The sequence below is a fragment of the Arachis stenosperma genome, chromosome 2, assembly GCF_014773155.1.
Source record: "Arachis stenosperma cultivar V10309 chromosome 2, arast.V10309.gnm1.PFL2, whole genome shotgun sequence".
In the NCBI taxonomy this organism is placed as follows: Eukaryota; Viridiplantae; Streptophyta; class Magnoliopsida; order Fabales; family Fabaceae; genus Arachis; species Arachis stenosperma.
Window position 1 is genome coordinate 104,396,063 of NC_080378.1, and position 72,089 is coordinate 104,468,151.

The following is a 72,089-nucleotide window of genomic DNA, read 5'->3' on the forward strand; positions in this document are numbered from 1 at the left end:
AAAGTATACAGATCTCAGTGCAATAATAACTAGTGAAAATTAAAATGGATTATAAACATATCTTAAGATCATCTTAAAGATTTAGGAGTAGTAAGAGAAAGAGTAGGATAAGATTTAAGTTTTATTCTAATTTTATCATATATAATTTTTTTTAAATCTTATTTCACATTATTTGTGAGATTAAATTTTTTTCACTCAAATTCTACTTGTAAAAATAATTATCTATTTGATCCGCCAATCTGTCCAGCTCATAAAAAGAAATAATAAACTTATTTTAAAATAAACACAAAATTTCACAAAATAGTAATTAAATATATTTTTTAATTGAGTGAAAGCTGGTTGAATATTTGTTAGTGTGTATATTAAAGATAGAGTAATTATCTAAATCAGTCTTCAAGAATTTTAAAAACAGATAATTTGGTTCTTAAGAAAAATTAATACACAAAAATATCTCTCAGGTTTTATTCTGGCAGATAAATCAATTCACAGTCTATTTTCTAGCAGAATAATTATCTAAATCAATCCTTAAGGAATTTAAAAGCAGACATTTTAGTCTCAAAAAAAATTAATATACAGATCAATTTCTAACATTTTTTTGCCAGACATAACAATTCTCTGTCCATTATTTTTTGACGTAACTCACTAACAAAGAATGTAAATTTGGCACTTTTTTTTGTTAACATTATTTTTGCACACACATTATAAATCAAAGAAAAATAATATGTATATATCACATAGATGTGTATGTTAAATTAGTCTAATTATGAAGTAGAAATTCAACTAGTTTTTTGAGTTAATTGATAATTTGATGATCAAGTTGAGATTCAAGTGAAAATAGAAGAATAACTTTGATTATACTTAATTCCTAATTATCACACTAAGTTAAGTTATATTAAATATAAAAATATCTAATAGTTTTTACCTTAAATTTTTTTGTAGAATAATCTCTAATAACTTTCATCATCATCATCATCATCATCATCATCATCATCATCATCATCATCATCATCATCATCATCATCATCATCATCATCGAGTGACAATAAATATATATATATATATATATATATATATATATATATAAAATTAATGCAATAACTTTTTTTATATTATAAATATATACATAAAAATCTAATAAATAAATTTATTATTATGATTGTCTAAAAATATGCAAAAATTATGATATAATATTATTGTGTAATTAATAATTATAATAAAATAATAATAATAATATTACTATTATTTTATTTTAATTTTTTATCTAGTATAATTGATATTAATAAATGTTACCGAATGTACATTCTATAATGATGATTGTATAAACATATCTATTTATAATCTTACATAGTGTATACATATGTATATAATCAATATTTGGACCACTTCTTAATGAAAGACATATCTCGCTTAGAGTTAGAAAATACTCAACTTAATAAAATGAAAAGTACAAACAACAAGATATGAAACTAAACAAACCACAATAATATGCTTTTAATTTAAGAGAATATGAGACTTAGTACATCTCTTTTTGTTGAATTCGGATTATGTATGTAGTGAGGATGGTTCAATAATTTTTTTTTTTTTGAAAAAATACCATATTAAAAATCAAATAGGTTTAACTTAACCTTAAAAGTTAATTTGATTATAACATCTACTAATATTCTTTGTCTAATAACTATTTGAAGAATTTAGTGAGTCATGTTGAAAAATAGACGGAAAACTGTTATGTCTAACAAAGAAAAATATTGGGAATTGATCTGTGTATTAATTTTTTTGTGGACTAAAATGTTCGCTTTTAAAATTTTTGGGAACTTATTTGGATAATTATTATGTTGGAAAATAAATTGAGAACTGATTTGTCTACAGTAATAAAACAGTAGGGATGTTTTTGTGTATTATTTTTTTTTTGAAACTAAAATATCCGCTTTTAAAATATTTGGAGATTGATTTTGATAATTACTCTTAAAGATATAACTATTTATATTGTCTCTTTCTATCAGTTTAAATTTTTTAAATTAATAATTTTATGATATAATATTAGAATTTTATGTCTAAAAATTTGATTTTTGGGAATTTTAAAAGTAAACATTATTATCTTTTTAAAAGTGAATGTTCATTCCATTGTCATCTTTTTGGCGTCTCTATCAAAATATTCGGTCTTCGATCACAAGTTAGAAACAATATTAGTATCCCTAATCACGGGATGGGGAAGCTGTTCCAAGGACATTTTGATTAGTATCAAATGTAGCAACAAATTAAAATAAAAGGCAACAAAATCAAGAACATAACACCCAATTTGGCTCTTTCTACCTTACTCTTTTGTATCAAAAACATTTTCCAATAAGCATGATTAGCAATAGCATGTATACTATATATTGTTGCACAAAATGTTTGTATATTATTTGCGTGGTAGACAAGTTCGTTTTCTTTTTAGTGATCTTAGCTTGAATTTAAATTAGAGTTCTACTAAGGAAATAATGGAGATTGCAAATTGAACAATGTGAATAACCATGAAATCCAACCTAATTATTCATTCCTATTTTCATTTTTATCTTTTACCTCTCCACTAAACCCTAATTCTATTCTTTCCAGCGTCGTCTCCCCATGTATCGTTGTCCACCGTCATTGGTCACGAAACTTCTCGCTCTATGCCGCTGCTCCGTCTACATGGTTCGCCGTTGTTGCCCGACACCACATCGTTGCCTCTCCCTTCACGCCGCGCCGCCGTGTCTCTCCCTCTTCCTTTGCACGTTGCTGCCCATTCGCTTTTGAAGCCGGCAAAGCACGCGCCTCTTCCTCTACTGCGACGCGCCGGAATCTTCGTTCCGCCACTATTCTGATGTTGCATCTTTGGCCAAGCCTCCACGCCGCGCTATCAAGTCTTCCTTGCCTTCCACTGTATCATACATCACTGGTCTTCGTTCACTCTATTGATATACTGTAGGTTAGTATATAGCTAGTTAGGATTTTATGTTACAGAAGATGTTTCTTTCCTCGTTAAATTGTATTATTCTTTTTATATACTATGGATGTTTCTTTTTATGCATATAGCATATTGAATGTTTCTTTTTATATATACCAGATGTTTCTTTCCTATTCATATACTATACTGGACGTTTCTTTTTAATGCGCACCTCACGTCAGAGCTCTCTCCAGCGATGACGGCAAACTACGGAAGCAGAGACGGGATGCAATGTGATGAGAGAGAACGGGATCTAGTGTGAAGTGTGTTTAGAGAAAGTTACATTGTCTAATCCTGATTATTCAAATTCAAAAATCCGATTATTCCTAATTAATTAAAATTATGATTTTTGAAATTAATTTAACATTTTTAGTCTATTATTTACGTTATTCACAACGATTATATTGTTATCTTTGTATGCTTTTTCTTTAAATTATAGTAATGAAAAAATCATATTAAAAATAAAGAGGATAATTATAGCTTTTTGAGTTGAATTAATTAAATTTAAGAGAGTATATATGAATAAAAATAGAATAAAATATTAATAATGTTTGTAATTTGTTGACTCTACGGGGTTCACACTTCACACAAAACAAAATGATTTTCCTTTCTTTAAGAAATTGGTAATTTTTAAAAAATGATGGTCTTCATTCTTCAAGGTAGCTTATATAATCATGTATCTATAGTTAATACATTTATGTAATTATTCAAGCTTGACTTAAAAGTTTTGTACATTATTGCTTATGGAAGTGGTATATATAGTAAGCAATGCAACTAAAAAAAAAATAACAACCTTTTTCTTCAATACTCAACAAACTATGGAGATCAACTTCAACAAACTATATTGGTGGCAATAAATGTTTGTGCATTAATTAATAATATATATACATTTGGTGTAGTTCGACCAACTTGTGCCTATAACTTCTTATTTAAACAAAGTGCTTTCTATTTTTTCTTTTCTTGTCAAGCTAAGTCTCTTTTGTTTTGAAGCTTTGCTTCAATGGTAGATCACATAGTATGTTAGTGAATTATTCGGTTATAACAACTTCCATTTATATTCTCTATGGTTGTGTATGTGTCCCACATAGATCATAGGTTGGTGACTTCTAATGTGGTTCTTTTTCCCAAGTCATCTACTAGGTTTAGGGTTTCATACTTTCATGGACCCACCAAATGAAGTACACTTTTTGTTGTATGTTATTATGTGCATAATATTGTAAGGGCTCACACTTAATTAGGTCAATCTCAGATTTTAAATAGTAATGATAGTTTCACATTGAATATTATAACGAAAAGAAAAAGATGGAGATATGTAGATAGGAAATTCACTAGTCTTGTGATAATTATTGGATAAAAATGTTATATTTAATTTATTTTAATATATATTTTATACTAATGTTAGATTTAATGTCTGTATTTGTTTAAAGCGAAGTATAGTTGTTATTAGATATATCGACATTAAGGCTGCATTTGATTCTGAAAACAGAATAATATAAGATACTAAGCATAAGATATAAAAGATAAAGATACAAAAATTAGTATTTTTATATTTTATTTGATAATAAATTAGAACAAATTATAAAAGATCAATTTATTTTCGTTTTTTTCATTAAAAAAATGAAAAAAAACATATAATCATAAAAAATATAATTATAAAAGATTAACAAGAATAATAAAAAAAAATAAAAAATAAGTTGTGTCTTTTATTATTAGTGTCTCTATATCTTTTTTATCAAGATGAACATAAAATATACTATTTTAATATCTCTGAATACAATATCTTTATCTATATTTTATATTAAATACAATTTTATATCATTGTATTCCTATCGTAATATTTTGTATTTATAAATAAAGGTAGCCCAAAAAAATCACTCTGGAAGCCAGAAGGTGTGGGTTTGATAAGCAGAGAAGGAAAAAGGAGATGTTTGTTGCAGCCATGAGTGGCTGAATCCGATAATAAACACTTTTCATTACCAATAAATCTATCGTTGATCTAGCGATAATAAAAATGATAGTCACCAACTCTTTAATCACTAAATACATTTCAGTCACTAAAATATAGAAACTACTTTGACAGAGGATTTTTAAATTGGTAACACAATCAACTATTTCGGTCAAATAAGTCCAATTGAAATTGTTATTTACAAGGAAAAAAAAATTAAGGATTTAAAAATATGTATTTACATGTTTTATAACTTGATATTTGCTAACCTAAATTGACATGACAGAAAATTAGTGGATCAAAACAAGAGAGATTTGTTGCTATATGTAAATTTCTCCCCATCAATGAAAGATAGACCCAAAATAATAAAGTCAAAAAATATAATTGAATTATATATCTAACTCTTGATAAAGAAGACATGTTACATCTTATTAAACTATATGGTACCTTGTTTACCAACCATCCAAAATACTGGTTTTTAATAATGACTGCAGACGTTAACACTGCTTGATATTGCGGCTGAAAATTTTCTTCATCACAACATACATATGCATTATTAATTAGTGCCACATGCTATTTTCAACAAAAAAATTCGTACAAAATAAAATATCATTGCCTTTTAAAAAAAATATCCTTATATGAATGAACACTTGAATTTACAATATCGAACACAAAAGTTGATTGTAATAAAATTAAAATTCACTAAAGTGAGTATGCTAATAAATTTGATATATTAGAAGTAATCAATTAAAGCTTCTTGCAACCGTGATCGCTGTCAATAGTCAAATTGAATACATGGATAATAAATTATTAAATACTAAATAATTATTGCTAATAATTATAAAACAGGGATAAATACTACGTTTTATTAATAAAATAATTTTCGAAAGATTTTAAAATTTGACAGAAACATCCAAATATAAAAGCATGACGTCACATTGAACAAAAAATGCTAATCTAGCAATCGGAAGAACTTCAATAATAATGACAGAAAGCTTTGATGATATTTCTGACAAAGAGAACTTGCGGCTATGACAATGGCGTTATCGCATCCTGTTCTCTCTCAATCTCCCATCTCACCTCTCGTTCGTCTTACTCTCTTCCTCTATAGCTTGAAGAAGAAGAGAAGATCGAAAGAGAAACAAAAGAAAGAAGAAGAAGAGAAGATAGAGTTCACTCTCTCTCCTCACGTTATATTCATTGCGTCGAAGGCCGCAGCTTTAACTGATTTCAGGGGCGGTGATAGTGTACAATAGCAATAATGGGACAGCTCCCTCCTTCCTCTTCTCCGTCGTGCCCATGTCCTCTTACAATTTGTGTCTCTCTCTACTCTTCGAGCTTACCTCCCCTGCAACTGTGATAACGACGGTGACGGCGAGCAGCAATCCTCCCTCCGTTGGCACCCTCTTCGTCCGCTTCTCTCCTTTTTCTTCTTCTCTTTTTTTTTCTCTCTCGATCTTTTCTTTTTCTTCAAGCTAGAGAGAAAAAGAGAAAGATGAACGAGAGGTAGGATGCGAGACTGAGAGAGAACTAGATAAGAAAACATCATTGTCGCAGCTGCAAGATTCTCTCTGTCAGAAATGCCATTAGAGCTTTCTGTCGCCATCACTGAAGCTCTTCCGATGATAAGATCAGTGGCTTCCATTCAATATGACGTCATGTTTTCACGTTTGGGTGTATTTATCAAATTTTCAAATATTTTGGAAGTTATTTAGTCAATAACAAAGATTAGATATTATTTTGTGAACGTCAAAATCTTTTGGATACTAATTTTGTATTTACATCTTATAAAACATGTGAAAGTAAAGTATTGTAACTCAATTTATTCTTTTGTTAAAAAAAAACCCTCAAATCCTAAACTCTTTGCAACCTTCTTGAACGTGAAAATTTTGCTGGGACGTTAAAGTCAAGTACTAGCCTATGAATTCAATAGCGTAAAATTTTTTCTTTTTTAATATAGTTTATTTATTTTCCTATGATATGGTATTCTTAAATGCACGATACTAAGCAAAATCATGAATTTGGAAACTTTACTTTTCCATAATCAAAAATTCAAAAAGAACATTAAAATCCTGTTCTGGTCAAAGGATTTTGTCTTCCTCTCTTGTCTTTTTTTTTTTTTGGTACATTGTTTTGGTTTACTTTTAGGATATTGAGGAGAAGTAATATTACCTAAAAGCCCATATTTTTCAGTCTCAGTTACATATGTTTCTTATAGGCGTAACCTAACTCACTGTATTAAACGATGTTGTGACTTGTGTCGGAAAAAAATAGTCTTGCGACTCATTTCAAAAAACCAGAACAGAGGTTGTGATTTGGGTTTAGTACAGTATTTTTATCCAAAACATTATGGGCCGAATAAATATTTGTGACTGCTTATAAAAAAATATGGCCCAAAGAGACATCTTAGGCCCAAATAAATATCTTTTACCAGTTCACGTCAAAATTTATTTTTTAAGAAATTATATTTCAATTTGACCGAAAAAAAATAAAATTATTTTTCTACTGTGACAAAAGATAAATTTCCCATGTGCCTTTATTTTCTTTTTTTTTTCATCTTTTGTGTTTTTTAAAATATGAAGTGTTTGGTAGATGAAGATGGTTTCAATTCACAATTAAAATATTTTTTTAGAGAGATATTTGTCTTCACACTTAATTGTTATAAAATTTGATGATAATACTCTTTTAAAATATAATAAAACTAATAAATTTTTTAATTAACAATAATAAAAATTTAACTCTCTAAATAAAAGTACACTTTTTATTTTCTGTTGTTAGATTTACCAATAGAGGATTAATATCTGAGCTCCATTTATTTGACCAACCCAAATTGATTAATTAAGCCTAACAGATGTTAATGTTATAAAATTGGTAATTTATTACCGTGTTGGCAATTTTGGAAAACTAACAAAGGGCTGCAGACAAAAAAGGATAAGGAAGATTATCTAAAAAGAAAAAAAAAACAGGAAAAACCAACATCTGAAGTTTTTGTATTATTTTTCCCTTCAAAATTCAAATCACAGCTTAAAGACAATGATGGATATTTCCAAAAGAAAATCGGTAGAAAAGATACTCGTGGAGGAATTTATCTTTATTGGGCTTTCCGTTTTAAGGGGCGACCGAACAACTTCACTGGAGTACAGCTTTAGGGTGGGAAGAGTTAAACCCCAAAGTAGTTCCTGAGATTTACAAAATGTACTGATTTGGTCCATAACTTCTCAAATACACTATTTATATTCTCGAGATTGAAAAAAATGCACCTAGTTGGTCCCTTCCTTCTTTTCCATCCAAACTCCTTCCCGACGGCAGTGATGTGGTAATTTTTTGCCATGCTAGATATCCCAACGGTTACATGACGTGGCTATCGAAAGTTTGTAACCCAATGTGATCCCTAAACCCCTTTTTAACCCTAATTGCTGATGGAGTAGTGTACCACTTCTTCTTCTTCTTCTTACGATGGTTGGACGTGCAAATGAGGGAGACGGGAGTTCTATTCTATTCGATCAATACTTTCACCACTTGAAGAATATACCTCAACAGGAAAAAAAAGTGGCTTGAGCAGCATACATGCATGAGATCCAAAGTTCAAATTGTACCAACAAGTAGCAAAAGAAGCAGACCAAACAAAATTTAGTTAATAATCCAAGGTTTAACCCCTTTTAAAGTAACGTTAGTCCACATAAGCAAATAACATAAGGAAATGGTGAGCCATCAACAATCTAATCAATTCTTCTAGAAGCATACCACTAACTCATAATAAGTTGAAAACTGTGAACTTAACTTATTGAGAAACTGCCACATAAAAAGATAACTCTACTCATTTCAGCACAACTGATGAATAGAAGTGGCTTTCATCTGTTCTATATTCTCTTTTTGCTAATACTTTTGAGAAAAAATGTACAAAAATCACAGTCCAACTAACAAGTTCAATGTTCAAAGCACACAGACAGACATAAACACAAAACACTTAGCTTCCTCTGTATGAACCTCTCCCAGCTTATTTAATCCTCAAACCAGCTCTTTTCTTGATTGGTGGCCCTATTGTACCAATTAGCAAGAAAACAACCATAGCTTGTTTCCTCGAACACAAAATTATGAGAAAGTAAATATATAGAGCCGTACTGTCACAATCAAGAATTACTATAAGGAGATCAAGAATGCACTCTTTGGTGTCATTTTCACAAACAGGTTATATGCATCCAATTTTTCTTTAAAAGAAGAATGAGCCAAAACTGGGATTCAAACAAGAAGAACCAGCACCTGCATAACCAAAGACCAACAAAAAGTTGGTGAAGTCAACTCATGACCTATAAAGCTATAACTAGTCAACTACAGAAACAATCACCCCCCAAAAGAATTAAAACTCATTTTTTCTTTTCTTTTTTTCTTGCTTCAATTTTCTCAGCAGCCAAACCAGATGCTTAACACTTACCTCTACTATGACTACGAAACCAAATCATTTTCACCATGTACAAATTCATTACACTCCATGGCTATCGAAAGCTTTGGCACTCGTGAGACTCTGATGTGACTTGGCGTCCTTGTTATCGATCGAATAGAACTCCCGTCTCCCTCATTTGCACGTCCAACCATCGTTCTACCCAGCACAGCAACAACGAAGCAAACGAACAGGGAAGAAGTACCCTACTCCATCAGCAGTTAGGGTTAAAAAGGGACTCAGGGACCACATTGGGTTACAAACTTTCGGTAGTCACGTCATGTAACCGTTGGGATGTCTAGCATGGCAAAAAATTGCCACATCACTGCCACCGAAAAGGAGTTTGGACGGAAAAGGGGGAAGAGACTAACTAGGTGCATTTTTTTCAATTTCGAAGACATAAATAGTGCAATTGAGAAGTCAGGGACCAAATCGGTGCATTTTGGGACTACTTTAGGGTTTAACTTTGTTATGTGTAATTTAGGCTAGGTTTGGTAAAGTTTTTTGAACCTCATTTTATGTTTGGTAAATTAAAAAGTCCAAGTGTTTGTACTTGTGTCTTTTAAAAGTTAGGGGTATTTTTGAAAACACTTAAGAAAGAGCTTTTTAAAGTTTACTTGTGCTTATAAAAATTAAAAAAAAATCTAATATAATAAATATTCAAAATTACCATTATTAATTATTAACACCAGATTTTATTTATTTTCCACACATATTTTCCGCTATTATATTGTCATTGCAATCCTCGTATATTTCTAATTTCTCAATCTAACCTTCACAAATTCTAACACAATCTTCATATATTTTTTATTTTTCAACCTAATTTTCATAATTTCAACACAAATACATCTCTATTACGTATTAGATATAAACTTCTATCTATTTATATTATTTTTTGTGCGTTATTTTTGTATTTTTTTAGTAAATGTTTATTTTTTTCTGTTCTTTAAAACATAACGGAGACCTGATTTTACGAAAACCAATTATAAAATTTTTTACACTAATTTAATAAACATTAATCAAAATTATAATAACAACATATATGTATAAATATAGATATATAATTTTATTTATATAAAAAAATTATTTATTATGTTTATGTTTTTTTTGGTGACTATTATGTTTATTATGAATTGTTTATTTTATAATTATTTTATTTTAAAATATTATATAAAATTTTAAAAAATTTTAAAAAATAATTTTTTTATAAATATGTTTATTATAATTTTTTTAATTTTTAAAAACTATTTTATTAAATATAATTGTAGAATTTATATTTATTAAAAATTATTTTTAACGTGATTTTATCAAATGCAAGTGTTATAATTTTTAAAAATCTGTCATAAACTATTTTCGAAAAATAACACTGAAGGGATTGGAGCATCAATTATTGTTATATAGTAATGTTCTTTATGTTTTGAGGTTTATTTTGAAACCTCGAGAGAGGGTTCTTTACAGGATAGTTAAAGAAAAAAGCTTCATGGGAATTCGAAAGATTATTCGGGTGGGTATGTGGGTTGGGTTAAAAAGAAAAAAAAAAGGAAATTCCTCTTCAGTACTTCACAGTTTCAACAAATTTATTCTGCAGTTACTTGACTTGTTTTTATTAGGGAGTCAAATGACAATTCTTTTTAGCCAACTTCTGTCATGTGTCAAATTTACATTAGTTTCTCAGCTTGTAAATAGTTGTGACTTTTTCAATGGGTTCTAAATTTAATAAATATATCTTATTAATGTACATATTTTTTTCTTTATGAAACACACACAAAAAATATCCTTTTGTCAAATAATACAATGATTTAATAAAAAAGTATTACCGTTATTATTTATACCATGCTAAACGGTTAATAACAATTAATCACTTTATTATTATTAAAAATAATAATATTATAAATTTGTAAATATTTTTTAATTTTTTGTTGTTTACAAAATTTAAATATCATACAAATATATGCATAAAGAATGTGTCATTAAAATTAAACATTTTTTTAGTGTAAATTTTAAAATTCTAACGAAATAATAGGTGTCTAATCGATTAAATATATACTTCATATGTTAGTACCAAAAATCACACACATTACTTATATATTTTCAAGTTCAAAACTTTAAGCACATATATGACCTTATACTCATCCTGATTTCATGAATATTTACAAGAATAAAACCTCTAAAATTCTCGATTAGAGCGGCATCACTCCTATATTCATATAGGTAAAATCTTTTAATATTATCATTTCATTAACAGTTTTAACCCACTCTCCTAATTTATTGTAAATATCACTAGATCCTATACCTTAGTACTCCAATTGCTAAATAACTTGTTATTACCCATTAAACCTTGAAAATAGTGGTCTACTAGAATAAAGTTAGGTTCTTATCATTTAACAACAATAGGTTTTAATCCTATTTTAGCAGTAGTCTCTTTAAATTTATTCCTTGATAAATCTTTAGTTGAAGGGTCAGCTAAATTTCTTTGAGATCTTACACAAGTGATGGTAATTAGACTATCATCTACAGGGGCGAAGCTACACGTATGGGTAGGGGGCTATGCCCCCAATTTTTTATTTTTGTTAAAAAAAAGGAATAATAGACATAGGCCCAATTTTTTTTATTTTCCAGCTCCTCCTCTTTTTTTTTGGCTATACTTTTTCAATTTTCCTTTCATTCATAAAAAAAAGTCCATTTTTATATAATATTAACAAAGTATAATAGTTTATTTTATTTAAAAAATAAAATATAAATTTTTTTTCTCAATATTTTCATCCACTCAAATTTTTCACTTTTACTTTACAACAAATAATAATTTTAGTAAATTATTAAACACCGCCTCCCCTAAATAGTTAGTCTAATTTCGCCCCTGATCATCTATTAGTTGCCTCACAAACTCATGTCTCAAACATATATGTCTAGGCTTTTTATTATAAACCTTATTATATGCTCGAGACAAGATTGATTCACTATCACAAAAGATTGAAATAGCTGTCTTCTGTTGTGGCCACAACTTTATATCATATAACAAATTTTTTAATCATTCCGCTTCTTTACATGCAGCTAATAAAGTTACAAACTCAACCTCCATAGTATAATGTGTAATACATGTTTGTTTATTTGAGTTCCTACTTATAGCTCCACCACCTAGGGTGAAAATCCATTATTTGTTATCACTAAAATTTGTAATCCAATTGTCGAAATAACCTTTTAAAACTGTGGGATAATCACTATAATGTAATCCCAAGTTTATGATTTTTTTGAGATAACCAAGAACTCTTGTTATAGCTTTTCAATGTTGATCGCTAGGTTATTCTGTGATTTGGTACAATAATGCATTGTATACATTAGACTTTCTATAGCACTAGCATATTCTAATTGTGTTATAGATCTTTTTATGTTTCCTTCTAATTTAAAATTAAGATCAGAGGATGTATTGAATTCTTCAATTGTGAAATGATTAAACTTTTTCAATATCTTTTTAATATAATAAGATTGACTAACTTCATTCTTATGCACCTTTATGTCTAATATTATATCAATTTCATCTTGAATTTAGAAATTAGATACTCCTTCGTTACATGAATTTCTTCTAATCAACATTTCACTACAAAAACGTACATAATAGCTTTACAAGCTAAACATTAAGGAAGTGATTCGCTCAACATTAAGTAAGTGATTCGCTTTTAAAAACCATGTAACGTGACACATTTTGATCTTCATTTAACACTCAATTTCCTATCCATAAAGACCACAAGCGACTAAGCAAAATCATCTACAAATTTCGCCGCACATTTTAAGTGTGATTTACACACAAGTGAGTAGTGACTTCTATTTGATTATCATTCTCTCTAGGTTAATTTTTGTTGGAAAATCTCATTTCTTCTATTACTGCCGACTCAAGTGGTCCTAATTGTAACTCTTGTTATCTTAACGAAATCTATGATTTTTTTTAAAATAGAAGTTAGGGGGAACGTAACGATAAGCATTGGCTGCCATATATTTCATTATAGAGTGACATAGAGTCAGCTAGCTATATATGTACAAAGACCGTAACCAAACCACACTAACGTGGCTTTAATTTACATGACATGTACACTTGGCAACAACAGCAAGGTTTATTCGCAATCTGAATACATGCGCAACAAACCAACAAAACAAGATAAAAGGACCGAGTGTTTCTGCATTGGATCCAATGGGAAATCAACAATGGAGTATATTCCCCAGTTATACTTGAATGCTACCATCTGAAAAAAAAAAAAAAAGGTAATATAAGAATGAAAGAAAAAAGCCATGTTATGATACTAAGGAAAATAAATAAAAATCAGTTACCTCAGTCAGTTGTTGCTGGAGCTACCAAGATCAAAGTCCATTGTGTAATCATACTCAATAGTTGGAATTACAGAGGCCATAAACTTCAAGAATAAGAACAGGTACCTACACAAATACATTACTTATATTTAGTTATGCCACTCCAAGGAATAAAATGTGATTATCCTAAGTCAGGCATTGCTAAGAGGGGGATCAGATCCAGAAGCGCCGTACCAAGTTCCAGTTGAAAGCTTACACAACTCACGAATTTGAATAAAAACAAGTCATTATTTATGGGAATTCAAGTCGTACGGAGTGGTTGAAGTAAAATTAACAGGCACAAGCATACATGTTGGAATCCAATATGGCATCTCAAGCATATAAAGTTGCCCCTATCTCGAGGAACATAATATAATTAACCACGGAAACTAGGAAAGGGGTGAATGACCATTGAACAAAAAACAGATGCATGCTTGACTATATGCTACAAACAATCTTTAGGCAGATTCCATAATCAAATATTCCATCACCTGAACGCCGGTAATTACATAAGCAATAAATAAAAAATTGTGAAGCTAATGAGGAAACAATATTTGTATGGATGTTGTAAACAATTACAGACAATGTTGCTTTAGATTTATTAAAAGAAAAATCCAGTTTATATCACCATGTGGAAGATTTTAATTACGTTTCTATGAAAGCAATAATATCTTGGACAGAAAGGGTTTACTTGTCAACTTCTGGCTCAACCCCACGTGACATCAAAACATCAATGATTTTCTTCATCACTGCTCCATGTCGACATGGATGAATAGATGCATGCTTACCAGGCAAGTGAGGGTGGTCCTCAATTGTTACCTGTATATATTTCATGTTAGAACAATAACGTATTAACTTAAGTTTAGCAAACTATAAATTGATAAATAGAGGGGTTAAAAACATAGGAAGTACTAAGCTTAATAGTTTTACCCTTTAAGCATGTAACTATGATCTATACCTCAAAATGATTCATCCAAGAATAAACATCGTATTGAATTTTGATAAAATATCTTTCACATAAACAATTCATGTCATATCTCACCGTTTTGCGAGCATGGTCCTGACTAACATCTTCAAGGACAAGTTCTTGTTGCAAAAGCATCCTTGACTGCAAGATGGAAAGATGGGATCATAAACCAGTGAACTAAGTTTCCAAGGTATAAAAATGAAAAAAGATTAAGGAACTGTTATCAACCCACCCCCTGAGCCCCCAGTTCGGGATATTCACATCATTTATATCCACTACTTAAAATAAGCAAACATTAGTTGTCCAGGTAGGTTCATCGTAGGCTTATAGACCAACAAAAGTGAATGAATATATATAGTTAAAAAAAGATCGTGGAAAACAAACCTCATCATACCCGGTAAGCCATACTCGAGGTGTTTGATAATATTTATCATACCTGCAAACAAGTCAAATAGAACTATTCAAATTATTGTCTAAAGACTGTTTCAAATACAAAATAGTCCTTTCTATCTGACAGAAAGAACAAGATACAACAAAGAAAATAGGAGAAGTACAAATATGTCAGGAATAAATATCCTCCAACAGTTCGTTCAGGAAAATCTTAGCACTTGTGTGATATGTCAGGAAAAGATACCCAGTCTTCTCTGATATCAAAAGTAGCAGTTTGTTCAGGAACAAAATGGCAATAAAGAAAAGTTACACACTCATCTTACGTGATACTGACGTCGTAAGTTCGGGTTCGTAGAATATTATCATCATCAGGTTCATGAGCCACTAGATATGTAGACTGAAGAGTAAATAATGACAATCATATTTCTTAAATCAGTACTAAACAAGTAAACAATGAAAGTATATAGTTAATAAAAAATAAGTAAACTAGTGGAGAACTATTTGAAATAATATATTACTATTACAAATTATGCAAATAAAAAATCAAAAGTATTAAAATAAAAAATTGAGTTAGAGCTCACATTCAGGTTGTAATTGCCTACAGCCTACCTATCATTTTAATTCCAACAAATATTGCAAGGTCAGACCAGCCTAAAAAGACTCTTACAACAAGCATAGTATGAGAATACATCTGCATATGACAGTCGATACATATTTCTGTTCTCTTTCATGTGATTCAATAAAACTTCACTTTTCAGTCCAAATACAGATGTATAACAGTTAGGAAACAACAATCTAGCTTCCTAGAAATTGATACCCAACTTACAGGATCTGTAACAATGTTATCAGTTTCTTCAAACTCAGCCATATCCGGAATATCATCTTCCTCATCACCTCCCATGTAGGATGAAATTTGCTTAACAAGTTCCTTTTTGCTGATTTCTAGGCTTTCCATTGAAGGTAAATCCTCTTCCTCGTCGGATTTGGTTTCTTCAAAGAAAGAAATAAAAAGTAATAAAGGTGTAAGGTATGAGCATCAGGGAATTGGATTAGAACTAAATCACAATATACTGATATAGAATATAAACTCTTGTTTTGTTACTCCCACAAGTTTGGGAATTATGCTAGTCCTGTATAAAAAAATATTATAAACAGATGCATAACTCATGCTCATAACCATAGGACAGATTTTATTTCAATTTCAATGGTAATTATTTCAATTCTGGTTAGTAGCTTGAAAATTTATTTGAAATTTTGGAGATTTCAAAATTTTGCAGATAAATCCTTAGGTCTTTGTAGGCTGGAGGTGAGCTAGCCACACTGGACTTAAGGGAAGAAAAAGTTATCTGTCTACCAGGACATTTGCTGGTATGGCACTCACAAGTGGGAAGAACTTAATTCAAGTATGAAAAGCCCGTCAAGGGTTTTTTTTTCATTGTGGTTGTGGTGGGTGGGTGGAGGGTGGGACGGAGGGGAGCAGTTCCAAGGTGGAAAACAGATTATTAAAGGATTTGATTGGCCATCCCAATATGCTTATGTGAGTATGTCAATGGAGCAACTTGATCATTCATTCTCTTTTTCGTCAAAAGGAGGAGCAGACTTGGGGAATTCAACGAATCACAGAAAAGACATCTGGTCACAACAATGAGCACAGATCGAAACATAGATGTCGAGTGTGGAAAAAATTGGTATGAGTCTGCTTTAGGGAAAGAAAGGTGGAAGTTTATGATTAGATGGGGGTTGTGGCATGCCCAGAAGCTCGACATGAGAGTCTCATGTTGACATCGATCTGCGATGCTGCTGCCTCACCACTTGCATTTAATGAACATAATACTAACTTCGGGAAAAGCCTATATTTGTAAAAAGGCAATACTACAAAACCATTATTGCACTAAGATTGTGGGGGTTATTTTAAGTAGTGGACTAACCTAACCCCAAGCTTGTGTAAGGCAATGTAACACAACCCTAGAATAATGCCTCTAGCAACATACATACCTTTAGGTTTTCCATGAGTTGCTAGCCATCCATCATTTTCTTCATCATCAAGTAGAACTTCTCCTCCAGCCGCTTCATATTCTTCTTCAACAGATGCAGCTCTTCGCAAACACGGCACTATCAAGTGTTAAGCAACTTCATAAACCAGCATTAATGAGGACAGCCATAGATAACAAATTCAGGAGAAACCTCAAGGAAATACAGGTATCATAACTTTCTAGTTTTAAGGACAGAAAGAGCAACATAATACAGTTCAAACTAGACTGAAGATAACAAGAACAAAGAAGATGTATGACATACAAATACATCCCAAGCTCGACTCTTACCATTCCTAGTAATTAAGAATTGTTTATCCGCTGGCAAATATGGCTTCCTTTTGCTTGGCTCACCTGATTCCCTATTATGCAATGGAAAAACAGAACATTAACAATTAATGAGGGCACAAAAAGAAGGACCCCTTAATTTTGAGCTTTAACAATTGCCATAACACAAATGAATGAAAATTTCTAATGCTTGCTATTAGTTAATATACGTACATGATTCAAATCATCCCAGAAAGTCCCATATTACCCCAAACCCTTTGTTACAGGGACCGAAGCTATATAACTTGGTCGAAACCCTTCTGAGAGGTAAAATTTTGAGGCTTGAAAGCAGATTTAATATATTTTGGAAATAACGAATAGCCATTAGAGGAATGGAAACATCGTGTAACAGGGACCCTAATTAAGAAAGATGAAATCTTTGGGATTAAAAAAAAGGGGGAAAATTTACCAGGACCAAGTGGGGCATTTGGCAACGAGATTGTCGCCGGCGGTGACAAACTCGGAGACACTGAGAACTCCTTTCTCTTTGAAGGCTGAGACGGTTCGAGCGCTCGTGATCCTCTCTACTGTGCCCTTGAAAGCTTCGTGAATCTTCTGAGACAGAACCATCCTCTTCTCTTCTGAAGAAGTTGAATGCAGAAATGCAGACTCAGATTGCAAACTGCAGAGGAGGAAAAGGAATTGGATTATACGAATGAGTGAAAAAATTTTGGACTTCCTCTCTCGGTTTTTTCTTTTTTTTTTTCCTTTTTCGTTTTTTGCTTGTAAACCCAGTCACCTTGTCTATAAAAACAATAACTATTGGGGTTTGTGGATTTGCATTACTTGTTGGTTTTTCACATTTTTAAACTAAAATAAATACTTAATTATTCCTTTCTCTAAATCAATGTTTTCATGTTTTTTCTAAATTTTTACTTTATTAGTAAATAAAGCGAGCGTAAGTTTTTTCCAACTGAGAGAGCTTTTTTCTGAAAGATTACGAGTAAATTTCAGTGATAATTTTATTTTACCCAAATCACACGTTTTCACATGTTTCATTCATATTATTATGTGTAAATCATCACTTTGGTTCATCACACGTTTTCTATTTCAATTTGATTCATCCTTTTGTTCGATATTTTGTCTATATCTAATTAAATGTGAGGAATTTGAAGTCAACATTTCTTGGAAGTTCTATTATACCATCAAACTGGTGGTGGTTAAATGAAGAAAAGTAAGAGATGGTTAAAGATCGTTTTGAAGATGAAGGTAGCATATTGAGGCTCTATGAAGAAACAAATTAATTTTAGATTTATTCATGTCTTGTTCTTCTGTGCAAATGTTGAGACTTGAATTTTGCTATGCTATCTGAGGCTAGATATATAGATTGAAGTCTTTAGTTGTTGCAAACTTGATACAATATATGCTAATCTATTAATCAACATTCATGTGAGGTTTAAGATAAAATTAGTAAAACTTTTGTTGCTTATGAGTATATACAACATAACAAGTTGAACTTATTTTATAAATATTTTGGACAGCTCCATCAAATGGAATTTTCGTAGAGAGCTCCATCAAATATTTTGACTAGATTGTATGATTATTGATTAATTGTTCTGTTGTATTTTGTGATTTTATAGTGATGTGATGCTGTTTTATGCTTTTGTGATTCAATTATACTGTCTATCATTATGTTGTAAGGTGTTTATTTATAATTTATTTATTATTTTATTATAAAACAATTTTTTAGGTTGAACCAATTAGACCAGTAAACCAGTGAATTAGTAGTTAGACCGGTTCGATAATCGGTCCGATTTTTCAAAACCTTAATTTTTTGTTGAGTTAATTTTGCTGATGGGATTCTGAGTTAGAATTGATGGTTGATTTGAATTATTGTTAATTTTGTTTTCTGAGTTGGCTTGTTGCTGAAGTGATTCTGAATTTAGTTTGGATGTTGAGTTTGGATTTTTTATTTAGTTTTTCTGATTTTAGATTTTTCAATTTTGGATTATGAGTTTTCGTTGTTGAATACTTGATGAGAAGTCTTTGTTGAAATGTTTTATGATTTTGAAAAAAACATTCAAATGTTTAAACGAGATACATGTATTTTTTTTAAAAAAAATTTAAAATAATAAAAAATATTAATAATATCAATAATTCAAAATTTTAGCATGCAATTAGTACATAAAAAGATTGGTAGCAGAGATTAAAATAGATAAGTTTGATCAATTAATCCTCAAAAAAGTTGACGGAATAATGGAAGAGATTTGAAATGGTTATCTCTCACGTTATCTCCCACTATCCACGTGAGAGATTTCAATTCTCTTCTCACTGTCCCCATCAATCTCTCATAACAATTGGCAAACGATTATTTTTATTCTTCAAATTTAAATGAATCCAATTGGATCAAAATTTAATCTAAATTTTTTTATGTACTCTTTTTGAGTACTAATTGATAAACATGTCCATTTTAAAAAATTTTAGATTAAATTATGATCCAATTGGATTGATTTAAATTTGAAAAATAAAAATAACCGTTTGCCAATTGTTAAGAAAGATTGATGAGATATTGGAAAGAGAATTGAAACGGTTATCTCTCATGTGGATAGTGGGAGATAACGTAATTCTCTTCCCACTATCCCATCAACCTTTTTGAGTACTGATTGATCAAACATATTTATTTTAATCTCTTTTACCAACCTTTTTATGTGCTAATTGCATGCTAAAAGTTTGGATTATTGATATTATTAATATTTTTTATTATTTTCAATTTTTTTTTTAAAAATGCATGTAATATTTATCTCGTTTAGATTCATACAAAATTATCTTGTTTACATACAAAATTATCTTGTTTACATGGTAAACGAAATAAAATAAAAGAGAAGATTTATTTTGGTAAATATTTTTTAAATTATTTATTTCAATAATTATTACAATTAATTTATTTATTAAAATAAAAAAACAATGAGTATTGTTGCTAATTATTAGATTAGAACTTGTAAATTATTTAAAAAAAATTATTTTGTGAATTTTTAGTAATAAAATATAAACAAGTTATTATGTAAAATTATAAAATTTTAGAAATTTAAAAATTATTGAATTTGAATATTTAAAATTGTATATTAAATTTTTAATAATTTTATTGTATATTTATTTATCACATATTCTCACACACACATACAAAGCCTTATCTCAAAGAACAACCACAACAAGTGATTTGGAAAGAAAATGTAAACAACTAAACACCCATACAATCACAAGCATACAGAACATGTGAAATATTATTATAGCAAACATAATAATAAAATAGCTCTTCTAATGCGTTTCCGAAAATATCCCAAATCAAGAAAACTACCTAATCTGATCCACTTTGATTCAGAAAGCTACATATATTAGAAAAATTAAGAATCAACTAAAAGAAAAAGAAAAGGAAGGCCTGGTTGATTCGATTCAATTGCCTGAGATGAAGAATCAAACAGGGCTGAGAAGTTGAGAGTTTAAATGTTAAACATAGGCAGTGCAAATTTTAGCAAAGCTCATCACAATGATTAACAACAAAAAGCACTGAAAGAACAGTGAATCAGTAACATGGGCAGTGCAAATTTAAAATTTATCATCAAATACAATCAATGAGCAAAGCCAATCAATCACCTGACTCTGTGAGGCTTGGTTTGGTAAAGCTTTTCGAAGAAGTGCTTGTACTTTTTAAAAGCTCAAGCTCCTCATTTTGTGTTTGGTAAATGAAAAAAAGCATGTGCTTGTGCTTGCAGCTTTTAAAAGATGGGGTACTTTTGAAAGCACTTAGGCTTAGTTTGGTAAAGCTTTTGCTTTTTAAAAGTAGCTTATGAAAGACAGCTTTTTAAAAGTTGCAGCACTTACGTTTGGTAAAATCAAATTAAAAATGACTTTTAATAAGTACAAGCACCATAATTGTGTTTGGTAAAACAGCTTTTAAAAGTTGAAAAAATTATAATAAACATGTTTATAACAAAAAAATAATTTTTTTTTTCAAATTCTTTAAAATTTTATATAATATTTTAAAATAAAATAGTGTTAAAATAAAAAATTCATAATAAACATAAATATAATAAATAAATTCTTCTACTTTTTAACTTAAAAATTTTATACAAAATTAAATAAAAAAAATAATATAAATAGATAGAAGTTTATACCTAATATGTGATAGAGATGTATTTGTGTTGAAATTTGTGAAGATTAGGTTGAAAAATAAAAAATATATGAAGATTGTGTTAGATTTTATGAAGGTTAGGAAGAGAAGTTAGAAATATATGAAGATTTTAATGGCAATATAATAGCGGGAAATATATGCGGGAAAATGAAAAAAATTTGGTAAGCATAAGCCAGCTTTCAAAAGCACCCTTAACTTTTAAAAGCCGCAAGCACAAGCACTTGAGCTTTTTAATTTACCAAACGCAAAATGACGTGCTTGTGCTTTTTAAAAGCACAAGCACCTCCTGAAAAAGCTTTACCAAACCCAGCCTTAAGATAGAGCTTTTCAAAGTTGGCTTGTGCTTTTCAAAATTTAAAAGTCTAATATAATCTCACATGTTAACAAATTTTCAAATTTAATGCTTATATTTATGTCTATTATAGTATTTTTAAATTTTAAAAGCTATTTTACCAAATGCAATTGTTCTTGCTTGTGTTTATTAAAAACAATTTTTAATTTGATTTACCAAACATAAATGCTAAAAACTTAAAAAAAAAGCTAACTTTTAAAAAATAAAAGCTTTACCAAACTAAGCCTGACTGGGAAGCAACAAATTCAGCAACAAATTCAAGTTACACCAACAAATTTAACAAATCCTAGTAAAGTCCCGATTCCAGCAACATGCAGAAATACAGGGAGAAGGGAAATCTGGAAAAGAGAGAACACTGAACCAAAACATTAACCAATAATCACAAAACACTAAACCTTCACCCAGCAAAACCAGCAACTACAAACAAAGCCATCAGTAAAATTGAACAAAAAAAATTAAAGAGCCATCAGCAACAAACAGAGCCATCAAGCCATCAGTAACAGAGCAAAGAATTAAAAGCAACAGACTAACAGAGCCATCGAGCCATCAGTAAATTTGAAAAAAAGAATTACAGACACCAGCAACCAGAAAATACAAGACAGATCCATCAGCAGCAGACAATTACAATTTACAAAACATTACAAGAAAAATGGAACAAAAATTGAACAACAATTTCAGAACTTCAAACGAAGAAGACCGAACATTCAGAAATTAAAAGGAAGAAGCGGAGGCGAAGAATTGAAAGCAGGGCCACTAACCTGGGTTCCGTGCCGAGAAGCCAGCGAAGATGAAAACGACGTGCCGAGCTACCTGGGAAAGAGGAAGATGAAAACGACGTGCCAGCGAAGATGAAAACGACACGGAGAAGAGGAAGCAGAGGCGGCGCTGAGGACCTGGGGACGGCGGCGGCGATGAAGGGCTAGGGTTTTCCTTGGCTTCAGAGGTCTCCAGGGAGTGCACGAATGATTGGGGGAAGAAAAGGGGGGGGGTGTTTGGTTCACGAATGTCGAATGGTTCTGCTTTTTTTTTTTTTTCCAAATAAACAAGACGGCATCGTTTTATTCGAACCGGCAAGTTACCGGTCCGGTCCAACCGGCCAGTAACCGTCCAAAATATGACAGATGGACACTTCACTCACACACATTCCTCCACGTGGATTTTTAAATATTTTTTATTTTTCTAAAACAGTTATAGTTCACAGGACAGGAGCCACTTCACTTCACTTGAGAGTTCTTCTTCCTCTGTGGTTCTTTCCCAATGGCTCTCCTCTCTTTCCCTTATTTTCCTTCTCATTTTCCGTCACTTTCCTTCTCGCCAAACACTCGGCGCTGCTCTCCTTCCTTCAAAATGAGTGCGCAGCAAACTGCTAATACGGCCATTGTGTGGTTCAAGCACGACCTCCGAATCCACGATCACCCAGCCCTCACCGTTGCTTCTAGCTTCCAATCACTCCTTCCTCTTTACGTCTTCGATCGCCGTATCCTCTCTCGTCAGTATTCGCCGAATGCCCGAAACACTCTTTCAGATCTTAACTCCCTTCGGAGAATGAAATCTCACCATGTTGAATTGCTGATTGCAGGTTTCTCTGATGAAATGCTGGAACTGCTCCTGTTCGCGCTGCAAGATTTGAGGAACTCCTTGAAGGAACGCGGCTCCAATCTCATGATTAGATTCGGGAACGCAGAGCACGTCATACAACAGCTTGCATCTGAGTTTGTTACTCTTCAGTTAGTTAGTTACTTCTTTAGTTGATTAGTTACACAGTTAGTTAACTTTTATTGTGAGTTACTTAGTTGATTAGTTACTGATGATGCCACAATACATGTCCGTGCATAATGAGAACCTTTTTTCTGCCAAAGTGCATGATGACATCTTGAATTAAGCATTATCAATTGCTTTTGTTGAACAAATTCATCGCCCAGGGTGGAACAGGTGAATGCCAGTTGTGTATTTGCAGAACAAGAGGTGGAGTATGAATTGTACTTGCTTTTGGATGTTGTGAAGGAGTGTATGAAAGCTGTCACGGTTCGAGAACGTGCTCCTAGGATTGAATTATGGAACACTCCATTTTATGATGTAAATGTAGGTATCCGATTGATTCTTGGCTTCTTTGGCTATCTAAATTGTTCAAGAGTTGAAGAATTTATATGTGGTAATTGGTGATTACTTTTATTAACTTGTCGATAATTGATTTGGTCGTTTCTATCACTATCCAATAGGTTCTGCAAAATCTTCCTGCATCGTATGATGACTTTAAGAAACTTCGACTACCCATAACTGAACCACTTCAGCTGTCAAAATTACCTGCTGCAGACATGGAACTGGACTGGGGTGAGTTCTGTGGTGGTTGACTTTTCTTGTCACTCGGCATGAATCTTCTTTTGGAAGAGTATTTGATATTATGTTTTCCATTTTTGTAATCCATTTAACATCTTGCACTTGTAAAGTGGCCAAAGTCATATGATAGATTTTCATTGAAATAGGTACTCTTCCTGTATGCTGTATATGATGATGTAAAGAATTTCATTACCAGCAACCAAGGGAGATTGAGAGAGAGGTGGAACTCAATCAAGTTGACATCAGCTGAAACCTTTACGGAATAAAATAATGAAGTCTAGTGAGAGCAGTGAAGGAATGACTCTAGGCAACTGCAGTCAAAGAAATCAAATGAATCTGTTTTCCTGTCACAAAAAGGTAATGCTGTAGGAGGTGGAACAAACAATGTATTAAATGCCTTGGCTGCATATTTGAGATATTTCGAGGGAACAGCTCATGATGACTGGCAAGAGTATGTAGTAAAAACCTGGCTTTTGTGATTATTTGTTGGCTAATATCTTCTAGGGTCTTGAGTATGGAGTCTAGAGGTCAGTTTAAAAACATGAACAGTGAAATGTCTTTTCACCTTTAAATCTGTGCAGGATACATGAAAAAGTACGTGCTTCTGAAAGTCGGAATGGAGCATCATTTATTGCACTCGTTGGTCCTGCTCTATCTCTTGGCATTATATCTAGAAGAAGTGTACACTATGAAGCTATCAACTATGAGAGAGAACGAAATGCAGGATTTATATCTTCCTTTGGATATTCAGCTACCACAATTGCAGGAGCAGTTGATGCTGTGTTCTCGAAGGAGGTGCTAGTTTTAGCAATTTTGCTATATTAGAATACAATTTTTTTCTGCCTTATTGATTTGGTTATTTCTTATTAGTTGTAACAGAAAACTTGCCTTTACCTTTCTTATCAAATGATCTATTCATTTAATTTTTTGGAACATAGTGGTACTGGCTTATGGCTTTGAGAAATCAAACAAACAATGATGGGATACACTCAACACGTACGTGGAAATGGAATGGTTTTCTTATTCAGGTATTCAACTGATTTCTCATACTCAACAATTGATTCATTTCCAAATGGCCAGTTAACACTCTTTTGTCAATTTAATGAATTAAGAACCCAAAAACTAGTTTTGTTAGTATACAGTTGCTGGCAATGATGGTCCTTCTGTTGTTCTTGTGCATGGATTTGGCGCTTTCTCAGAGCATTACCGTGACAACATAAATGATTTAGCTGAAGCTGGAAATCGTGTTTGGGCTATTACATTGTTAGGATTTGGCAATTCAGAAAAGCCAGATTTTGTGTATACTGAACTCTTGTGGGCCGAACTATTGAGAGATTTTATTGTTGATGTTGTGGGTGAACCTGTCCACCTTGTCGGGAACTCAATTGGTGGTATGATTACATAAATTGGGTGTACTTCCTCTAAAAAAATCTGTCCTTTTCACACTTACACACACACACAGAAATTTGGAGCTTGGTGCATTTCTATTTTTTTTCTACTTGTCTCTTCATCCGCTGTTGATGATTTGATAATTGTTTTTCTTACTCCAGGTTATTTCGTATCCATTGTTTCTTGTCTTTGGAGTGTTTTGGTCAAATCTGTAGTCCTAATCAACAGTGCTGGCAATGTCGTCCCTAGTTATACATACATACCTTTACCTGAAGTAAGTGTAAATCAGAACAACTGAAACTATACCATAGAACTTGGAGCGTAGTAGTACATGGATTTTTTTCTGTTTGATTTATCTGGAAAATGACTTCTGCATGAGACTATTTATTTTGCTGCTTTAAATTATTGGAGCGGATTACTAGATTTTTGATTCACCAAATTAAAAATAGAATGAAAGAGCGAAATGCATCAATGGAAGTTGGGGTTTGGGTGATTGATTTGGTCCAAGTTAAGTTTGTTTCTTAGATTAGATAAATCTACGCGCACATCAGCCACCATGTATGTGTATATATGTATATTTCGTATTCTAATATGTATTCTATATGAATTGCTGATTTGGTGTCTGATTTTTTATGCACACCTAGTATGATTGATTAGATTTAATTCAAATCTATTTTATAATTTCTCAAAGCATTTCTTGTAATAATATGACAATCTTGATAATTTATTATAAAATAATTCAGTTACCGAGTCCTATAACATGCTTTCCTGTTCAGGATAGAAAAACCTCCGGCGCCTCCTGGTTGGGCTCTCGTGTTCTTCTACTATATTTGAGGTTACGGATTCAGGAGTTAGTTAAGAAATGTTATCCAACTGTAAGTGTTTCAAAGGTATAATTATGTCTCACATTTTTGGTGTGGATATTGCTTGGTTCTGAGGCATTTAAGTTCGCATGCAGCGGACAGAAAGAGCAGATGATTGGCTCATAAATAAAATGCTAAGAGCAGTATCCTCTTCTTCTTGGCTTTTACTTTTTAGTAATTTGCTTCACTTTGAGTTTTGCATTATTCTGATGTGTATACATGGCTCATTTTGCCATCTCCTTACATATGTAAAAGTCTTATGATCCTGCTTCTCCTGTGGTCGTGGAAAGCATCTTCAGTTTTAATCTTTCCATACCTCTTAATTTTCTTATTGAAGAATTCAGGGAAAAGGTTCTGATTATACAGGTACTCTAACGTTAATGGCAAGAAAATTTGAAGTTGATATGATTTATGTATGTGAATTAATCTCTGGTATAGCTTCGTATCTTGTTATTGATTTCTTTGTTATCAGGGGATGAAAGATCCAATTTCTGACTCCAGTTCCAGGGTGGCTACACTGAAAGAACATTGCGATGGACTTGTAATTAAAGAATTGGATGCTGGTAACTATAACTTTTTATACTTGTTCATCTATTTTTAACTTTTAATTTTTTAATGATATCCAAAATTTTTAAACTTCTAACATTACAGGCCATTGTCCGCACGATGAGGTGCCAGAACAAGTGAATGATATCCTTTATGAGTGGATACCTAGGATTGAAAGCCAAATTTTGACAGGGTCCCCAGCTTAAAGTCTATTGATGTATATAGCAAAATGTAAATGTATATAATCATTAATCATTATTACTAGAACATTTTATAATTTAATTTTCTTTCTTACGTATTCATATAAATTGTTGGAGTTTGAATTAAATTGGTCCATTTCTAAAAATAGATCCAACATTCTATCCAATTCCTAAGATTTGCTAAAACTTAGGGTGCGTAAGAGAGTACTTGGATTGGACTTTGATGAGCATGGATATAGGTGATGGAGAGTTTGAGAGAAAGTTTTCTCGTCAAGACGTCGAGGTATGTGTATGGTGTTCCTAAGGCAAGGGACTCCAATGCCACTAATGAACGTGAGGGCTGGGGTGTTTGTTTGTTAAAGGAACTGGAGCGTCACGGTTTGAATCTCATTTTGAATATGTAACAACTCTGCCGCTGCATATATCCCCCTCTTTGGCAGTGTAAGTGTGTAACCCTTCGACCTGGTGTTCCAAATCCAGCCTGAATGGGAGCTAACTTGCCACAAAAGATTAATATGGAGAATCAACTCTTCCACGATCAGATAAAGGAGTTGCAAGTCTACTACAATATTCCTGCATTCGTGTGTGTTCATGGGCTTGTAAACAACCTTTATATTTTACCATCTGATTGTGATAAAATACAGAAGATGATGACGAGGAAGAAGAGGAGGAGAAGGAGAAGTAGTTTTGAGTTATGCAGAATTTATCAGAAAATAGTACCCAAACTTTTTAATTGTGATATGGAAGTTTCTCAATTTAGATACCAAAATTTCTTAACCTTGATATAAGCTAAGAGGATAAAACAAGAATTATGAAAATGTAAAATAAAGAGAAAAAATGATGATGATGAGAAGGAGGAAAGAGAGTTTTGAATTATGTATAATGTATCAGAAAAATAATACAATAATATTTTAATCTTAATACAAAAATATCTTTTTTAATGTTGCATTTTTTTTCTTTCTTTCTTTTTTTTTTGTTGCTCTTACTTATTTTCTTAGAAGTATTCGAATAAACACGTATCTACTATGGGTGTTCGCGGTGCGATTTGGATCGGTTTTGAGCCAAAAACTCATCCGATCCGAACGTTAATTATACTTGCAGTGCGGTTTGGATTGGATGATGTTTTTAAAAATATCCGATCCGATCCGATCCAATTTTAAGCGGTTTGGATTGGATTGGATTTGCTGTTTTGTAAATTAAAAAAATTAAATACATATAACAAGTCTCAACCAAGGTTGCGAGAACCGAACCGGTCAATGAACCAGTAGAGTGACTGATTCATTGGTTCAACCGGAGTTCAAACGGTTTTATTAAATATTAAATAAAATTATTAAAAATTAAATATATAATTTCAAATATTTAAAAAAAAAAACATCATCAATCATCAACAAAATTAATTCAGAAAATTTAACAAAACACCTAAACTATCATCCATCAAAATTTAACAAAACCACTCACCATAAGTTCCATACTAATTGGACAAGGACAAACCACAAATATTTTAGTCCATGCCAACATTGTTTCAACTTCCAAGCAGGTACTTCATGGCCGCAAAGGGTCTTCATGGATGCTCTAATCTTAGTTGACAACAAAACCACCACAGCTATATTCCAATACAAAGGCATCTCAAACACTGATCCCTTCTCTTCCTCAACTTCAACTTCATGCCAAAAATGACTCATCTTTTGCACAGAGTCTCAACAAAAAACTCCCTTCTCTTCCTCAACTTCAACTTCCTGCCAAAAATGACTTATCTTTTGCACAGAATCTCAACAAAAAACTCAGAAGCCTAAACTCTGATCAATACCCTGCTCTTGTTCCTCTCAAAGTTGATAGAAACCTCGTCTACACTATTGGTTTGGGCATGAATCCTAGCCCTACGTGTGTCAATGGAACAAGACTAGTTGTTTCATTGAACAAAATTTCAGAAAATTATGAACAAAATTAACTCAGCAAACTCCACAAACTCCATAGTAAAACTTAAATCAGTAAACAATAACCTCAGAAAATCCAGCTAATCAGCAAATCAATTTGAAACAAATAACAAGTATTATCAGAAATCAATTGCTAAACCCTAAACCAGCAAGCAGACGCCGAGGAGATGGCTATGAAGTGCGAAACTGCGAACAAAATATTACTTACCGGCGGCGAGGTGGAAGGCGAGCAACGGCGACGACAGAGGACGCGACACCGGCGAACAGAGAGAAGGCGAGCTTGACGATGACTGGTGCACGGAATTGTGATCATCAATGGCGCCATCAACATGGTACGCTCATTGCAATCTCAACTCTCTATCACAACTCCGCACAACTAACCAGCAAGTGCACTGGGTCGTCCAAGTAATAAACCTTACGCGAGTAAGGGTCGATCCCACGGAGATTGTTGGTATGAAGCAAGCTATGGTCACCTTGTAAATCTTAGTCAGGCAGACTCAAATGGGTATAGATGATATATGAATAAAACATAAAGATAAAGATAGAGATACTTATGTATATCATTGGTGAGAGCTTCAGATAAGCGTATGAAGATGCTTGTCCCTTCCGTCTCTCTGCTTTCCTACTGTCTTCATCCAATCCTTCCTACTCCTTTCCATGGCAAGCTTATGCAAGGGTTTCACCGTTGTCAGTGGCTACCTCCCATCCTCTCAGTGGAAATGTTCAACGCACCCTGTCACGGCACGGCTATCCATCTGTCAGTTCTCGATCAGGCCGGAATAGAATCCAGTGATTCTTTTGCGTCTGTCACTAACGCCCCGCCCTCAGGAGTTTGAAGCACGTCACAGTCATTCAATCATTGAATCCTACTCAGAATACCACAGACAAGGTTAGACCTTCCAGATTCTCTTGAATGCCGCCATCAGTTCTTGCCTATACCACGAAGACTCTGATCTCACGGAATGGCTGGCTCGTTTGTCAGGCGAGCGCTCGGTTGTCAGGCGATCAACCATGCATCGTGTTATCAGGAATCCAAGAGATAAACATTAGAGCCTCGTTTGCTTGTAGAACAAGAGTGGTTGTCAATCACTTTGTTCATAAGTGAGAATGATGATGAGCGTCACATAATCATCACATTCATCAAGTTCTTGAGTGCGAATGAATATCTTAGAACAAGAACAAGCGGAATTGAATAGAAGAACAATAGTAATTGCATTAATACTCGAGGTACAGCAGAGCTCCACACCTTAATCTATAGTGTGTAGAAACTCCACCGTTGAAAATACATAAGAACAAAAGTGATCATTGGTTTCGGCCCCAGAGAGGGAACCAGAAGAACCAAGATGGAAATACAATAGTAAAAGGTCCTATTTATAGGGAACTAGTAGCTTAAGAATTACAAAGATGAGTAAAAGACATAAAAATCCACTTCCGGGCCCACTTGGTGTGTGCTTGGGCTGAGCAATGAAGCATTTTTCGTGTAGAGACTCTTCTTGGAGTTAAACGCCAGTTTTTGTGCCAGTTTGGGCGTTTAACTCCCATTTTGGTGCCAGTTCCGGCGTTTAACGCTGGGAAATCTGAAGGTGACTTTGAACGCCGGTTTGGGCCATCAAATCTTGGGCAAAGTATGGACTATCATATATTGCTGGAAAGCCCAGGATGTCTACTTTCCAACGCCGTTGAGAGCGCGCCAATTGGGCTTCTGTAGCTCCAGAAAATCCACTTCGAGTGCAGGGAGGTCCGAATCCAACAGCATCTGCAGTCCTTTTCGGTCTCTGAATCAGATTTTTGCTCAGGTCCCTCAATTTCAGCCAGAAAATACCTGAAATCACAGAAAAACACACAAACTCATAGTAAAGTCTAGAAAAGTGAATTTTAACTAAAAACTAATAAAAATATACTAAAAACTCAACTCAAACTACTAAAAATATACTAAAAACAATGCCAAAAAGCGTACAAATTATCCGCTCATCACAACACCAAACTTAAATTGTTGCTTGTCCCCAAGCAACTGAAAATCAAATAAGATAAAAAGAAGAGAATATACAATGAATTCCAAAAACATCTATGAAGATCAGTATTAATTAGATGAGCGGGGCTTTTAGCTTTTTGCTTCTGAATAGTTTTGGCATCTCACTCTATCCTTTAAAATTCAGAATGATTGGCTTCTTTAGGAACTCAGAATCCAGATAGTGTTATTGATTCTCCTAGTTAAGTATGATGATTCTTGAACACAGCTACTTATTGAGTCTTGGCTGTGGCCCAAAGCACTCTGTCTTCCAGTATTACCACCGGATACATACATGCCACAGACACATAATTGGGTGAACCTTTTCAGATTGTGACTTAGCTTTGCTAGAGTCCCCAATTAGAGGTGTCCAGGGTTCTTAAGCACACTCTTTTTGCCTTGGATCACAACTTTATTTCTTTCTTTTTCTTTTCTTTTTCTTTCTATTTTTTTTCTTTTTTCGTCTCTTTTTTCTCTTTTTTTTTTTTTGTATTCACTGCTTTTTCTTGCTTCAAGAATCATTTTGATGATTTTTCAGATCCTCAGTAACATGTCTCCTTTTTCATCATTCTTTCAAGAGCCAACATTCATGAATCACAAATTCAAAAGACATATGCACTGTTTAAGCATACATTCAGAAAACAAAAGTGTTGCCACCACATCAAAATAATTAAACTGTTATAAAATTCAAAATTCATGCAATTCTTTTTCTTTTTCAATTAAGAACATTGTTTATTTAAGAAAGGTGATGGATTCATAGGAAATTCATAACTTTAAGGCATAGACACTAAGACACTAATGATCATAAGACACAAACATGGACAAACATAAAGCATAAATTTTCGAAAAACAGGAAAATAAAGAACAAGGAGATTAAAGAACGGGTCCACCTTAGTGATGGCGGCTTGTTCTTCCTTTTGAAGGTCTTATGGAGTGCTTGAGCTCCTCAATGTCTCTTCCTTGTCTTTGTTGCTCCTCTCTCATGACTCTTTGATCTTCTCTAATTTCATGGAGGAGAATGGAGTGTTCTTGGTGCTCCACCCTTAGTTGTCCCATGTTGGAACTCAATTCTCCTAGGGAGGTGTTCAGTTGCTCCCAATAGTCTTGTGGAGGAAAGTGCATCCCTTGAGGCATCTCAGGGATCTCATGATGAGAGGGGTCTCTTGTTTGCTCCATCCTTTTCTTAGTGATGGGCTTATCCTCATCAATGGGGGTGTCTCCTTCTATGTCAACTCCAACTGAATAACAGAGGTGACAAATGAGGTGAGGAAAGGCTAACCTTGCCAAGGTGGAGGACTTGTCCGCCACCTTATAGAGTTCTTGGGTTATGACCTCATGAACTTCTACTTCTTCTCCAATCATGATGCTATGGATCATGATGGCCCGGTCTAGAGTAACTTCGGACCGGTTACTAGTGGGAATGATTGAGCGTTGAATAAACTCCAACCATCCTCTAGCCACGGGCTTGAGGTCATGCCTTCTTAATTGAACCGGCTTCCCTCTTGAATCTCTCTTCCATTGGGCGCCCTCTTCACAAATGTCAGTGAGGACTTGGTCCAACCTTTGATCAAAGTTGACCCTTCTAGTGTAAGGATGTTCATCTCCTTGCATCATAGGCAAGTTGAATGCCAACCTTACATTTTCCGGACTAAAATCCAAGTATTTCCCCCGAACCATAGTAAGCCAATTCTTTGGATCCGGGTTCACACTTTGATCATGGTTCTTGGTGATCCATGCATTGGCATAGAACTCTTGAACCATTAAGATTCTGACTTGTTGAATGGGGTTGGTAAGAACTTCCCAACCTCTTCTTCGGATCTCATGTCGGATCTCCGGATATTCACTCTTTTTGAGTGAAAAAGGGACCTCGGGGATCACCTTCTTCAAGGCCACAACTTCATAGAAGTGGTCTTGATGCACCCTTGAGATGAATCTCTCCATCTCCCATGACTCGGAGGTGGAAGCTTTTGCCTTCCCTTTCCTCTTTCTAGAGGTTTCTCCGGCCTTGGATGCCATAAATGGTTATGGAAAAACAAAAAGCAATGCTTTTACCACACCAAACTTAAAAGGTTTGCTCGTCCTCGAGCAAAAGAAGAAAGAAGAGAGTAGAAGAAGAAGAAATGAGGAAGAAGGGAATGGCTTTGTGTTCGGCCAAAGAGAGAGGGAAGTGGTGTTTAGGTTGTGTGAAAATGAAGGAGTGAAGAAGGGTTTATATAGGAGAGGGGGGCTCATGGTTCGGTCATGTATGGGTGGGTTTGGGAGGGAAAGTGGTTTGAATTTGAAGGGTGAGGTAGGTGGGGTTTTATGAAGGATGTATGTGAGTGGTGAAGAGAAGATGGGATTTGATAGGTGAAGGGTTTTTTGGGGAAGAGGTATGGAAGTGATTGGTGAATGGGTGAAGAAGAAAGAGGGTGGTGGGGTAGGTGGGGATCCTGTGGGGTCCACAGATCCTGAGGTGTCAAGGAGAAGTCATCCCTGCACCAAATGGCATGCAAAAATACGTTTTGAGCCAATTCTGGCGTTAAACGCCAGGCTGGTGCCCATTTCTGGCGTTTAACGCCAGGTTCTTGCCCTTTCCTGGCGTTTAACGCCAGTCTGGTGCCCCTTTCTGGCGTTAAACGCCCAGAATGGTGCCAGACTGGGCGTTAAACGCCCACCTGCTAGCCTTACTGGCGTTTAAACGCCAGTAGGTTCTTCCTCCAGGGTGTGCTGTTTTTCTTCCTGTTTTTCATTCTGTTTTTACTTTTTCAATTGATTTTGTGACTTCTCATGATCATCATCATACAAAATAAAATAAAATAACAAAGAAAAATATAAAATATAACATTGGGTTGCCTCCCAACAAGCGCTTCTTTAATGTCAGTAGCTTGACAGAGGGCTCTCATGGAGCCTCATATATGCTCAGAGCAATGTTGGAACCTCCCAACACCAAACTTAGAGTTTGAATGTGGGGGTTCAACACCAAACATAGAGTTTGGCTGTGGCCTCCCAACACCAAACTTAGAGTTTGACTGTGGGGGCTCTGTTTGACTCTGATTTGAGAGAAGCTCTTCATGCTTCCTCTCCATGGTGACAGAGGGATATCCTTGAGCCTTGAACACAAGGGATTCTTCATTCACTTGAATGATCAGTTCACCTCTGTCAACATCAATCACAGCCTTTGCTGTGGCTAGGAAGGGTCTGCCAAGGATGATGGATTCATCCATGCATTTCCCAGTCTCTAGGACTATGAAATCAGCAGGGATGTAATGGTCTTCAATTTTTACCAAAACATCCTCTACAAGTCCATAAGCTTGTTTTCTTGAATTGTCTGCCATCTCTAGTGAGATTCTTGCAGCTTGTACCTCAAAGATCCCTAGCTTCTCCATTACAGAGAGAGGCATGAGGTTTACACTTGACCCTAAGTCACACAGAGCCTTCTTGAAGGTCATGGTGCCTATGGTACAAGGTATTGAAAACTTCCCAGGGTCTTGTCTCTTTTGAGGTAATCTCTGCCTAGACAAGTCATCCAGTTCTTTGGTGAGCAAAGGAGGTTTGTTCTCCCAAGTCTCATTTCCAAATAACTTGTCATTTAGCTTCATGATTGCTCCAAGGTATTTAGCAACTTGCTCTTTAGTGACATACTCATCCTCTTCAGAGGAAGAATACTCATCAGAGCTCATGAATGGCAGAAGTAAATCAAATGGAATCTCTATGGTCTCATTTTGAGCCTCAGATTCCCATGGTTCCTCATTGGGGAACTCAGTGGAGGCCAGTGGACGCCCATTGAGGTCTTCCTCAGTGGCGTTCACTTCCTCTCCTTCCCCTCCAAATTCGGCCATGTTGATGGCCTTGCACTCTCCTTTTGGATTTTCTTCTGTGTTGCTTGGGAGAGTACTTGGAGGAAGTTCAGTAACTTTCTTGCTCAGCTGTCCCACTTGTGCCTCCAAGTTTCTAATGGAGGACCTTGTTTCATTCATGAAACTTTGAGTGGTTTTGATTAGATCAGAGACCATGGTTGCTAAGTCAGAGTGGTTCTGCTTAGAATTCTCTGTCTGTTGCTGAGAAGATGATGGAAAAGGCTTGCCATTGCTAAACCTGTTTCTTCCACCATTATTGTTGTTGAAACCTTGTTGAGGTCTCTGTTGATCCTTCCATGAGAAATTTGGGTGATTTCTCCATGAAGAATTATAGGTGTTTCCATAGGGTTCTCCCATGTAATTCACCTCTTCCATTGAAGGGTTCTCAGGATCATAAGCTTCTTCTTCAGATGAAGCATCCTTAGTACTGCTTGGTGCATTTTGCATTCCAGACAGACTTTGAGAAATCAAATTGACTTGCTGAGTCAATATTTTGTTCTGAGCCAATATGGCATTCAGAGTATCAATCTCAAGAACTCCTTTCTTCTGATTTGTCCCATTGTTCACAGGATTCCTTTCAGAAGTGTACATGAATTGGTTATTTGCAACCATTTCAATTAGTTCTTGAGCTTCTGTAGGCGACTTCTTCAGATGAAGAGATCCTCCAGCAGAGCTATCCAAAGACATCTTGGATAGTTCAGAAAGACCATCATAGAAAATACCTATGATGCTCCATTCAGAAAGCATATCAGAAGGACATTTTCTGATCAATTGTTTGTATCTTTCCCAAGCTTCATAGAGGGATTCTCCATCCTTCTGTCTGAAGGTTTGGACTTCCACTCTAAGCTTACTCAATTTTTGAGGTGGAAAGAACTTTGCCAAGAAGGCATTGACTAGCTTTTCCCAAGAGTCCAGGCTTTCTTTAGGTTGAGAGTCCAACCATGTCCTAGCTCTGTCTCTTACAGCAAAAGGGAATAGCATAAGTCTGTAGACCTCAGGGTCAACCCCATTAGTCTTGACAGTGTCACAGATTTGCAAGAATTCAGCTAAGAACTGATGAGGATCTTCCAATGGAAGTCCATGGAACTTGCAATTCTGTTGCATTAGAGAAACTAATTGAGGCTTAAGCTCAAAGTTGTTTGCTCCAATGGCAGGGATAGAGATGCTTCTCCCATAGAAGTCGGGAGTAGGTGCAGTAAAGTCACCCAGCACCTTCCTTGCATTGTTGGCATTGTTGTTGTTTTCGGCTGCCATGGGTCCTTCTTCTTTGAAGATTTCTGTTAGGTCCTCTACAGAGAGTTGTGCCTTAGCTTCTCTTAGCTTTCGCTTCAAGGTCCTTTCAGGTTCAGGGTCAGCTTCAACAAGAATGCCTTTGTCTTTGTTCCTGCTCATATGAAAGAGAAGAGAACAAGAAAATGTGGAATCCTCTATGTCACAGTATAGAGATTCCTTGAGGTGTCAGAGGAACAGAAAATTAGAAGGAAGAGGTAGAAGAATTCGAACTTAGTGAGATAGAGTTCGAATTGTGCATTGAAGAGGAGTGATACTCCATAAATAGAAGGATGTGAGAAGAGGGGAGGAAATTTTTCGAAAATTAAGTAAAAGAAATTGAAAACATTTTGAAAAACACTAATTAATTTTCGAAAATAAGAGTGGGAAAGAAATCAAGTGATTTTTGAAAAAGACTTTGAAATTAGAAGTCAAAAAGATTTGATTGAAAACTATTTTGAAAAAGATGAGGTTAAGAAGATATGATTGGTTTTAGAAAATATATGATTGAGAAGATATGATTTGAAAACAATTTTAAAAAGATTTGATTTTAAAAATTAATAACTTGGCTAGCAAGAAAAGATATGATTCAAACATTAAACCTTTTTCAACAGAAAAGGCAACATACTTGAAATGTTGAATCAAATCATTAATTGATAGCAAGTATCTTTGAAAAAGGAAAGAAATTGATTTTAAAAACATTTGATTGAAAAGATATGATTTGAAAAAGATTTGATTTTGAAAAACTTTGAAAACTTGAAAAAAATTGATTTGAAAACAAAATCCTCCCCCTTGTGCCATCCTGGCGTTAAACGCCCAGAATGGTGCACATTCTGGCGTTTAACGCCCAATGCACTACCTTTTTGGGCGTTAAACGCCCAACCAGGTACCCTGGCTGGCGTTTAAACGCCAGTCTGTCCTTCTTCACTGGGCGTTTTGAACGCCCAGCTTTTTCTGTATAATTCCTCTGTTGCATGTTCTGAATCTTCAATTCTCTGTACTATTGACTTGAAAATAGAACCAAGATCAAATAAACAATGCATGCAAGACACCAAACTTAAAATTAGACACTAGACACAAACAAGAAACATAAAATATTTTTGGTTTTTTTTTTATGATTTTGAAAATTTTTTTGTGTTTTTTCGAAAATTATATGGAAATAGAAAATAAAGGTTTCAGAATTCTTAATTTGGATTCCATGGATCATTGCAATGCTAGTCTAAGACTCCGGTCCAGGAATTAGACATGGCTTCACAGCCAGCCAAGCTTTCAAAGAAAGCTTCGGTCCAAAACACTAGACATGGCCAATGGCCAGCCAAGCCTTAGCAGATCATTGCTCCAATAGCAAGATTGATAGAAATCAACAAGCTCTTGTGATGATCAGTTGAAACCTCGGTCCAATAAGATTAGACATGGCTTCTCAGCCAGCCAGATTTCAGCAGATCATCATGAAACACTAGAATTCATTCTTAAGAACTCTTGAAAAAAAATACCTAATCTAAGCAACAAGATGAACCGTCAGTTGTCCATACACAAAACAATCCCCGGCAACGGCGCCAAAAACTTGGTGCACGGAATTGTGATCATCAATGGCGCCATCAACATGGTACGCTCATTGCAATCTCAACTCTCTATCACAACTCCGCACAACTAACCAGCAAGTGCACTGGGTCGTCCAAGTAATAAACCTTACGCGAGTAAGGGTCGATCCCACGGAGATTGTTGGTATGAAGCAAGCTATGGTCACCTTGTAAATCTTAGTCAGGCAGACTCAAATGGGTATAGATGATATATGAATAAAACATAAAGATAAAGATAGAGATACTTATGTATATCATTGGTGAGAGCTTCAGATAAGCGTATGAAGATGCTTGTCCCTTCCGTCTCTCTGCTTTCCTACTGTCTTCATCCAATCCTTCCTACTCCTTTCCATGGCAAGCTTATGCAAGGGTTTCACCGTTGTCAGTGGCTACCTCCCATCATCTCAGTGGAAATGTTCAACGCACCCTGTCACGGCACGGCTATCCATCTGTCGGTTCTCGATCAGGCCGGAATAGAATCCAGTGATTCTTTTGCGTCTGTCACTAACGCCCCGCCCTCAGGAGTTTGAAGCACGTCACAGTCATTCAATCATTGAATCCTACTCAGAATACCACAGACAAGGTTAGACCTTTCGGATTCTCTTGAATGCCGCCATCAGTTCTTGCCTATACCACGAAGACTCTGATCTCACGGAATGGCTGGCTCGTTTGTCAGGCGAGCGCTCGGTTGTCAGGCGATCAACCATGCATCGTGTTATCAGGAATCCAAGAGATAAACATTAGAGCCTCGTTTGCTTGTAGAACAAGAGTGGTTGTCAGTCACTTTGTTCATGAGTGAGAATGATGATGAGCGTCACATAATCATCACATTCATCAAGTTCTTGAGTGCGAATGAATATCTTAGAACAAGAACAAGCGGAATTGAATAGAAGAACAATAGTAATTGCATTAATACTCGAGGTACAGCAGAGCTCCACACCTTAATCTATGGTGTGTAGAAACTCCACCGTTGAAAATACATAAGAACAAAAGTGATCATTGGTTTCGGCCCCAGAGAGGGAACCAGAAGAACCAAGATGGAAATACAATAGTAAAAGGTCCTATTTATAGGGAACTAGTAGCTTAAGAATTACAAAGATGAGTAAAAGACATAAAAATCCACTTCCGGGCCCACTTGGTGTGTGCTTGGGCTGAGCAATGAAGCATTTTTCGTGTAGAGACTCTTCTTGGAGTTAAACGCCAGTTTTTGTGCCAGTTTGGGCGTTTAACTCCCATTTTGGTGCCAGTTCCGACGTTTAACGCTGGGAAATCTGAAGGTGACTTTGAACGCCGGTTTGGGCCATCAAATATTGGGCAAAGTATGGACTATCATATATTGCTGGAAAGCCCAGGATGTCTACTTTCCAACGCCGTTGAGAGCGCGCCAATTGGGCTTCTGTAGCTCCAGAAAATCCACTTCGAGTGCAGGGAGGTCAGAATCCAACAGCATATGCAGTCCTTTTCGGTCTCTGAATCAGATTTTTGCTCAGGTCCCTCAATTTCAGCCAGAAAATACCTGAAATCACAGAAAAACACACAAACTCATAGTAAAGTCCAGAAAAGTGAATTTTAACTAAAAACTAATAAAAATATACTAAAAACTCAACTCAAACTACTAAAAACATACTAAAAACAATGCCAAAAAGCGTACAAATTATCCGCTCATCAATGACAACGATGCGGTGGGGGCTGCGGTGGTCAAACCCGTTGCTGCAGTAGCTGCGCGATTGGTGGCTGCGGTGGCTTCTATGGTTCTCAGAGAAGAGAGGAGATGAGATGCGTTTGTGGCTTTGTGAAGAAGAAGAACAAATGGGGCTGCGTTTGATTTAGGGTTCACTATTTCAGTTTTGCCGTTTTGTGTTTTTCCTTTTTTTTTTAATTTAAGTGACAAAACGGTGCGTTTAGGAGGGTGTATTTCCGAACCGAAAACCCTCTAAAAACCGAACGGTTCACCGGTTAACCGCCGGTTCGACCAGTTTTTTTACCGGTTTTTTGCCAGGCGGTTTCTAGGCTTGTCCGGACCGACTAGCTGATCGGTTCCCGGTTAACCCGGTTGAACCGGCTAGTCCGGTTCGGTTTTTAGAACCATGGTCTCAACATCAAATTTTAAATAATTAACAATGACATAACAAGTCTCAACAATATCTTAAAAAACCAACAATAACATAACAATAGAAATAAAATTATAGGTTAGTTAAAATAAATAAATAAATAATATTTTGAACATAAAATATTTATTAAATAATAATAATATATGAATAATATAAAAATGTATAACAAATTGAACATGTTATAAGTATAATTGTAAATATAATAATAAAATAATAATATCATAGCACATTATGCGGTTTGGTTTGGATTGGATCGGTTATGAAAAGTAGATCCGATATCCGATCCGATCCAACGGTTTGAAAAAATAGAATCCAATCAAATCCGAATTAGTGGGTTTTAATCGGTTTTTGGTTTGGATTGGATTGGATGAACGGTTTAATTTGAATCGGTTTGGATTTGAACACTCCTAGTATCTACTATATTCCAATCTTATTTAGTTAAATGAATGTAGATTCATATTTATTGGATTAAATTCTTGACAGAAACAAAACTAGCACCAAAATTTGTTTAAATTGACACCGAAATTCAAATACAATGATACAGAATGTAAAAAGTAAATTGCAAACTAAAATATCACATTGACTCTATAAAATGAAACAAGATAGCACCGAATTACTTAAGATTGACATCAGAAGTTCAGTAATATGACACAAAAACATCACTTAAAATTGAATAATTGAATGCTTATCTCAAATATAAAAAACTAAAAAATAACACCGAAATTTCTTCACTCTAATACTAAAATTTTTAACTAAATGATGTGATAGAACTAAGAACTTATTTCATGAAGACTTGAATTGTAGATTTACAAATTTTAATAGAAAGGATAATAAGTGGAAAACGAAATTAAGTAGAACAAGTACAAAAATTTGAAAGGGAATGAACAGTGGCATTACGTATAAGAAGAATAAGACGTATTTCTATAACAATATATAATGGCAAAACTTGTTTGGTGTCCAAAATTTTTTTCCACTTCTATCCTTTCTAATAACCTACTCCAGTTTACGTTAGTTATTCCGCGTTACAGACTCCCACTACCTCATCTTCATTCACGTTCTCTCTTATCTCATAAATCCACATAACTTCTATAATTATCTCTTTCTTCTCTTGTTCTCTCTCACTTCACATTATTATTACTGCATAACAGAAAAACTTCCTTCATTTCTCGTCCATCTTCTCATGCATCTTTCTTACTTCATCTAGATATAACTTAAAACGTAATGTAATTTATTTTTCGTCATTAAATAAAAGTGTAAAACTATGTTTATATGTTTGTTTTGATTCATTAGATTATTTACCATTAACAGAATACCAATGGAAGATTCACGTGAAAGTGTCGACCGACTTGGCAAGATTGTCCCAGGTGACGAAAACAAAATATAAGTGAAGAACAAATGTGTGGCGTACCAGTTACCAAGAGAGTATTAGACAAGAAAAATAAATTGAGTGGTACAACTAATATGACAACACCATTAGAAGATATCACAAATATGGGCGCTCATCAATACTCTGTGTCAGGTACTCTAAGTTATATTTTTCATTAATAAATTTATGTTGTTAGTATATCATTTAATATGAATTATTTTTTACAATATATCTATGATATTGCACTTTTAGTACCATTTCTGTATAATTTATCTCCTAAATGTATTCATAAATTATCAAATTACGTTATTTTTCATGCTAATAATAAATTGAGTATATACCCATTTTGATACTCAAAGAATTTCAGACCAGACACTTTAGTCCCCAACTAAAATTAATTACTCGATTGGTTCCTAACAATTAACTTTATCAGTCACTTAGGTCCTTTACTTCGTTAAGTCTAACGGAGGACAAAATACTCCCTAACAACTCTAACAGTGGACAAAATGGTCCCTGATCTCTTCTGTTCATAAACGACACTGTTCTCTCCCAATTTCCATCATATCTCGCATAACACTAACAGTCTAACACTGTAACTTCAAGCTATACAATGCACACTTTATAACTTTAATGTTCATAAGGAAAAAAATTCTCAACTTGTTCTCAACCAATTCATACTAAAAAAACTAATGACTATGTCTCTCAACTACTTGTCGTCTTCGATGGATCCTATGAATCTAGATAGAAAGTCTAATTTGTTAAGACTCATCGTCGTCGTTGTCATCTCCCTCCTCCTCTGCCCTATCATCTCCATTGACACTACATTGTCCACCACTCTGATCGCTTCATTAAGCTTCTTCCCCGAACTAATGTTCAGTAATCGCTTCAGTTTCCATATGAGCGGCAACGGCGATATTACTCGTTGTACTGATAGCTTGGATGCGAGGTCAAAACTGTCTGCCAACTTGGACTTCGGAAAAGAAGAAATAAAGCACTTGGTATTTATTTCAAATGATAATTTGCATATGATATCGAAGGAGAATCTTCTCATGATGTCCTAATGTCCAACAATCTATATTGCTTGCCAAAGAGTGAAGAAAGGCATGCCCTTGGGGTAGTTGTGGAACTTGGTCTTGAAGATGTCGTGGATGTTGTCGGGGTTGGAGGTGATGTTATCGAAGACGTGGAAGTGGATGCTTCTGGTGGGTGAAGTGCAGAAGAGGTGGATGTACCAGTCACAAAGATTTAGAAAGTGTGTGGTCCATGACATGTTGAGGTAGGTGCGACACGTGTGGCAATTATACCATGACTTAATCTTGGAGCTAAAAAGAGAAGGAAGAAAAAGATGGAAAAGAAGACTGTGAAGGTGAAGAAGAAGAGTATGAATATTAGGGTTATGCGATATATGATAAAAATTGGGGAAGAACAGTGTCGTTTTCGAATAAAGGGGTTAGGGATCATTTTGTCCTTTGTTAGAGTTGTCAGGGATCATTTGTCCCCTGTTAGAGTTGTCAGGGACCATTTTGTCTTCCGTTAAAGTTGACGGAGTCAAGGACCTAAGTGACTGACGGAATTAATTGTCAGGGACCAATCGAGTAATTAATTTTAGTTGGGGACTAAAGTGTCTGGTTTGAAATTCTTTGAGGACCAAAATGGGTATATACTCTAATAAATTTTATAAATATTCAGATAATAGTGGAGTTAGTCCAAGTAACAAATCGAATGGTCCAAATATTCATAAGAATCCTGTATATTTATTTAATTAATAATAATATATTTTTCTTAGGTTTTGATTCGATAAACCTTCCATAATTGTTCTAAATAATATTATTATAGATATTATTAATTTATTATAATATCTTAATATACTTTAAATTAAATATCTATATCAATATATAAAGGGAATAGGAGAATTTGTTATCTGATTTCTACTTTTCCGTCTTAATGCTATTAGTAAATAGTGTTTAATATAATTGTCCTCTTAAAATTTGGTACAAAATGTAATTATTAGTTAATTTTTTTTATTCTTTATACAGTTACTTTTTTATTCTACACATAACTTCTACCCATGTTGTCTTCTTCCTTATTCTATGGAATACATATAGTACTCTCTCCCTATCTTTATTTCACTTAATTAAAAAAAATAATGATAAATATGCGTATAGAAAATGGTAAAAAATAATGAAAATAAAAATTAAAAATTTTTAAAAAACAATGGAACAAAGATGATTTAAGATATTGAATATAAAATTAAAAGAAAAAAATTTTAGCAATTAAAATTATGCGAGAAAAAGAGTTCTTTAAATTTAAATTTTTATATCTACTTTAAATTAAATAAGATTGAAAAAATAAATAAATTTATAAATAATTATAAATTTTTCAGAAAAGCTCTGCATACAAGCCATTAGGGCTTGTATGCTTTACAAGTTCATTAACCAATAAACCCTCAAAACGCGTTGCAACCCTACGTCTAATACACGTGCTATATAACTACCAAATTTAAAAGATTTGTTTCCTTTCTTCGTTCTTCTTCTTCTTCTCGTTCTTCTCTCCTTATTTCTAGATTTGTTTCGTTCTTCGTTCTTCTCCTCGTTCTTCTTCTTTTTCTCGTTCTTCTTCTTCTCGTTCTTCTCTCTTTTAACTCCAGCTTCATTTTTTTATCGATTTTTGTTTACTGAAATCAAAGTTTGGATTCGTTTTGAAGATAATGGTTGATTCAACGTCAGATTCTCAGCTGAATCAGGGCGAAGTGGATTATGAATTTGAATCTAACGAAGTTTCTGAGGTTTGATTTACATACTTTTACTCTGAATTTTGTTGTAGTAATTTATATAGCATTGTGTAGCTGAATAATTCGTGAACATTGACTGTGAGACTAACGCGTCAACATAAATCTGTGGATTGAATGTAATGTATTAGTTTTGATTGATTATCTAGAATTTATAGCAGACGCTCGGGTGTAGATCAGAACTTTTTTGGGTGTATTTGTTTCGGTAGTGTGGGTGTATTTACATTTATGGCTGTTTCTGTTATTTTAGCTGAGTTGTTGTCGTTCGGGTGTATTATATCAGACATGATTGGGTGTGTTTTTAGTTTTTTGTGACGGTGTATTCTGCATCATGTGTGTTTACAACTTATGGCTTTTATTGTCATTTTAGTTGAGTTGGTGCCGTTCGGGTGTATTATATTTGTAATAGTTTGGTGTATTTATAATTTTTGACATGGTGCATTCTGCATCCTCTCTCTATTGTTGATGACCAGTTTGTTCCGAAGGTTGGAATGACCTTTACCACCCTTGAAAATGCTAGAAAATTTTACAGGAACTACGCCAAGGCTGCAGGTTTTTCTACAAGAGTTCGGAGCACAAATAGGAAGGGAAACGAGATTAAGAATCAATTGATTACATGTAGCAAAGAGAGAAAATGGAAATCTAAAATATCTCCGACCGAGAAGATGAATCCGACAGCTGGTTTAAACTGTCCTGCAAGAATTTATATACACACATTGAAGGATGTCGGTGCTTGGATCATTTCAAAGGTTGTGCTGGATCATTCATACCCCTGCTGTCCAAGTATAGCAGAGATACTCAAACAGCACAGGGAACTAAGCATGTCCATTCATCGTACAATAGAGAATAACGAGGAGGCCGGTATCAGACCAAGCAAAACCTACCAATCATTTGTTGCGGCTGCCGAGGGTCACCGCGAGTTAAATTTTATCGGAAAGGACGTGAGGAATTACATTACCAGGGAAGTGCGGAATGTTTCCGAACAAGAAGATGCAAAGAAATTCGGGAAATATTTGTTAAGAATGAAAGACAAGAATCAGAATTTCTTTTTTGAGCTTGAACTCGAGGAGGATCAATCGATTAAGCTGGCTTTTTGGGCCGATGTAAAAAGTAGAGCTGTCTTTGAGTATTTCGGAGACGTCATTTCATTTGACACCACCTACAATACAAACAGGTAACAAACTGCCCCTGTTTATGATGCTAAATTAATGTATTTTTATGAATCCGCAGCAGAGGTGTATATTGGCTGTTTTTTGGGTGTATACGAAGCATGTGTTGGGGTGTACCTAATGATTTTGCATTCTGCACTATGGTAATTTGTTTCAAGTATAATTTGGTCTGTGGTTCTTTTGTCGAGGTGAATCACCACGGTCAGTCAACACTTCTCGGATGCTCTTTGATGAAAAACGAAGAAATTGAATCATTCAAATGGTTATTTCAATGTTGGCTTCGTTGCATGGGAGGAAACGTTCCGAAAGGGTTTCTCACCGATCAATGCGCATCAATAAAAAGGGCTTTAGAGGCCTGTATGCCAACAACAATTTACCGTTGGTGTATTTGGCACATCATAAAGAAGATTCCAAGCAAATTAAACGGGTACAAGGGACATGCAGATATTGAACAAGAAATGAGCCAAGTTGTTTGGAACTCTCATAGCAAAGACTCATTCGATAGGAATTGGAATGATTTTCTGCTGAATTTTGGTCTTGTGGACAACAAGTGGCTTTCAGGTAATGTTTGTTTAAAATATGCAGCAGAGGTGTAACTTGCATGTTTTTTCGGGTGTATTTATAGTCTGTGTTTGGGTGTATTCTGCAGATCTGTATGAAGACCGTCATATATGGGTTCCTATCTATCTGGATCACCACTTCTGGGTAGGGATGAGAAGTACCCAAAGGAGCGAGAGCATGCATTCATTTTTTAACAAGTTTATCACCCGGAACAGCTCGCTTATTCAGTTCGTCAAACAGTACGATAATTTCCTCGGAAGCAGGGAGCAAGCAGAGAGAGAATCAGATGCTGCAGATTTTTATACGGTCATACCGTGTGCAACCAAATCCTCCATTGAAGCTCAGTTTCAAGATGTGTACACTCATCAAAAGTTTAGGGAAGTCCAAGCGCAATTCAGAGGAAAGGCGAATTGTATCACCAGATTAACGAATTCCGCTCTAGGCTATTCAGTATACGAAGTCGGAGAACAAGTTTTCATCTCAATATTCAACAAGTTTGTGGTTACTTTCGACTCAGTTGTAGCCGAGATAAAATGCCAATGCTTATTATTCGAGTCGAGAGGGATACTGTGCCGTCACGCACTAAGCGTGTTAAGCTTTGAACAAGTAAGCCAAGTGTCACCTAGATATATACTGGAACGATGGAGCAAGAAGGTAAAGAGGCGACACACACATATCAAGAGCAGCCACGACGAGCTACTGATGGAGCCAAGAAGCAAGAGGTTTGACCAATTGGTTTTTCGTTCGCAAAATATTTGCGAATTTGCATCCAAATCGGAGGAGCTGACTGCAATTTTGCACCGTGCGTACGATAACCTCATGGCTGAGATGGAATCATTAAAAGCCAAAAGGAATGGGACATCTTCTTTATCCCACGAAGACGCCAACTTGGAATCCGTTAACGAGCTTCAAAGCCCGCCAAGGATCCGAACAAGAGGACGTCCAAAAAATAGGCTAGGTTCAAAGTTGGACAAACAGATTGCAAATGCCACAAATAAGAAGAAAACGTAAGTTTTAAGCGAGGTAAAAGTAATGTTCTTTAAATTTGTAGTGATTGAGTTTATTTTTCTCGTTAATAGTTTAGCTAATATGTGAGTGTTATATTCAGATAAACCTGTTTGATGCTACATCAGTGGTGCATTCAAATTCCAGCCAATATCAAGGACATGTTATGAATTATCAGTTTAGGGTACCAGCAGCAGGGGATAACTCTTTGGGTGTATAGTTTTACAGAATATGGGTGTAAAAGTACTGTTCTCTTGGGTGTATTTTTGTGAATTCACATTTTACATTTTAAGTGTTTAGGGTTCAGGGTTTTAGTCTCAAAGCATCATGGGGAGATAGATTTCAGGGTGTATATTCAACTTTATTTGGGTTTAAAAAATCGCAGGTTATGGGTGTATATTTGATTTGATGTTTTTCTTCATATTTTAGTCCCTGTAATTCATACATTTTGAATACAGCACAGACAGTTTAACAGCACAGACAGTTTGGGTGTATATTTTAAGCAATCTTGGGTGTATATTAAACTCCCGTTGGGTGTAAAATTTATAATCTGTGTTTAGATCTGCCTTGATGTTTTCCTTCATATTTAACCACATGTAATACAGCTTTTGAATACAGCACAAACAGTTTAACAGCACATATAGTTTAACTATGGAAAAAAAATTTTATTGAATAGAAGTTGTTTATAAATGGCAATTTTTTTACAGCATTTGTTCAATTTACAAACTAGCTAGCAGTTGGATTACTCATTTTCTATATCAGTAGAATTTATCTGACAAAACGGACTCAATAATACGGAGGATGGCTTCGACAGTCTTATTGCATTACTCACTCTAATTGCTTCATCTCTCTCTTTACTCATTTCATTGAATAGTATCCGCGAAGCATACTCCACTCTATAGTGGTCCACCTCGTCCTACAATTAAAAAGTATATTTTGTTTAAACATCAATATTAATTCAGTAAAGTAATACAGAGTTATATAGTTCTAAAGATAGTTACCTGTTTCCAATTATCCCATTCATACTTCCCCCTTTTAATGTTTTCTGGCTCAATTAAGTCAATCCACTTCATAACGTAGATAGCGCAGTCATATCTGAAAATGAAGAAAATAAATTACAAATCTCATTTAGGAAAGTTTAATGTTCAGAGTCACAAATTTATACGTTGATTTTTGGCCTGATATATTAACGTATGATGCTTTAATTTCCTTCTCATTCTCGCCTTTCTTCAGAGGTTCCCCGCCGGCATATGCTCTCATTCTTGAAATTACATATCCCTTAAATACCAAAACAAATCAGTAATACACCCGAATGAAATACACCCAAATGAATGCAAACAATCATTATTTAGAACATACTAAAGATATAAAATACACCCAAATGAATGCACTAGATACAACCAACTGAATAAACAACATACACCCAACATGATCAACAAAATACACCCAAATGGTTCCACAAAATACACCCAAAGGAGAACACAGAGCCAACTTACAGTGAATTTATTAAGCTGCTTTCTCTTATCGCTTGGAGCTTTCTTGTGTAGTGGGTCAAGTATATGAAATCTCCGCTTTCTTGTATCAATCACCCATAACCACCAATGGTCTGAGTGGCAAACAGGTGTAAAAATCTGAAGGATTGCCATATTTCAACAGTGTATTATTTTATTTGGCATATAAGTAAAGAACGGTACTAACAAATTTTACAAATGAAAACTTACATATGGATGCGAAGTTAATTTTTTTGCATCTATGAAGGGAATAAAACTTGGGTAGTCTTCCACCCTGAATTCTTTATTGGTTTTAGGTGATATGAATTCCCCGTTTGGGTGCTTCGAAATGGCCATGTTCTGCAAGAATTGTGAAACAACAAATATAATACTGAAAATACACCCAAGTGAATACTATAAATACACCCAAATGACTACACAATTTACATCCAATTGAACTTAAAAATACACCCAAATGAATATAGAGAATACACCCAAAATGCGTAGAAGTAACACTTACCACAATATCGAGGGGGAGACATCATACTTGTTCTTGAAACCTTTTATCATTTGTCTGGTTGAGGATGAGGCACATGGCAGATACAATCTAGAAATATATGCCGAAATCAATTTATATTAATAAACATTGCAGTAAACTTTGGTGTAAAAACATTAATGTTATTCTAATATTACCTTAGCTTCTATATAAGTTGCTGCCTGGAGTGATGCAATGTGCATTTTTGTCAAAATGTATTTATCTTAGGCCATTAGAGTGCACATGTTCTCATACTCGTTAGTTGTGCCATTCGCGTATGTCTTCTCACTCGCGTCCCCCAGATGTAGCACTTCTGTTTCATATCATCCGTATTCTCATTTATTCCCGCAGGAGTTTCAAACTTCCCAGAACTTTCTCCCCCAGGCTCCCTTTGAATTTGTGGACTTTTACTTTCTTCTTTCGCTGCACTTTTTGCTATTTTTTCTACCAAATTCTCTAATTGTTCTAGCAAATTTGCAGCTTCTGGAGATTTTGTCCTTTCTGCCTCCTGCATTGACGCTCCCTCCTGCATTGATGCTTCTTCTTGGCTTGAATCAGTGAGGCCAAGGCTGAATGATGGCATCTGATCTGTTCTAGTAACATACGATGTTGTCCGTGTCATCATCAATAGGGCAGCAATGTCTTCTGCGGTTGGATAACTGCGTCATCATGTATAATGTATTATAAGAATAAGAATATACGGATGATAAGCAAAGATTGATTTCAGTCTGATGAACTTACATTTTAGTTGGAGCTGGGGGAAGCGTGGGTGTGCTTTCTTCAAGTTGTTGGGGGGGGGTTCAGAAGTGCTGCACAGTTATACACAAATTAATCATGGCGTAAAAAAAACTATTCAGGAACAATATACACCCAAACTGTTACCAAATATACACCCGAAGTGTAACCCAATATACACCCAAACTCTAAACAAATAATATTATTTCTTACGTTTTTGTAGTTCCTTCAATTTGTAGAAGAGGGGTTGGTTCAAAATCTGTCTCAGGTGTTTCTTGAAATTCTGGCACAGTGGTTGTTTGGGACACTGGCACAAAAACTTGAATCGGAACTCTAAACAAGAAGAAAAATGAAAGGTTAACAACGCCTTTGAAAATAATAAGGTTATAAGGTTGAAATATTCTTGAAAAACTCACATTGCAAGTGCTTCCGACGGTGTCTGTTCCCTCACAACCATCATATTCGAATCAGCCGGCTCACTGGCTGACTGTTGAACCGGACTCAACCTAAAATACACCCAAAGAAAGTCAATAAATACACCCGAATAATTCAAAAGGAAGACATGCTTTGTTTTTTGAGAACTTACATACTTGCAGTTTTTGCTTTTTTTTCCTCCCTTTTTTTTCTCGAATAAAATAATAAAGGGCTTTTTTTTCTAAAAAAATATATATACAGAATTAGAAGTAGAAGGTAATAGAAGAACAAAAGTAATGGTTATTTGAAAGAGAAATTACATGCTCTCTGCCTGCTTGTTTACACTACTTTGTTCTGTGTGTCCTTGAGAGGAAGGATCATCACTTTCCAAGTTCACATCCGGTATTCTAAATAGATTTCATGTTATTCAGACAAAATATGATACAGGTATAAAATAGACCCAAATGAATGCACAAGATACAAACAACTGAATGGACAATATACACCCAACACAACAAACGAAATACACCCAATTTAATAAACAACATACACCAAACTTGATCAACAAAATACATCCAAATCATGATAACAAGATTTTATTAAATAAAGCTTCTTATGTTTCAGAGGAGACATAGTGATCTTCTGTCGATCACAGGTCAGCTTCGTTCTGCCTGCGAAACAAGAAACAATTATTAGCAAAGAAAACACACTAAAATCTGAAATATACACCCCAACAAGACATACCCCTCTGCAGCAGATTTTTCATCGATTCCCCTTAACAATTCATCTAGATCTTCACTTCCTATTTCATATCTCTCACTACATTCATAAAAGAAGATGTTAACAAAAATAATTATGATGATAGACGGTAATATAGCTTACGAGGTACTGTACCCATCATAGTATTGATCTTCTTCATGAGATGAATGCTCAACAACAACCTTTTTCTTTTTGGATTGTGTTCTGGGTGGAAAAAATAAGTATGAATCAGAAATAAAAAATTAATTTTATTACAGAAAATTATCCAAAGAAGTGCTTACTTTTTTGGTGTTCTTTGTGTCTTTTTCTTTTTCTTTTGCTTCTCCACCAGTGATGATTCTTCGCTTCTATAAGTTAATAAGAGACACTTCAGTTAATACACGAAATCTTTATAATGAGGCCAAAAGAAAGGAGTAATAATTTCAGAACATTACTCATCAGTTGATTCAGATTCTGAATCAGAATCTGAATCCTCTTGACTCTTCTTTCTTTTTCTGGAGTCCATTTTGAAAGGCAAACAATCATTATTTAGAACATACTAAAGATATAAAATACACCCAAATGAATGGATAAGATACAAACAACTGAATCGATAATATATACCCAACTTAGTTAACAACATACACCCAACTTGATAAACAAAATACACCCAAATGGTTCCACAAAATACACCCAACTCGACAAAGAAATTACACCCAAGTATGGTACTTACTTTTTTCTTTTTTGCTGGGTTGTTTTCTTGGTGAATCCTCTGAGTCTTCTTGAGTCTCAGACTCAGAGGTAGAACTGTCACTGTCAGTTATTTCTGTCTCCGAAGACGATGTTGAACTCGCCTTCCTTTTTTTGTTTTTTTTATTTCTTATTTTTTTTTCCTTTTTTCTCTATTTTTTTTCATTTTCTCTCTTGTTTCCGCCATCTTTACAATCCCCTGAAACATTAGATATTTTAGTTAGCAGCATTCAGGTAAATAAAATGCACCCAACATATTACGTTCACTTACCAAAATTTTCTCTGTTTCTGCACTCATTCTTTCGACCAACTGCTCTTTACTCCAGTTGGCAATCCAGGGTTTTGGCGGTCTTTCAGCCTTCTTCTTGCCCTTGTTTTTAGAAAGATGAAAGTAAATTATCATCAGGGCAAAGAGGCAGCCATCAATTGCCTTCTTCTTTTTCTCCTTGTAGTCGGTTATGCCCTTGACCATAAAGGTCAAAACATGCCCCCCTCCAGTTTCGCTCAGTTATGCTGTCCATATCAAAAATTGGGGTCAGGTGCACATGCGAGATTTTGTTTATTGTCGTTGGTAAAAGGAACGTCATTTGTATATAGAGGATGAAAATTCTCTTGAACATTAGGCGTTCCTCTTCATTACCAACGCTAATATCCATCATCTCATTTGTAAGACTTTTGAGGGTCTTACCCTGGAATCTTCTAAAAATTACTTTGTCATCCTCAGAAAGTTTCTTATAATCGACTTTCTGAGGAAATAGATCTCCTACAAAAAGAAAAACAACAAAGTATCAAAGTCGGTTCAAATACACCCAAGCATCAACTTAAATACACCCAAGCATCAGTTAATATACACCTATAGTTTTTAGCGAGTTATCTGCTGCATTGATGCCAAGCGCATCACCTATTTTTCTTGGTGTTATTTTAAAAGAACCGTATCCCGTTTCTAGTCTGTTCTCCCCTAGTTTGAAGTTGTTAGCCAGCTCCCTTAACACTTGGTGATGCACCCTTAGTGGTGGGATGTGCATCAAGCCACCGAATCCCAAATTTCTCATAATTGTTTTCTTTTCCTCACTCATATTTCTGAATTTATCACTTAAGAGATGTGTTGCACACTTAAGATTTTTTGTTTGCTGTAAAAAAATAATATTATTGTCAGATATAATTCTATTATATAAAACTGATTTCATGTAAGACATATATTTGTTCTTACATTTCTTCCAGGTTGGTTTCTCGCTGCCATTTTCTCTGAAATGAAAAATACACCCAAAGATATCAGTAAGATACACCCATATATATGAGTCAGATACACCCATTGATAACAGTAAGATACACCCATAGATATGATTCAGATACACCCATATATATCAGTCAGATACACCCATAGATATGAATCAGATACAACCATATATATCAGTCAGGTGTCACTCAAACATGCATCAATACCAAGCAACATTACAAGGTCAACCAATATACACCCAATAAATTAATCCATATACACCCATAGATATGATTCAGATACACTCATATATATCAGTTCAGAAATATACACCCAACATTTTATGCCATATACACCTAACAAATTACTGCATATATACCCACCAAATTACGGAATATACCCCCAAAAAATGAGTTACAAGAACAGTAACACCTACAAGAACGAAGAAGAACAGTGTAACATAGAAGTAAGAATAACAGTAAAACCTAGAACATTAAAAACTATAAAATGAGACGTAGAGCAAAAAGAACAGTAAAAACTAGAAGAACATAGAAGAACAGTAAAATCTAGTTCGAAATCTGGAAAATATACAGGAATGGTAATGTAACGTACCTTGAGTATTATAGCTTTGTTTACTCTGGAGATTCTTGATCGAGAGTTTTATGGTGTGTTGATGGAGTTTTCGAATGTTAGCGACGAGTTGTATATGTTGAGTTTCGAATGTTGCTCAAAAATGGAAGGGTTGCGTTTTCTCTGAATGGCTTTGAGAAGTAGAAGAAGTGGAAGAGTCTTCCATTAAGGGGTGATTTACGCGAAGAGAAGCGTAACGGTTTGAGTGGGAGCGTGTGATGTTACGCTCCATTCAATATCAATACACGCGCGTGTTGAATGTTTGTGGGCTGGGGGCTTATAACACTTGTAAGGCCTTATTGCTTGTATGTGTAGCAGGCCCGTAAATTTTTATCTTGATTGTTACCTATAATAACAATGTAACAATTTTAGTATTATACTTAAATTAATTTAAATTTCATTATTTTATACATTAAAAAAATTAAATAACTTATAAAATTTGTATTTTTGTTTTTATTTATTAATAATTTATTATTTATTAAAATTTTTATCTTTTATCTCAAATTTATAATTTAAAAAACATAAAAATTATTTTCCTAAAAATGTTAGAAAAAAATAACAATATAAAAATTACAATTTTGTTTTAAAATTAAATGAAACTAAAATCTTAAAATTTTTATTAGTTAGAGACATAGAAGTTGACATATTAGATCTAGAGAAAGATTAAGAATTATTACAAATAAGTGTTAAGAGTATGAGAGATATTCAACAATGTAATATTTTTATATTCAGTTGTATATGTTAATATTAGCTAAAATAGTAGTGTCCATATAATATTACTCTTTTAAGAAGATATAATATATTTGATATTATTTTTTTATAATTTTTTACAAATTTTATAATTTGATTAACAAAAAATCTGAATACTTGATATCTTAAATTCTGTCTGAAAACAATAAGATATGACTTAACAAGTAAGTCTGAAAAATAACAAGGATTTGTATAATAGGTATACATCTAGATATCTAAATTAAAGAAAAAAAAAACTTTTTTTAGCAAATCTTTAATAACTCAAAAGTTAACACAATGGTAGTTATGGATCAAAGTGATAAATAAAAATGAGAGTTGGGATAATGGTATGGTATAATTAATTGCGATTGGGATGAATAGAAGAAGAAAACATAAAAAAAAGAATAAAACAAGGCAACATAATAATAATAATAATAAGAGAAAGGAGATAGTGTATAATATGATGAGATAATATAATCAAAATAAAAATTAATAATTTAAAAAATAATAAAATTAAAGATAATTAAAGAGGTTCAAGATAAGATTGAAGAAATATGTATTTTTTTTATCTATTAGAATTATAGATGGAGATAAAGAATGTTTTCGATATAAATTTTTAAATTTACTTCTAATTAAATAGGATTGAGAAAATAAATAAATTTAATAATATTTATGAATAACTAATCTTTAAATAATATTAGTAAATTTTTATAATGATTTTGTTACACATAATAATAAATTAATATTTTTTAATTTTATTTTTTAATTTAAATTTGTTTATTTTAATATTTTATATGTTAAATAATTTAAAATATTTTATTTTTTACTAATTTATTTTTAATTATTATTAAATTTATAATTTTAAAATAAAAATATAAAATTAATTTCTTAAATTCAATAGAAAAATGGCTCAACAGGCACGAAAGAATGGGTGAAAGAGTATTGTATGAAATTTGAATTGATAGCTCAAAAATATTTTAAAGAAGTCTCGTAATTAAATATTTTGTTAGCTTTTTTTAATGTATGGAATAAAATATATTTTTTTCATTTTTAAATAATTAATTTTTTAATAAATTTATTTAAATTATGTCACAAAAAAATATTTTATTCCATGCAAAATAATTTTAAAAAAATGACTTAAAAGATGTTAGGAGTACTATAAAAATTTGTAATATCCTAGTGATTTAGGTAAATGCACAATAAAATTTTTTTTTTAATTTTTAAATTATTATTGACTACGTAGAGTATTTTATTTAAAATTTGAGTACATGTATGTATTTACCATGTTGTTTCGAATTACTATGGACAGCCAAACCGGGGATAATTCGAATCATATCATTTCAAATTACTAAGGATAGCAAAACGGTGTGCTAGTTTGAAACAACCTTATTCGAACTAGTGTGGAGACTTGTTTGTGTGTAATTCGAATTGATATGCTTCGAATTATCATTGGAGCTCATGCATGCATAATTCAAATCAACATGATTTGAATTACTATGGTCACATGTAATTCGACTTTGGCTAATTTGAGTTACTATTGTTTTGTGTAATTAGAATTGGGTTAATTCGAATTACATAAGATGCTGCTTTTGGATTTGGAAAATTCAAGTTGCGTTTTTGCTTTTGGTAGAATTGTGAAGTTTTTTCTTCCATTTGGTTTAACTATGTGTTTTGCCAAATAATAACGCCGAAATATCTTTACTCTAACACCAAAAACTTCAACTAAATAATGTAATGGAACTAAGAATTTATTTCATGAAAACTTGAGTTGCAGATTTACAAATTTTGATAAAAAAGAAAATAAGAGAAAAATCTGTAGATAACACAACACAATTAACTAAAACAAGTGCAAAAATTAAAAAGAAAATGAACAATATTATTTATGTATAAGAAGAAGACGACAATGACAACAATAACGATAATGACAATGATGATAATAATGATGATGGAGGAGGAGAAGGATGAGGAATGAGAAGAAGAAATTCAATTAAGAAAAGGAGGAGAAAGAGCTGGTGGTAGCACGAAAAAGAAAGAAGAGGAAAAAGGAGGAGAAGAATAATAAGCATCAGCCGCAGCCGAGGTGTATGGAAGAGAAAAAAGAAGACGACGCTAACGATAACATAAGAGAGCGCATGTTGATGTGAAATAACTTGGTTTGATTTTGTTAAGTACTTTATTTGGTTGTAGACCTTTATTGTATATTTTATAAGTAAGATTAAAAAAATATTGAAGGTTTTTTTTTGCTTTTTACGGTATCTCCTAACGACTAAAGACTAATTTATGGCATATTTGAGCTTTATTTAAAAATTTGTCGCTACCCAATAGATTGCTACATGTATTAGGTGAGATTCGAATCTCCAACACTTGTTTAAAGCTAACAACTAAACTAACCTAACCTAAGTTGGTTAAAAAAGATTGAAGAGTTATAGATTGTATTTTAGGCCTTCAATTGAAAAATAAAATCGAAAAGATCTATTTTTATTTGAACAGCAAAGCATTACGAAATTCAGTTCGATCTAATAAAGAAACGGTAAAAATTGAATACATGTGAAGTTCATAATTAAAAATTATTTGATGATAATTTAGTTAAATATATTAAATAATCTAACTACTTTAGTCACCAAAAATAATCTAACTACTTTTAACTATCAAGTATTTTATAAAAATAACTTTATGCAAGTCTCTGCCTTACCAAAATAACGAGTTAAAAAATCACCACAAGATTTGGAATTGATGGGTCGGATGGTACCGAATTGAATTTGAATTATTTAAATTTTGAATTTTTATTTTAAAAGATAAAGTGTGATTTCTCTTATTTTTGAATAATTTTTCTCTCATATTTTTTTGAAAAAGTATAGATAATCAACAATATTTTTTAACAATGTGAATTAATAGGATTAAAAGATTAAATTAATCTTAAATTTAATTAGTAGTATTAAATTAGAATGTAGTATATTTTTATTTGATTGATAGTTATTCATATTATTTAAGATGGACATTATTTACCTAGTACTCCCCTAAGCAAAATCGTCAATTTGGAAACTTTACTTTTGCATAATCAAAAATTCAAAAAGAACATTAAAATCCTGTTCTGGTCAAAGGATTTTTCTTTCCTCTCTTGTCTTTATTTTTTTGGTACATGGTTTTGGTTTACTTTTAGGATATTGAGGAGAAGTAATATTAACTAAAAGCCCATATTTTTCAGTCTCAGTTACGTATGTTTCTTATAGGCCTAACCTAACTCACTGCATTAAACGATATTGTGACTTGTGTCGGAAAAAAAAGTGTTGCGACTCATTTCAAAAAAAGAAAACAGATGTTGTGATTTGGGCTAAGTACAGTCTTTTTATCCAAAACACTATGGACCAAATAAATATTTGTGACTTTGCTTATCAAAAATGGTGGCCCAAAGAGACATCTTAGGCCCAAATAAATATTTTTTACTAGTTCATGTCAAAAGTTATTTTTTAAGAAATTATTTTTCAATTTTACCAAAAAAAAAAAATTATTTTCGTATTGTGACAAAAGATAAATTCCCCATGCACTTTTCTTTTCTTTTTTTTTCATCTTTTGTGTTTTTTAAAATATGAAGTGTTGGGTATATAAAAATGATCTCAATGCATAATTAAAGTATTTTTGTTTGTAGAGAGATATTTATCTTTATACTTAATTGTTATAAAATTTGATGACAATACTCTTCTAAAATATAATAAAATTAATAAATTTTTTAATTAACAATAATAAAAAATTTTTAACTCTCTTAAACAAAAAAAAAAATTAAAAGTATACTTTTTATTTATTTTTATTAGATTCACCAATAGAGGGTTAGTATCTGAGCTCCATCTACTCCACCAATCCAAATTGCTTAATTAAATCTAACAAATGTTAACGTTGTGAAATTGGTAATTTATTACCGTGGAGCCAATTTTGGAAAACTAACAAAAAAAATTGCTTGTTGTCATTTGGGCCGCAAACAAAACGGGTAAAGAAGATTATCTAAAAAAACTGGAAAAACCAAAACCTAAAGTTTTTGTATTATTTTTCCCTTCAAAATTCAAATTACAGCTTAAAGACAATGATGGATATTTCCAGAAGAAAATCGGTAGAAAGATACTCGGGGAGGAATTTATTTTTATTGGGCTTCTGATTCTAAGGGGCGACCGAACAATTTTACTGGAATACAGCTTCAGGGTGTTATGTGTGATTTAGGCCGTGTTTAATAAAGTTTTTTAAACTTTATTTTATATTTGATAAATTAAAAAGTCCAAGTATTTGTGTTTGTAATTTTTAAAAATTAGAGGTGCTTTTGAAAGTATTTAAGAAAAAAAAGTTTTAAGTTAGTTTTTACTTATCAAAATTAAAAAAAATCTAATATAATAAATATTCAAAATTACCATTATTAATTATTAATACCAGATTTTATTTATTTTTCCACACATATTTTCTACCATTATATTGTCATTGGAATCTTCATATATTTCTAATTTCTCAACCTAACCTTCATAAATTCTAACACAATCTTCATATATTTTTTTATTTTTCAACTTAATTTTCACAATTTCAACACAAATACATCTTTATCACGTATTAGATATGAACTTCTATCTATTTATATTATTTTTTGTGCATTATTTTTGTATTTTTTAGTAAATGTTTGTTTTTCTCTATTCTTTAAAATGTGAAGAAAGAGACCTGATTTATGAAAACCAATCGTAAAACTTTTCTACACCAACTTCATAAATATTAATCAAAATTATAATAACAACACATATATATACATATATAAATATAGATATATAATTTTACTTATATAAAAGTTTATTTATTATGTCTATGTTTATTATAAATTGTTTATTTTATAATTATTTTATTTTAAAATATTATATAAAATTTTAAAAATTAAAAAAAGATTATTCTTCGTTATAAATATATTTATTATAATTTTTTTAATACTTAAAAACAATTTTACCAAACACAATTATAATATTTGTATTTATTAAAATTATTTTTAATATAATTTTATCAAATATAAATACTGTAACTTTTAAAAAGCTGTCATAAGCTACTTTTGAAAAATAACCACCAAAAAAATTTAGAGCATCAATTATTGTTATATAATAATGTTCTTTATATTTTGTGGTTTATTTTGAAATCACAGGTGGAGGGTTCTTTACAAATTGAATTTCTCTGAGAAATTGGATATTACAATATAGGATAGTTAAAAAAAAAAAAAAACTTTATGTGAATTCAAAAGATTATTCGAGTGGGTATGTGGGTTGGGTTATAAGGTAGGGCATAACTCAAGACCCAAAATAAAAATAATGGAGTGTAAAAGAAAGGAGAAAAAAAAAAGGAAATTCCTCTTCAGTACTTCACAGTTTCAACAAATTTATCCTTCTGTTACTTGACTTGCTTTTATTAGCGAGTCAAATGACAATTCCTTCTAGCCAACTTCTGTCATGTGTCAAATTCACGTTAGTTTCTCAGCTTGTGAATAGTTGTGACTTTTTCAATAGATTCTAAATTTAATAAGTGAATGTTATGGTGTCTATTATTTTATACCTAAGTTACTAAAAAAGGTAAATAAATAATATTTAATAAATTTTATATGATTTATTTTTTACTTTAAATATTTTATTTTTTATTTTAAAAGAGAAGTTAGGCAATATAAACACCATAACAAAAGCACCATAGAACTCACCATTTAATAAATATATCTTATCAATATACATGTTTTTTTTATGAAACACTCAAAAAACATCTTTTGTCAAATAATACAATGACGATATAATCTTATTATTTATCCCATACTAAACGGTTAATAACAATTAATTACTTTACTATTATTAAAAATAATAATATTATTAATATTAATAATAATATTATAAAATTGTAAATATTCTTTAATTTTTTATTATTTATAAAATTTAAATGTTATACAAATATGTGTATAAAAAATATGTTATTAAGATTAAACATTCTTTTAGCATAAATTTTAAAGTTCTAACAAAATAATAGGTGTCTAATCGATTAAACATATACTTCATATACTAGTACCAAAAATCACACACATTACTTATATACCTCCAAGTTCAATAGTTTATAATTTTAAGTACCTATATGACATTGTATGGCTCAATAATTTTAATATGGGAAGGAAATGGGTGTTTTGGCCAGAAATGGAGCAATGGTGTGTTTCACCCAATGATGGATGCAAGCTCAAAACGCAGGGGCGTGTTGCGTGCGACAAGTGGGAGGCGCGATGACGTGGCGCAGCCTTAGCGGGACACGTGGCATCACGTGGGGGCGTGTTGACCTAGCACGTGGGGGCGTGATGATGACGTGGGGAAGCTTGAATGGTCCACGCAGGCAACATGTGGGGGCGTGCTAACCTAGCACGTGGGGGCGTGATGCTGACGTGGCATCACATGGGGGCGTCATGGGGATGTGGCCAAGCTTGATTGGTACCCGAGGGCATCAAGTGGGGGCGTGCTGAGTCAGCACGCAGGGGCGTCCTGACACGTGGCAGTACGTGATTGGAGTTCGCGGTGAATGCTACTCTATATATAAGGCTGTGGTTGGGTTCATTTTCATGCTGAGGAAGTGTGTGAGTGTTCTTTGAGTGTGTTTCTGGTGTAATGGAGGATACCGCAAAGTTAGTAGTGTATCGCGACGGTGAGATAATACGTAATACTCATGAGGGAGTGAGGTTTGTGTGTCAGAATCCGTTTTCGTCTGTGGTTCCATGGACCATGACGTTTATGAAACTTCAGAACGGTCTCTGTCAAAGCATGGAGAACGGTACATTAATGAGAGTGAGCAGAATTCTGTATCGGAATACGGTTATAGTTTTTGGTGGTTTAATACAGTTTGATACCATGCCAATCACTGACGAAGTGACTATGCATAATATGTTTCAAATTCACCGACAGACTCAGATGCGACAACCACAGATTGAGCTGTATGTTGAGTTTGAAACCGTAGAGGCAAAAGGGATTCAAGATGACTTAGAGGTGGAGGATGATAGAGCTGCAGTGTACGAGGGAATGAGTAGTGACAGCGAAGAGGACTTCGAAGCCACTTATGAAGCCGGCGACGAAGAGCAAGATGGTGATGCGGGAGTTGAGACAGCAGCTGATGTAGTGGTTCACCCATCGATCAATCAACCGATGAACGTGCCACCTTTTATGCGTGAGTTGGATCTCGACACCATGCATGCACCGGAGTTTTTGGAATATTCAAACATAGGTACGTGATGACCGAATAATATGTTTTCTTTAATATATACTTTGGATTGATTAGTAAACGATGATGGGCACTTTCTGTAGGCGTTGCTGATCCCGAGGACGGAGAGTTTCAAATTGGAATTAAATATAGTTCTAGAAAGTCGGTCGTGGCAGCAATTAGAAGTTACATTATCGCTAGAGGAGTTGACTACGACGTGTATGAGTCTGAGCCACAGACGTTCTATGCAAAATGCAAGATGTATGGGCGCGGGTGCGACTGGCTTATCCGAGCCAGCTTGATACGGAAAAAAGGTTGTTGGGAGATACGCAGATACAACGGTAGGCACACGTGCACAACGGGAGTGATTTCACAGGATCATTCCAAGTTGGACTTGGACACAGTTGTTGAGGCTATAAGGCCATTAGTCGAGACTGACCCGTCCATAAAGGTGAAAACTATAATAGCCGAAGTCCAGTCAAGGTTCAACTATACCATCAGTTATCGAAAGGCTTGGTTGGCAAAGCAGAAGTTCATAGCGAAAGTTTTCGGTGATTGGGAGGAGAGTTACCAAGCCTTGCTGTGGTGGCTCTCGGTTATAGTTCAGAAGATGCCTGGGTCAATTGTCCAGATAGAAACACGCCCACTCTACAATGGGAATGAAGAGGCGCAAGGGGTAAAAATACTTCATCGCGTATTTTGGAGTTTCAATCCATGTGTTAGGGCATTCAGGCATTGCAAGCCCCTAGTTCAGGACGGAACACACCTATATGGAAAGTACAAAAGTACACTTCTGGTAGCTGTTGCACAGGATGGGAACCAGAACATTGTGCCTATCGCTTTTTCCTTGGTGGAAGGGGAGACAGCTGATGCGTGGCACTTCTTTCTAAGGAATCTGCGAACGCATGTTGTAAGAAAAAGATAGTGTGGGTATGATCTCGAACCGGCATGAGTCAATTCGAGCAGCAGTAAATCGTTCTGGAGGTGACTGGCAACCTCCAAGAGCATGGTGGATGTTTTGTATAAGGCACATCGGCAGCAACTTCCTATGAGCATTCAAGGTCCCTCCCTTGCAAAAGCTTGTGGTCAATATTGGGTATTCAAGAATGGTGGAGGAGTATAACATCAACTATAAGAGGTTGGAAGAGCGAGGCGAGGCATATGCCAGGTGGTGCGATGCCATTGGACTTAGACATTGGGTACTGGCATTCGACGAGGGACATCGATGGGGCCATATGACGACGAACCTTGTCGAGTGCATTAACTCAGTATTGAAGGGTGCCCGTAATCTACCTGTGTTGGTGCTAGTCCGAGCAACGTATTATCGGTTAAATGAACTTTTTACGCGGAAAAGTGCTGAGTCTTACGAACGCAAATGTACTGGATATATTTATTCCGTATTTTCACAACAGCGGATAGAGGCAAGTATGCAACAGGCTGGGAATATAGTTGTGCACCGTTTTGACAGACAGAATGAAGTATTTGAGGTGCGCGAAATGACTAGCGGAAAGGTATTAGTCGTTGATCTTGCACGACGTACGTGTGACTGTGGGCACTTTCAGGTGAAACGAATACCATGTCGCCATGTTATTGCTTGCTGTGCTAACCAGCGAATCGATTGGCACGTGTATGTGCATGACGTGTACAAGATGACAGAGGTCCGTAAGGTATATAGATTCAAGTTCTCACCGTTAGGTGATGCCGAGACATGGCCTGCATATGAGGGACCCACATTGGTCGCTAATCCCGCCTTGAGGCGAACGTCGAAAGGTCGCCCAAAATTGACCCGATACTTGAACGAAATGGACTCACGAGACATGCGTGGTCCTCGGATATGTCGTCTCTGTGGTGCTCAAGGACATAGTCGGAGTCGATGTCCTCAGCGTGCTGAATCGAGTGGTGGGGGGGAATGACTTCTATTTTCATTGTGTTTGTATTTTTGAATTTGCATTTTTATAATAGATTTTCTTTTTTGTCTTAGTCATGTTTGTAATTTTAAATTTGAGGTTATCCATTGATGTTTAAGACCATGATAATGTTAACATTTACTACCTTACTGAAGCAAACATACAAATTTTTAACTACGAATAACATTGGCCAACATACAGAACATTAAATACGTATTACATTGAACTCTAGTATGAAATCTAAAAACCCCAACTCGATGCTCACTTCTTACGACCCATCCAGCTCAGTGCCTTACCCATCATGCTCAGACCTGGCTTTGATGAAGTATACCTATCAGGTGAATTTTGCTCCGTCCGTAGGTCATATGGGTGACCTGCCGCGGCCGACCCGCCTGCCTCTTCCCCAGGTGCCGACCCACCCGCCTCTGCCGGCAGTGCTGACCCACCTGCCTCTGCTGGAGCGGATGCACTGGGATTGAACTCGTCAACAAGTGTGTATGTCCGCCGAAGGAATCCACTATCACACGATGCACCCTCTGACGTGTGGTCGGAAGCAGGATGCTGCAAACCATGGCTCATACCTACTGATGCCCCACGTGGATCAGCTGAGGCTGACGGTGAATGCATAGCACTAAAATCTGACCAACCACCCAAACTAGCATTGGCCCAATTCTGTAGTTGCTGATCTCCGTGACCGCCGATGGAGAAGTCAAACCAATCATGACCGACTGGAATCGTCAGCATCGGCTGAGAGTGCTGTGAATGGTGGCTATGCTGAGAGTGCTGGGAATGGTGGCTGTGATGAGAGTGATGAGAGTGGTGGCTGGACGCACTCTGGTCCTGTGCGAGTGGTGGCTGTGGTACATAATAAGGAATCGGCTCAAACACTGCATGCTGAGGTGGGACCTGAGGTGCAGGTGGCTGGGGTGCAGCTGGCTGAGGAACATACTCCGACAATCTCAGCATATGTCTGTATGAGCGCATGTACCAATCCCGATACTCCGGGGTCGGTATGAAGTCCCAGGTCGGAAGGGGGTGCAGATCCTGCAGTCGAGTGTGTCGCCTGTTGCCCCACTCCGCTATCCACTCTCCATGCAAAACTGTCCAGTCATAAAGCTGCACTCCGCGAAGAGCCATGCAATGCTGCTCCAGTGGAATGTCCTTTGGTATTCGCGGGGGAGGGGGGCTGTGCAAACCCAAACTGACGCATAACTCGGTCCGCAGGGTGCCATTCGATACACTCGAATGACAACAACGGAGCAACGATATCACACACATCAAGATGTCCATGTAACTCGCCGGGTATGATCATTCCTTCGTACGGCCGCCACTCAAACTGCCACAGATAATTCCAATGTCATAACCCTAACATTAATGTATGGAACTAGGATTCATTAGAACCATAAATATTTACCTCCTGCATGTAGTCTATATCATGCCTAAATGTCACAACGGTCTTCTCTAACCACGCTGTGCTCCGTTCCGAATGACTCCACCTGGAACATGTGTATTTACGTAAATACCCCTAATTAAAACATGCATAATGAATATAATATCTGACAAGAACCATAAATATTTACCTCATGGCAACTGGTATCTCAGCAGGTGGAAGGATATGTCTCGGTACAGGCGCAATACACGGCATTCGCTCCCATGCCCAAACAAACAACAGATTAAGAGGGCCATCCATCTCCTTCGTATCATATCGTGATGCACGGCATAGTGCTCTGTAAAGATGTGCAAGACATGCTGAACCCAACTATATGTATGGATCCGCTCGAAATCGCGAAGCAACAGTAGATACTTCGCATGGGCGTATGCGGTCGACTTATCTGTGAATAGAGTCGACCCTAACAGACAGAAAATCTGACATCTCACATATCTCCTTATGGACTCTTCAGTATCCAACGGCTCCTCATCTCTGATACTTCGAACCCAACCAAGCTTTATATAGGATTTCGAATTACGACTGAGTATCAGTTGACGTCCGAATATTGCCATGCTCTGACTCTGAACGAAATCACTACTACTATCAGTCCATCCACTCACAGGCTCTCCATCAATTGGTAAGCCAAATATATGTGCGACATCTTCTAATGTCATTGTAACCTCACCCACCGGCAACACAAAAGTGTGAGTCTCCGGCCTCCACCTTTCAACCAGAGCAGCTAACATCGGGTGAAATCCTCTTATCATCCCAATCCTAGATACGTGGTAGAATCCCGTGGCGCGTAAGTAATTTTCGACCCTCGGATTCCAACTCTGTGGCGGATCCAATTTACGCACCAACAAATTTCTGTTAGGCTGTGGTGCACGAAATTGTGATCAATACTTTTCACAACTCAAATAATCCCCGGTAATGAATCCAAAAACTTGGTGTTCAATACCATGGCATAAACACAACTTCGCACAACTAACCAGCAAGTGCACTGGGTCGTCCAAGTAATAAACCTTACGCGAGTAAGGGTCGATCCCACGGAGATTGTTGGTATGAAGCAAGCTATGGTCACCTTGTAAATCTCAGTCAGGCAGACTCAAGTAGGTAATGGTGATATATGAATAAAACATAAAGATAAAGATAGAGATAGTTATGTAATTCATTGGTAGGAATTTCAGATAAGCGTATGAAGATGCTTGGTCCCTTCCGTCTCTCTGCTTTCCTACTATCTTCATCCAATCCTTCTTACTCATTTCCATGGCAAGCTTATGCAAGGGTTTCACCGTTGTCAGTGGCTACCTCCCATCCTCTCAGTGGAAATGTTCAACGCACCCTGTCACGGCACGGCTATCCATCTGTCGGTTCTCGATCAGGCCGGAATAGAATCCAGTGATTCTCTTGCGTCTGTCACTAACGCCCCGCCTTCAGAAGTTTGAAGCACGTCACAGTCATTCAATCATTGAATCCTACTCAGAATACCACAAACAAGGTTAGACCTTCCGGATTCTCTTGAATGCCGCCATCAGTTCTTGCCTATACCACGAAGACTCTGATCTCACGGAATGGCTGGCTCGTTTGTCAGGCGAGCACTCGGTTGTCAGGCGATCAACCATGCATCGTGTATCAGGAATCCAAGAGATATTCACCCAATCTAAGGTAGAACGGAGGTGGTTGTCAGTCACACGTTCATAGGTGAGAATGATGATGAGTGTCACGGATCATCACATTCATCAAGTTGAAGAACAAGTGATATCTTGGAACAAGAACAAGCGAATTGAATAGAAGAACAATAGTAATTGCATTAATACTCGAGGTACAGCAGAGCTCCACACCTTAATCTATGGTGTGTAGAAACTCCACCGTTGAAAATACATAAGAACAAGGTCTAGGCATGGCCGAATGGCCAGCCTCCCAAAGAGGGTTCAATCATAAAAACATGATCAAAAGATTTTTAGATTGAAAGATGATAAAATACAATAGTAAAAGGTCCTACTTATAGGGAACTAGTAGCCTAAGGATTACAAAGATGAGTAAATGACATAAAAATCCACTTCCGGGCCCACTTGGTGTGTGCTTGGGCTGAGCAATGAAGCATTTTTCGTGTAGAGACTCTTCTTGGAGTTAAACGCCAGCTTTTGTGCCAGTTTGGGCGTTTAACTCCCATTTTGGTGCCAGTTCCGGCGTTTAACGCTGGGAAATCTGAGGGTGACTTTGAACGCCGGTTTGGGCCATCAAATCTTGGGCAAAGTATGGACTATCATATATTGCTGGAAAGCCCAGGATGTCTACTTTCCAACGCCGTTGAGAGCGCTCCAATTGGGCTTCTGTAGCTCCAGAAAATCCACTTCGAGTGCAGGGAGGTCAGAATCCAACAGCATCTGCAGTCCTTTTCAGTCTCTGAATCAGATTTTTGCTCAGGTTCCTCAATTTCAGCCAGAAAATACCTGAAATCACAGAAAAACACACAAACTCATAGTGAAGTCCAGAAAAGTGAATTTTAACTAAAAACTAATAAAAATATACTAAGAACTCAACTAAAACTACTAAAAACATACTAAAAACAATGCCAAAAAGCGTACAAATTATCCGCTCATCACAACACCAAACTTAAATTGTTGCTTGTCCTCAAGCAACTGAAAATCAAATAGGATAAAAAGAAGAGAATATGCAATAAACTCCAAAAACATCTATGAAGATCAGTATTAATTAGATGAGCGGGGCTTTTAGCTTTTTGCCTCTGAATAGTCTTGGCATCTCACTTTATCTTTTGAAATTCAGAATGATTGGCTTCTTTAGGAACTCAGAATCCAGATAGTGTTATTGATTCTCCTAGTTAAGTATGATGATTCTTGAACACAGCTACTTATTGAGTCTTGGCCGTGGCCCAAAGCTCTCTGTCTTCCAGTATTACCACCGGATACATACATGCCACAGACACATAATTGGGTGAACCTTTTCAGATTGTGACTCAGCTTTGCTAGAGTCCCCAATTAGAGGTGTCCAGGGTTCTTAAGCACACTCTTTTTGTCTTGGATCACAACTTTATTTCTTTCTTTTTCCTTCTTTTTCTCTTTCTCCCTTTTTTTCGTTTTTTTTTTGTATTCACTGCTTTTTCTTGCTTCAAGAATCATTTTTATAATTTTTCAGATCCTCAATAACATGTCTCCTTTTTCATCATTCTTTCAAGAGCCAACATTCATGAACCACAAATTCAAAAGACATATGCACTGTTTAAGCATACACTCAGAAAACAAAAGTATTGCCACCACATCAAAATAATTAAACTGTTATAAAATTCAAAATTCATGCAATTCTTATCTTTTTCAATTAAGAACATTTTTCATTTAAGAGAGGTGATGGATTCATAGGACATTCATAACTTTAAGGCATAGACACTAAGAAACTAATGATCATAAGACACAAACATGGATAAACATAAGCATGAAAATTTCGAAAAACAGGAAAATAAAGAACAAGGAGATTAAAGAACGGGTCCACCTTAGTGATGGCGGCTTGTTCTTCCTCTTGAAGGTCTTATGGAGTGCTTGAGCTCCTCAATGTCTCTTCCTTGTCTTTGTTGCTCCTTTCTCATGATTCTTTGATCTTCTCTAATTTCATGGAGGAGGATGGAATGTTCTTGGTGCTCCACCCTTAGTTATCCCATGTTGGAACTCAATTCTCCTAGGGAGGTGTTTAGTTGCTCCCAATAGTCTTGTGGAGGAAAGTGCATCCCTTGAGGAATCTCAGGGATCTCATGATGAGAGGGGTCTCTTGTTTGCTCCATCCTTTTCTTAGTGATGGGCTTATCCTCATCAATGAGGATGTCTCCTTCTATGTCCACCCCAACTGAATAACAGAGGTGACAAATAAGATGAGGAAAGGCTAACCTTGCCAAGGTAGAGGACTTGTCCGCCACCTTATAGAGTTCTTGGGCTATAACCTCATGAACTTCTACTTCTTCTCCAATCATGATACTATGGATCATGATGGCTCGGTCTAGAGTAACTTCAGACCGGTTGCTAGTGGGAATGATTGAGCGTTGGATAAACTCCAACCATCCTCTAGCCACGGGCTTGAGGTCATGCCTTCTCAATTGAACCGGCTTCCCTCTTGAATCTCTCTTCCATTGGGCGCCCTCTTCACAAATGTCAGTGAGGACTTGGTCCAACCTTTGATCAAAGTTGACCCTTCTTGTGTAAGGATGTTCATCTCCTTACATCATGGGCAAGTTGAATGCCAACCTCACATTTTCCGGACTAAAATCCAAGTATTTCCCCCGAACCATAGTAAGCCAATTCTTTGGATCCGGGTTCACACTTTGATCATGGTTCTTGGTGATCCATGCATTGGCATAGAACTCTTGGACCATTAAGATTCCGACTTGTTGAATGGGGTTGGTAAGAACTTCCCAACCTCTTCTTCGGATCTCATGTCGGATCTCCGGATATTCACCCTTTTTGAGTGAAAAGGGGACCTCGGGGATCACCTTCTTCAAGGCCACAACTTCATAGAAGTGGTCTTGATGCACCCTTGAGATGAATCTCTCCATCTCCCATGACTCGGAGGTAGAAGCTTTTGCCTTCCCTTTCCTCTTTCTAGAGGTTTCTCCGGCCTTGGATGCCATAAATGGTTATGGAAAAATGAAAAAGCAACGCTTTTACCACACCAAACTTAAAAGGTTTGCTCGTCCTCGAGTAAAAGAAGAAAGAAGAGAGTAGAAGAAGAAGAAAATGGAGGAGATGGAGGAGGCTTATGTTTCGGCCAAAAAGGGAAAGAAGTAGTATTTAGGGTGTGTGAAAATGAAGAAGTGAAGAAGGGTTTATATAGGGGTGAGGGGAGGGGTAGGGTTCGGTCATTATGGGTGGGTAAGGGAGGGAAAGTGGTTTGAATCTGAATGGTGAGGTAGGTGGGGTTTTATGAAGGATGGATGTGAGTGGTGAAGAGAAAGATGAGATTTGATAGGTGAAGGGTTTTTGGGGAAGAGGTATTGAGGTGATTGGTGAATGGGTGAAGAAGAGAGAGGGTGATGGGGTTGGTGGGGATCCTGTGGGGTCCACAGATCCTGAGGTGTCAAGGAAAAGTCATCCCTGCACCAAATGGCATGCAAAATCACGTTTTGAGCCAATTCTGGCGTTAAACGCCGGGCTGATGCCCATTTCTGGCGTTTAACGCCAGGTTCTTGCCCTTTCCTGGCGTTTAACGCCAGTCTGGTGCCCCTTTCTGGCGTTAAACGCCCAGAATGGTGCCAGACTGGGCGTTAAACACCCACCTGCTAGCCTTACTGGCGTTTAAACGCCAGTAGGTTCTTCCTCTAGGGTGTGCTGTTTTTCTTCCTGTTTTTCATTCTGTTTTTGCTTTTTCAATTAATTTTGTGACTTCTTATGATCATCAACCTACAAAAAAAAAACATAAAATAACAAAAGGAAATAGATAAAATATAACATTGGGTTGCCTCCCAACAAGCGCTTCTTTAATGTCAGTAGCTTGACAGAGGGCTCTCATGGAGCCTCACAGATACTCAGAGCAATGTTGGAACCTCCCAACACCAAACTTAGAGTTTGAATGTGGGGGTTCAACACCAAACTTAGAGTTTGGTTGTGGCCTCCCAACACCAAACTTAGAGTTTGACTGTGGGGGCTCTGTTTGACTCTGATTTGAGAGAAGCTCTTCATGCTTCCTTTCCATGGTGACAGAGGGATATCCTTGAGCCTTAAACACAAAGGATTCTTCATTCACTTGAATGATCAGTTCACCTCCATCAACGTCAATCACAGCCTTTGCTGTGGCTAGGAAGGGTCTGCCAAGGATGATGGTTTCATCCATGCACTTCCCAGTCTCTAGGACTATGAAATTAGCAGGGATGTAATGGTCTTCAATCTTCACCAAAACATCCTCTACAAGTCCATGAGCATGTTTTCTTGAGTTGTCTGCCATCTCTAGTGAGATTCTTGCAGCTTGTACCTCAAAGATCCCTAGCTTCTCCATTACAAAGAGAGGCATGAGGTTTACACTTGACCCTAAGTCACACAGAGCCTTCTTGAAGGTCATGGTGCCTATGATACAAGGTATGGAGAACTTCCCAGGGTCCTGCCTCTTTTGAGGTAATTTCTGCCTAGACAAGTCATCCAATTCTTTGGTGAGCAAAGGGGGTTCATCCTCCCAAGTCTCATTGCCAAATAACTTGTCATTTAGCTTCATGATTGCTCCAAGGTATTTAGCAACTTGCTCTTCATTGACATACTCATCCTCTTCAGGGGAAGAATACTCATCAGAGCTCATGAAAGGCAGAAGTAAGTCCAATGGAATCTCTATGGTCTCATTTTGAGCCTCAGATTCCCATGGTTCCTCATTGGGGAACTCAGTGGAGGCTAGTGCACACCCATTGAGGTCTTCCTCAGTGGCGTTCACTTCCTCTCCTTCCTCTCCAAATTCGGCCATGTTGATGGCCTTGCACTCTCCTTTTGGATTTTCTTCTGTATTGCTTGGGAGAGTACTAGGAGGGAGTTCAGTAACTTTCTTGCTCAGCTGTCCCACTTGTGCCTCCAAATTCCTAATGGAGGATCTTGTTTCAGTCATGAAACTTTGAGTGGTTTTAATTAGATCAGAGACCATGGTTGCTAAGTCAGAGTTGTTCTGCTTAGAATTCTCTGTCTGTTGCTGAGAAGATGATGGAAAAGGCTTGCCATTGCTAAACCTATTTCTTCCACCATTATTGTTGTTGAAACCTTGTTGAGGTCTCTCTTGATTCTTCCATGAGAAATTTGGGTGATTTCTCCATGAAGAATTATAGGTGTTTCCATAGGGTTCTCCTAGGTAATTCACCTCTTCCATTGAAGGGTTCTCAGGATCATAAGCTTCTTCTTCAGATGAAGCATCCTTAGTACTGCTTGGTGCATTTTGCATTCCAGACAGACTTTGAGAAATCAAATTGACTTGTTGAGTCAATATCTTGTTCTGAGCCAGAATGGCATTCAGAGTATCAATCTCAAGAACTGCTTTCTTTTGATTAGTCCCATTGTTCACAAGATTCCTTTCAGAAGTGTACATGAGTTGGTTATTTGCAACCATTTCAATTAGTTCTTGAGCTTCTGTAGGCGTCTTCTTCAGATGAAGAGATCCTCCAGCAGAGCTATCCAAAGACATCTTGGATAGTTCAGAGAGACCATCATAGAAAATACCTATGATGCTCCATTCAGAAAGCATGTCAGAAGGACATTTTCTGATCAATTGTTTGTATCTTTCCCAAGCTTCATAGAGGGATTCTCCATCCTTCTGTCTGAAGGTTTGGACTTCCACTCTAAGCTTACTCAATTTTTGAGGTGGAAAGAACTTTGCCAAGAAGGCATTGACTAGCTTTTCCCATGAGTCCAGGCTTTCTTTAGGTTGTGAGTCCAACCATGTCCTAGCTCTGTCTCTTACAGCAAAAGGGAATAGCATAAG

The 72,089-nt window shown here is 35.0% G+C and overlaps 3 protein-coding genes and 2 non-coding genes across 5 annotated transcripts; 4 read left to right on the top strand and 1 right to left on the bottom strand.

The window, feature by feature from the left end:
- Positions 1 to 13,309: 13,309 nt before the first annotated feature.
- On the bottom strand, positions 13,310 to 22,858 carry LOC130961591 (autophagy-related protein 3). Its single transcript, XM_057887549.1, has 11 exons — positions 22,637 to 22,858; positions 17,807 to 18,019; positions 17,362 to 17,432; positions 17,036 to 17,152; positions 15,867 to 16,030; positions 15,364 to 15,437; positions 15,035 to 15,086; positions 14,726 to 14,791; positions 14,375 to 14,502; positions 13,666 to 13,770; positions 13,310 to 13,580 (listed from the first exon to the last, which is right to left on the bottom strand). Exons 2-10 carry the CDS (start codon positions 17,965 to 17,967, stop codon positions 13,671 to 13,673), a joined length of 933 nt encoding a protein of 310 aa, XP_057743532.1. The 5' UTR covers positions 17,968 to 18,019; positions 22,637 to 22,858; the 3' UTR covers positions 13,310 to 13,580; positions 13,666 to 13,670.
- Positions 22,859 to 23,105: 247 nt separating this feature from the next.
- On the top strand, positions 23,106 to 27,349 carry LOC130963356 (uncharacterized). The gene is made up of 14 exons (XM_057889480.1): positions 23,106 to 23,367; positions 23,458 to 23,590; positions 23,801 to 23,960; positions 24,098 to 24,213; positions 24,511 to 24,666; positions 24,797 to 25,010; positions 25,154 to 25,243; positions 25,351 to 25,606; positions 25,766 to 25,878; positions 26,381 to 26,479; positions 26,563 to 26,610; positions 26,723 to 26,833; positions 26,940 to 27,030; positions 27,119 to 27,349. Exons 1-14 carry the CDS (start codon positions 23,136 to 23,138, stop codon positions 27,217 to 27,219), a joined length of 1,920 nt encoding a protein of 639 aa, XP_057745463.1. The 5' UTR covers positions 23,106 to 23,135; the 3' UTR covers positions 27,220 to 27,349.
- Positions 27,350 to 35,735: 8,386 nt separating this feature from the next.
- Positions 35,736 to 35,843, top strand: LOC130963952 (small nucleolar RNA R71). Its single transcript, XR_009080067.1, has one exon. It is a non-coding gene; the product is annotated as a small nucleolar RNA R71 (small nucleolar RNA).
- Positions 35,844 to 60,718: 24,875 nt separating this feature from the next.
- LOC130963357 (uncharacterized) lies at positions 60,719 to 62,229 on the top strand. Its single transcript, XM_057889481.1, has 2 exons — positions 60,719 to 61,328; positions 61,409 to 62,229. The coding sequence occupies exons 1-2, from the start codon at positions 60,719 to 60,721 to the stop codon at positions 62,227 to 62,229; spliced, it is 1,431 nt and encodes a 476-aa protein (XP_057745464.1).
- A 9,617-nt stretch (positions 62,230 to 71,846) lies between these two features.
- LOC130964898 (small nucleolar RNA R71) lies at positions 71,847 to 71,954 on the top strand. The gene has a single exon (XR_009080964.1). It is a non-coding gene; the product is annotated as a small nucleolar RNA R71 (small nucleolar RNA).
- The last annotated feature ends 135 nt before the right edge of the window (positions 71,955 to 72,089 follow it).

Bases quoted from the DNA above. Each gene is read 5' to 3' on its own strand.
- LOC130963356 (XM_057889480.1), top strand. From the start codon at position 23,136: ATGGCTCTCCTCTCTTTCCCTTATTTTCCTTCTCATTTTCCGTCACTT. The intron at 23,591-23,800 runs GTTTGTTACTCT...TTCATCGCCCAG, and splicing joins ATACAACAGCTTGCATCTGA to GGTGGAACAGGTGAATGCCA. The intron at 25,244-25,350 runs GTATTCAACTGA...TAGTTTTGTTAG, and splicing joins GGAATGGTTTTCTTATTCAG to TATACAGTTGCTGGCAATGA.
- LOC130963357 (XM_057889481.1), top strand. From the start codon at position 60,719: ATGGAGGATACCGCAAAGTTAGTAGTGTATCGCGACGGTGAGATAATA. The intron at 61,329-61,408 runs GTACGTGATGAC...CACTTTCTGTAG, and splicing joins TTTGGAATATTCAAACATAG to GCGTTGCTGATCCCGAGGAC.
- LOC130961591 (XM_057887549.1), bottom strand. From the start codon at position 17,967: ATGGTTCTGTCTCAGAAGATTCACGAAGCTTTCAAGGGCACAGTAGAG. The intron at 15,087-15,363 runs GTAAGATGAGTG...ACTTGTTTGCAG, and splicing joins ACTTACGACGTCAGTATCAC to GTATGATAAATATTATCAAA. The intron at 13,771-14,374 runs GTAAACCCTTTC...GTATTTGTGTAG, and splicing joins GTTGAGCCAGAAGTTGACAA to GTACCTGTTCTTATTCTTGA.